Source organism: Dromiciops gliroides, chromosome 1 (assembly GCF_019393635.1).
Source record: "Dromiciops gliroides isolate mDroGli1 chromosome 1, mDroGli1.pri, whole genome shotgun sequence".
NCBI classification, from domain to species: Eukaryota; Metazoa; Chordata; class Mammalia; order Microbiotheria; family Microbiotheriidae; genus Dromiciops; species Dromiciops gliroides.
Window position 1 is genome coordinate 302,318,574 of NC_057861.1, and position 58,197 is coordinate 302,376,770.

Sequence of the window (58,197 nt, forward strand, 5' to 3'; positions counted from 1 at the left end):
TCATTTGAACTCAGACCTCCCATGTCCCAAAGTCAGTATATGTCAGAGGAAAAGCAAAATCAAGACATCAGCAAATTTGGAGCTCTCTCAGTGCCTCTTCTCACACAGTAGCTGGTCTGCAAATGTTTCCTGGATTGTCATTGCACCTGGCGCATCTCATGATCAGCACAGATTTTTTTTTAATGTACTTTTATCAGTTAACAAAAACTTATCGTTTCTTCCTCCTTCACCCAACTGAAAAACCCTTGTGATATTCTTGGTCAAACAAAACAAATTCCCTCATTGACCAAGCCCCACCCCCACCGCCCAAAAAAGTAGGGTACTAGTTTCTGAGCACTAACATTTGGGAGCAAAGTACTTTAGGGTTCTACACCTACACGTATTGCATTTGCCCCAACTTTGAAAAAAAAAAAAAAAAGATGAAGAAGTGGATTGGAAACCCAGGAAGAGCTGATCCCTATTGGTTCCAGGATAAAGCTGCAAACAGGGAGGGCTAAAAAGAACTCATAGTCCATCAACAGTTTGAGATCCCCGGGCTCTTCCAGGGTGATTCCCCTCACTCCTCCCCACCCCAGACATAGGTCAGGATCCCAAACATAAGAGACTAAAACCCACTGATCTGTAACTCAATTTGCTCCTTGGAGAAAACAGCAGTTTCTGAAGTTTCCTCGTTCCCCTTCTCTCCCAGTGAGGAAAGTGAACCTCTCGAGGCTTAGAGGCGTTTCTAAGGTTCTGGAGTATCACTTCCTCCTCTTGGGTCCTGGAGAACCACCCCCTAGCCCAGCTTCCTGCCTGTAAGAGGATCTCGGGATCCTCCTGGGCTGTGGGCCCAAGGTAGGAGGGACCACGGCCCCGCCCAGAGGATCCCGTAATTGGGTTGCGGGCTTGATACTCAGTTCCTGGGGAGGGGGAATTCCAGCTTCTTGCTTCCTTGCCAATCGCTGCCTCTGCAGGCCCCTTTGCCGCTGGGTTCTGTGAGCTTGATTGCGTGTGGATGCCAATAGGCAAGTCCTTTCCTGTACTGTGGGAGCGGTCCCTGAACTAGGCAGTTCTTCCCAGAAGGTGGGGACCCTGGCGGCCTTCCCGAAGCGAGCGGTTTTCACTCCCTTGCACCTGCCAAGTCAAGTCAGGAGTGACACACACACACACACACACACACACTCTCCTTCTCGCTCTCCCTCTCCTTTCCCTTTTTTCAGCTCCAGGAGGGGTGCTCTTACCGGGTCTAGGTCTAAGGTCCGGACAGAGGAAACTGGACAAGACCTTTCCGGCAAGAAGACAAGGAAGCTTCTGAGACTAAGCCAGCCCAGCTGAGGTCAGTGCCTTCTATAATGAGGAAGGACCCAGAAATCCTAGCGCCTGGGGGGCGGAAATCACCTGTGTGAAGAAATAGGGTGTGTTTCTCCCTTTTGTGGGTAGGAGAAAAGTCAGTGAGGTATGTATGATAGAGCAACTTTTCTCCTTTTCCTGCCCTTTTAATTTTTATCCTTGCCTTAAAAAAAATTCTTTCCCTTAGTCAGCAGTTTATTAGTCACCTAGATCAGTCAAGCAATTGAACCACTTGCTAAATAAATTAATAAATATACTGTAAGCGATTATGCTGAAGTGACTATAAATGGAACACCACAATATATTCAATTAAAAGAAATTACTTATTTTATATTGAGTTTTCTTTGGAGAGACATCAGTCCAGCTTGGTTGGACTTGTTTTCCTGAAGAGTCAAGGATTGCTCTGCTACTTGCCAAGATTTTCTAGTTCAACCATCCCCACCCCAGTGACTGAATCACTTCTGGGCTGTTAATAGACTTCTTTCTGGACAGAGCGTGTGATCTGATCATTGTAGAAATTAACCCAATCAATACAGATCCTCTGCAACATATAGTTTTAGAGAATTGTCTGGGGCTTCTTACCCAGGGTCATACAGCTAGTATTAATGCAAATAAAGAGTTGGATGTGATTCTTCCTGATTTTACTGCTAGCTCATCTAACCATCAAGACAGTCTTTTCATGAAGTCTTTTAAAGCAATTTAACTATCCAAACTATAGCAACCAGTTAAATAGAATGACAGCAGAAGGAGGCCTGGATTTGGAATCAGAGGACCTGGGATTGGATTCTTTGACTTTTCCTATTTATGTGACCTTGGGTAAATTAATTCTCTTCTAGGACTTTGTTGGCATGTGCAAAATAAGGGGATTAAGTTAGCTCTTTTGTCTTTTACATTTTTAAGTCTTTTCTATCTCTAAATTCACATGTTTACCCTTTTAATGTGCTTTCCAAACCTCTCTTCTCCAAACAGCCTTTAATAAAACTTCCTTCTGTGCCATTTTAATTGTTCTTTATTTTCAGCTGTTTGCAACTGAGGGGAGATATCTCATTTCTTCATTATGATATACACTAAAGTTTTCATGACAGCAAATGACAGTAAAAAGGAAAAAAATGGAAACTTGAAAGACAGTAATGCCTCATTTGTCTATGATTGTATGAAATGATACATTCCATAAAATACTCTGGTTTACTTAAGTACTATAACATTTTAAAACCATTTCTGATGGAATAAATTATATAATTCTTTCTCTTTAAGCAATATATGTAATATAATCCTTCCTTGATAGTTCAGGGTCATTATTATTAATGCTATGTATTTTGCTGTATTTGTTTTTCCATGGGGGTTACTGTGTTATATTCAGCAGTTTGCTTCTAATCCAAATGGCCCCATGTCATTATGTTTTTTGAGTATTAAGTTGAACCTGCTTTTCATAGCTTTCTGTTTTCTCTTTTTCTGTTTCTCTTTTTCTGATAGGGGGATGGTGTATGTGTGTGTGTGTGTGTGTCTGTCTGTCTGTCTGTCTGTCTGTCTGTCTGTGTTACTTCCAGAATACAATATAAAGATAAAATCCCATTTGGTTTTGTTATGGTGGAAAATGGGATACAGGGTTTGGGGTAGGGGTAGGGTTCTTAGGAATTCCTCTTTAAAGAATTACACCCTCTTGCACACAAGAGCAGTTAGAATAAGATGGTAGTTTATTTATGGGAAGGGGAAGGGGAAGGGAGGGGAAGGGAAACCATGAAAAAAATCCTTGGACTTTTCATGGGGAGAGAGGTATGTATGGAACAAAGCACGTGGCTCTGAGGTGCCAATCTCCTAGAGCAGGAGACTGGCAGGTACTTTTATAGAGGACTGATGGAGGGAGGGGGTGACCATTTGACTGTGGAAAGTTCCTTTAGTGAGGGAGGACCATCCCCCACTGGTGGTGGCTAGAGGAATTGGGTGAGGGGTGGCTATGGATCTCTCTAGCCATTTTTCTCATCAGAACACAAAGGCTACAACCACATCCAAAGTTATCTCCCCGGGGTTAGGGAGATCAGAATGAAGAGTGGAGGTCCTGAAGCTAGCTCAGTCTGATCTGGTTCCGCTTATCTCTCTAGGCATATCTGTCCTCTGGTTTAGTTTGTCAAGGAGAAGATTCCTTGATTTGCCCCAGAGAACTTCTGGGGTACTTTGGGCCCACAACAGTTTTAAAGTCCTTCAAAACCTGCACTCTACCTCCCACATTTCAATGCTTCTTATACCTTTCTCCCCTCCAAATACACTGCCAATGCTAGATAACACAGTGGATAAGACACTGGCCCTGAATTCAGGAGGACCTGAGTTCAAATTTGGCCTCAGACACTTGACACTTCTTACCTGTGTGACCCTGGGCAAGTCACTTAACTCTCATTGTCCCACCCCCACACCCCCCCAAAAAAAAACACTGCAATGTTGTGATACTGACCTGCTGTTCTTCATATGGGATATACTCTATCTCCTGACTCCAAGTATTTTACTTGCTGCCCTCATGTCTATAATGCTTTCCTTCCTCATCTCCCTCTCCTAGTTTCCCTGACTTCCTTCAAGTCTCAGCTAATGCCCCACTTTTAGAAGTCTTAAAGAATTATTCTTAATTCTTTTTATAATATTTTATTTGTTTACCAATTAAATATAAAAACACTTTTTAATATTTTTTTCACAAAAATTGAATTCCAAATTCTGTCTCTTCTTCCTTCACCCCCTCCCTGAGACGTTAATCTATCTGCTATAGGTTATACATGTGTGAGCATGTAAAACATTTCCATATTAGTCATTTTTGGGAAGAAAACTCAAACCAAAAAAAAGTGAAAATAGAGTACTTCAGTCCATATTCAGATTCCATCAGTTCTTTCTCTGGAAGCAGATAACATTAAAAAAAAAATTTTTTTCAATTACATCTAAAACAATTTTTAACATTCAATATCTTGTTTTGAGTTCCAAATTCAATCCCTTCCTTCTCTGTCCCCTCCCTGAGTTGGTACCCAATCCAATATAGGTTATGCATGTGCAATCATATAAAACATTTCTCCACAGCTGAGACAGTACAGCACAGCACTGAGGGGGTCTGCGCAAGTCAGCAGGAAGCTCTTGGCCACATCTGAACAACTGAGGCCCCTTGATCCTCGCTTAGCAAGCTGGTGCCAAAGCAGGGCAGTTGTGAGACCCATCAGCATCAGCAGAGAGGACAGGCTGCCAGCTGGAGAAGGAAATGACAAACCACTCCAGTATCTTTACCAAGAAAATCCCAAATGGGGTCATAAAGAGTTGGACATGAATGAAATGATCAAACAACATATACATATGTGTCTATGTATCCCACTCCTTATGCTGACCATGCCACACCCTGGTCATCTTGCTATTGTGTTTCCATGTTGCTGCTATTGTCCTTTCTGCTTTGACCTGGCTCCAAACCCACTTCTCTATCCCAATACTTCACCAGCCCAGCTGGACATCATCCTGCCATTCTGCTATAGGGCTATCATTCCCCTACTTCTACCTCATGTTCTAGAAACAGTAAACAAAACACTATTGTTATTGCTTCTAAAAAAAGGAAAGTGTCAACTGACCACTCGGTGCTCCATTAACCAGCCCTGTGATTCCGAACATCAAAACATTAACCAAGGGCAGCTAGATGGTGTAGTGGATAAAGCACGGGCCCTGGATTCAGGAGTACCTGAGTTCAAATCCGGACTCAGACACTTGACACTTACTAGCTGTGTGACCCTGGGCAAGTCACTTAACCCTCATTGCCCTGCAAAAAAACCCCAAAAACAAACAAAAAAAACCACTAACCAAACCTTCATTAGAATGTAAGCTCCTTTAGGGCAGGGACTTTCTTTTGTATTTGTAGCCCAGAGTTTGGCCCAGTGCTTAGGCACATAGTCAGCCCTTAAGAAATACTTTTTCTTTCAGTCATTCATTCTCTTCTATAAAATGGTGATGACAATGCCTGTACTCCAGACCTCACTGTTCCTTTGCCATTCCAATAAGATAATTTTGTAAATCACTTTGCAAAGATGAGCACAATATTTAAATATCAATCATTGTTGTGCAATTAGGAGAGAGATGCTGATGTTTTTATTTGGAAAATATCTCACAGATGCCATTTGTACAAATGGATGATAACAAAGAGTGCACCTCTTTAGAATATCACTTCTTTATACCTGTGCACTCTACTTGATATTCTACTGACTGGTTACATATTCTACAATGTCCCCTTTCTACCCCCATAGAAGTTCTTAAGGTAGGGATTGTTGAGCTTTTGTTCTTGTGGCCCAAGTGCCCCTAATGCCATGCACATAGCAGGCACCCAGTCAATATTTATTGAATTTAAATCTCCACTATCCCATCTAAAGCAAATAATTCTCTAGTTCTGAAAGTTACAGAGCAGAATTGGATTCTGAGAGGCCATCCTCGACAACAATACCTGATTCATTTCAACAAAACATTCACAGCTTTGGGACAAAGATAAATACAGAAATGGATATGTGTGGAATTTCATCACTTTGATCAGCAAATAAATTGAAGTTAGGAAAGACAATGTTAAAATGTGTTTCTGAACAGTAATTTTATTAGGAAAATTCAATATAGGAAATAACCCATGAATTTACAATTCAAATTTACAAATTGGGTCTTCTTTACTTAATTTGCACTTCCAGACATTTTATGGAGAAGTAAATCTACCAAAAAATAAGATGTTTCCTGAGAGATTGTGACGGATGAAAAATAGGAATGGATGGTCAGCAGTAAATTCTATATGGGACTTCAACATGTAAAACGTTGCAATGGCTGCAGTGGCAGCTGCTGCCTCAGTGCCCTCTTCATTCACTTCCACAAAAGACTTGTGGACAGTCTTGGAGATAAAGAGATCTCTGTTTGCTGACATTCCTGACAGATCAGCCTTACCACTGCTAAACAGATCACACAGACCCATTTGTGCTAAATCTGAATTGAGGTCATAGGTGTTTTCCATCTTGAATTTGGGCAGACGTACATGAACATCAGTGATACCCATATTATCATGATGTGTCCATTCTGTCAACTTCTCCATAGTGAGTTGCTTTTCAATCTGAAATTAGAAAGAAGGAGAGAAGACAGAACTTTAACAACTGGATTGCATTTATTGATGAGATAGGTGAATTGACAAAATGTTTACAATTATTATAACTTATATGAATGAACTGGTGAGAAGTCACTTCATTCTTTTCCTTCCATTTCCAATCCCACCCCCAACACTGATACCTTTATGAGAACTATGTTCTTATCTAGCAGGTTGGCTGGGTATGACAGAACAAAGATGAATTTCCCTTACTAGTAGTCCAACTGAGGTCATATGATCTGTACACTCGACCAATATTTACTGAGCTCTTATCATGTCCAAATTCCTGTACTTGTGGTTATAAAGCCTATGTTCACAGAATTAGTGTTTCAAGTGAGAAGGCTCCTTAGAAATCACCCAGTCCAAAGCCTCATTTTAAATATAAGGAAATGGAAATGCTAAAGCAATAACTGACTTCTTGTATATATATATATATATATATATATATATATATATATATATCGACTGCCTTCCCAGTAAGAAAATGTTACTTAAGAATAGCAACCATTTCTTTTTTCTGGATTTTTCTCTACATCCCTAGGGCTTGAACACAGTCCCTGGCACAAAGTAAATGCTTAATAAATGATTACTGATTGCTTATGCAAGGAGACATGCTAGCAAGGAGCAAAACTAGGTTCTGGGATACCAATTCCATTGATTTTTCTTCCATACCAGGCCTCAGGCCTGATCTGTGGAGGAATAAACTTAAAGGAATGGAAGAATCTTCTTCCTCTGCTTGTCACTGAGTTCAATCCCATGGCTTGTCACTTAAAAGATATCATGTGATGGCTTGAACTTTGCCAGAGGAAAAAAATAACCATTATCTTCACTGGCATCACCCCACTTTGAAACATTTTTTTCCTCTTTCTTTGTTTTTCTGTTTACCTAAATTCAGAGGGTATTGCAGCTGTGTCTCTGTCTCTCTGTATGAAGTTCTAATAACAAAAATTTCAAAATCAATAAATGGAACTGAGCCCATTTGCTTTAGGCTCTTTCTAAAACCATAAAGCTTAAATGTGTCAACTTAAAAGTAAATCTGTAAGCACAGCTCAAGAGCCTTTGAATTACTGGATACATCTTATAGACAAGTTTCTCTTATTGGGTAACTCTGGTAGCAACTTCAAGAGAGCTGTGAGTAAGAGTAAATATGTTCATAGGGCAGCTAGGTAGAGCACCCAGCTTGGAATCAGAAAGACTCATCTTTCTGGGTTCAAATCTAGTCAAGTGTGACCCTGGGCAAGTCACTTAACCATGTTTGCCTCAGTTTCCTCATCTGTAAAATGAGTTAGAAAAGAAAATGGCAAACTACTCCAGGATCTTTGTCAAGAAAATCTGAAATGGGGTCATGAAGAGTCAGACACAACAGACAATGACTAAACAACAACAACAACAAAAATATGTTCATGGAGTCTCATTGATTTTACTTATAGTGTGAAGAAATCTGCTTTTGCCCTACAAGCTGGAGTTTAGTGCTATGTGAAAAATCACCATGTCCAAAGAAAGATTATTGACATCCAAAGTGTCTAAGGTACCTCTTGCAGGCCAGTAGAATCATCCTCAATATCATTTGGCAGCAGAATGATCATGCTCAGGTCTTTGTCCTTGTAAGGAAGTTCTAGTACTTGGCACTTGAGAGCCTCGATGTAACCATAGCGCAGTTTCTTTTTCTGATACATCATTTTCACGGATTTTTTTTTCTCTCTGAATATTCAGAAACATGGAAAAAAGGCAACCCAGAATAACATATGAAGAATTGTTTTAAAAAGCGCACACACACACCCATACACACACACACACACACATACAAACACACACACAAACACATTATCCTTTGTAAAAAAAGGCTATTTATTATACTCCTCCCCCCTTTACCTTGGTTAATCTAAATGGTGCATCTGTAGTATGTGCTTCATCAAATTTTTCTTCCCAATTTCCTTTAAAATAGATGGCATTCACCAGCACAAGTTTAGTCAGGCTGTCTACTGTACCTGAAGCCAACAGCTCTGGAATTTTACCTGAAAAGTGAGTGAGGTGATTTATTAATTCATATATAAAAGTACCAAATTTAAACTAATCAAAACTGTAATAATTTGAGCAATACTTGACTTTTGACTTTTAGCATGTGTGAACCAATCCCATACACGTATGAAGAGCAGTACATTAGAAAAGCCGTGTCTAGAATGCTTACATACTAACTCAGAAAATGGGATATACAACCACAAAGAGAGGAAGTCAAATGCAACACAAATCCATAGCCAACAGAATAGAACTAGCAAGTCCAATTGGCTCTAGACATTTGTCCATTAACAATGGACCTGACACTACAGGTAGCAATTATTCATTTAAATTAAAATCATTTCTTGACAGAGTTCTGGTTGGTTTTTTTTTGTTTTGGTTTGGGTTTTTTTTTTTGGTTTTGGGGGGGTTTTGTGGGGCAATGAGGGTTAAGTGACTTGCCCAGGTTCACACAGCTAGTAAGTGTCAAGTGTCTGAGGCCATATTTGAACTCAGGTCCTTCTGAATCCAGGACCAGTACTTCATCCGCTGTACCACCTAACTGTCCCAACAGAGTTCTTTTAATTCACTAGTCAATCACCTCTTCATGTGTATGTAATAGGATACTGAGAATCTGAAAGGCTTTTATTTTACCTCCAAAAGGCAATTTTTTTTTCCTACATAAACAGAGTATGTGGTCAAGGAGTGATTGTAATTTAAAGAATTTTTATGATATATTTTAGGCATTTATTCTCCTGGCAAAATCTAGCAATTTATGGAGATGTATTATTTCTTTCTGGAGTCTAAAATCCCATTGAGGACACCAGGAAAGCAATATTATAAAGCAATACAGACTCTGAAAAAGTCAATGCATACACTCTATTTAGACTCAAGAAGACCCATAATATTCATATTGATGAGTTACAAAAAAATGTTAACTTAAGAGTTTTGAAGTCATTTGAAGCCACACTATCTAGAATGTTCTCAAAAACTTGATTCTTATAATTCAACATCTAATACTGGTTTTGATCCTAAAGATTATCTATTGGGAAGGAAAATATCATTCAGACAATCTCATCAAATGATCTGGTCTGACCACAGCCAAAGAGATGATGATTAAATTTATTACCTTTCATCATTGACCGTAACATGTAATTTATAGGATCCTAATATCATAAATGAGAGCTCAAAGGGACTTTACAAAATATTGAATCCTATTCCCTTATTTTATAGATGAATAAAACTAAAGAGGCTTAAAAATGATGGGAAAAAAGAAGTTAAGTGATGTGACCTACTAGCGTCTGAGGCAAGATTCCAATCCAAGTCTTCTTGACTCCAAATCTAGTTCCATCATTGGAAATTAATAAGATAAACAGGCATATTGCAGATGTCATGGACATGCAAATGATTCCTCCCAAGGAGGCTGAGAAATAAGTCTCATCTTCTTCTGTTTGACAGGCATTAGTTGAAGAACAGAGATGAAAGACTTAGGATAGAGAAAAATAATAAAGTGATAACAGGGAAGAAAGAATACCTGTATTTATGCTACTGAATTGTATATACAGAATATACAAATAGATTTTGTTCCATTTTTACCCAGAGCACTCTTACCTTCTGTTTGCTCTTTGTCCCACTGGTTAATCTTCTGCCTTGCATCTTCTGAAGCATGCTGAAAGTTGCCAACTCAGCACCATACAATTTCTGGGTAGAATTAAAGAATTCCTACAAAAGAGAAAGATTAAATACAGGAATTAGAGCAGTTATAGAAAATCTCCCACAGTATGAGGAAGTGGCAGAGAACTCTATTCCCACAGGTCAATAATATTCTAAAACAGGTAACTGATGTGCTTGTCTCTGGTGCTCCATACAATTCATCAAAAACAAACAAACAAACCAGGAACTCTTCTTAAAGGGTTTATCATTATCAGCTTTTCACAGTGAAAATTATGGAGAGTGTTTACATTCAATTAATCTGCCCCAAGGAGCACTGACAATGGCTTGGGCGAAATATCAAAATATCTTAGTAGCTGTCGTTCTATTTTTGAAATCCGGGTATTTAACTCTCACTAAATGGATTGATTTCAATTGCTCTCCATATGTTGATCTCAATATATTTTTATTGAATCACATTTATCTGAAATTCTTCAAAGAAATTCTCTCATTTATTAAAGTGTGAAAAAAGTATTATTCCTTATTGAGCTGATTCACCAGTATTAAACTATACAGCAATTAAATAATAATCCTGAAAACTATCATTTGCATATATTTTATGATATTTCAGAACAAGGATCATGTCAGTTATACACACACACTAACATATATGCTTATGTGTGAGTCTGTGTACAAACAGTGTCCCAAAAGCCTGAGTGTAATTTAAAACACTATAATATACTATAACTTAAAATGTATAAAACCCAGGGGCAGCTGGTGGCATAGTGGATAAAGCACCAGTCCTGGATTCAGGAGGACCTGAGTTCAAATCAGGCCTTAGACACTTACTAGCTGTGTGACCATGGGCAAGTCACTTAAGCCTCACTGCCCTGCCCCACCCCTAAGAAAGTATAAAAGCTACAAATTTACCCCCCAAATTGAAAAGTTTAATTATTTAAGATTGAAAAATAGTTTTCTTATTAAAATTCAACATAACCACCAGCTTGCTCTATACATCAATGTAGTTAATTTTTTAACTTTGCAAACAAAACAAAACCAAAAAGCACTTTCATCAGCTGCTACTCTGTAACTGAAAGGACTGCATTTGGAACCTAGCCTTGAGACCATCCAAATGATAAAATTTTGATGCAGACACAACAGTTTTGACCACAAGTCTAATGGAGATAGATCAGGTCAACCAACATAGTCAAGCAAGAGAACTGCCTTTATCAATCTTGACTGATATGAGAGAGTGACAGTCATCCTGAAACAGTCAGACATGGCACACATAATAACAAGGTACACTGTCTTGTTAAAATTTAAAAATGTATTCATCAAAATTCACAAAGCTTAAATATGTAAAAGAAATTTAAACAGTTAATCTTTCACATATCCATATACATGTATATGTGTACACACAATGAAATAATTATTAATAACCAATGATTTGGGGAGATCCAGAAGAACCCCATTTTCTAAAGTGTTCATTTCAAAAGTTCAGCCTCTGACTGGATTAATTTTCTTAACAATCTTGTTCAGATCTCACCAAGGTGGGGAAGCCCATTGTGTTCTACTGAGATTTGGGGGGAAATAAAGTCTTTGAATAGATTGTTCCAATTTAGAAGTAAATGACATAATCAAAGCTCATTAGAATAGGTCCAGGAACATCCCTCTTCCAAGGAGCTATAAGCCATGAGCCACCATGAAGGTCTTTGGCATTTGAGAGTTCCACTGACCTCTTTTATGTATAGCATGCTTGCCATATTAATAAAATGAATAAAATACCCAGAAACTATGTCTCCAGAACTTTTTAAATGTCACACATACACACACACACAGTCATACTCCTTTGTCCCCTCAATATCTGCAAACATAATGCATTGCATGTAATAAGTTTCTAGATAAATTTTTCTTGGTTGCATGGTAACATGAATCCCTTTGGTTGTAGGATCTTTTAAGTTTTCTAATGGACATCTAGATCAGAAAATGCTGGAAGGAAATTGGAAGTTTTCTCTTCATATATGCCCCCCAAATATACTTACTGAAAGGAAATTGTATGTGTTCTCTCCAAATAATCGGTTTGCAAGCTTCAGGATGTAAGAAGTTCCACTTTTGTTAATACTAGTGTTTAAGCTCTGAAATCTTGAATGAATTTCATCAAGTTCATCAAAATGAAAGGTCTAAATTGTTTAGAAAAAAGTAAAAGGAATTAAAAATATATATTTTATGAATAGGAAAGCTATTTCTGCTTCCACCAACTTATTTTCCTCTATTTTTAAAATCATTTTTATCATTCTGAAACTCCATTTTATGCATTTTTACTAGAAATCAATCTTAAAAATATGAAAAATGATAGTGAAAATGTACATTGATAGCGGCAGCTAGGTGGCACAATGGATAAAGCACAAGCCCTAGATTCAGGAGGACCTGAGTTCAAATCTGTCCTCAGACACTTGACACTTATTAGCTGTGAGACCCTGGACAAGTTACTAAACCCTCATTGCCCCACAAAAACAAACAAAAGTACATTGATAGAAAACTGAATAATTATAACACAAGAGAATGTTGTTCCAAATTTCCATAAATTTCCACAAATTCATGCAAAATATTAAAAAAAAAAACCTCCTTCCCCTTGTCTTTTCTTTGCAGGATGATATAATTAAATGAACAAAACCTGAATTCTTTACTAATTGTATGCTAATAACTTTTACTTCCCCACACATGTGGTTAAGTATCAGACTTATTATCACTCCATAGAGTCATACATATATAGATAAAGTATTATATACAATTATTTTTACTGAGAAATTATATAATCAGGATTAATGTCATATCCTATATATAGACACAATGATATTGAATATGTTTCTTCCTGTTATTACTCTGATATTAGCAGTAATGAATTTCTTCATCTATCAATATATTCAAATAGTACTCCACATTGTTATTGTTTGTCCTTTGTTCTGGAAGGGGACTATGACATCCAGGGAGATAATGTCATGGCTTACAATGAACTGGATTTAAGTGAGGAAATGCTGTGCAAAGTCACCAGCTTCACTCTGTCCTCCCACTATAAGTTTTTAACATCTAGCAGTCATTATTTCTTTTTCTTTTTCTTTTTTTTAGTCATTATTTCTAAGAAAAGGAGTTGGTTGGTTTTATGAGGATTGGACTGATTCATTGGTTATAAAATGCAATCAACCTAACTATACAGCAGTACAAAGTACATGTTATTCATAGGGAGGTGGACATGGGTGGTTACGTGAATGATTCATAGTTTCTTTTCTTCTTTCCTTTTCTCTCTCTCTGAAAAAACCCCAAACAAACCCTAAACCTCAAACCAGATCTTCCCTAAGCTGTAGTAGTGTTCGTGCCTCTGTGTGTGTGTGTGTTTGTGTAGATGATGTGATTCCACTGGTATAGGGACCTAGAATGGAAACTTCTCAAATTTCTGTATTTCAGAAAGGCAATCTTTCTTTAACTTAGAACCTTGAAGATTTGCCTGAGGCAATGAGAGCTTTAGTGACTTTCCCAACTACACAGCCGTTATATGTGAAATAGGGTTTGAATCCAGGTTTTCTGGACTCTAAGGATAGCCCTTTTGCCACTGTGCCAAATGCTCCCCTTTAAAATATAAAGGATAGGGAGGGGGCAGCTAGGTTGTACATTGGATAGAGCACCAGGCTTGTATTCAGGAAGACTTGAATTCAAATCTGACTTCAGACACACAACACTTACTAGTTGTGTGACCCTGCACAAGTCACTTAACCCTCATTGCCATGTCAAAAAAAAATGTGTGTATGTATGTATAGATATATATAGTTATAGATGTTAGATATAGATATATGTGGTATCATAATCCAAAGGTTGTCATACCGGGGTGGAAGTGGGGATAAGCTCCCACTCTCTAAAATGCTCGAATGGCATGTGTCTCAAATAGCCTCTGACAACCGAAGCCCAACTCCTGGCCTTCCCATGGCGGAACTGTTTCCACTAACAGGAGAAGGGGCAAAGGCAAGTCACTGGCACCTTAAAACCAGGCGCTTCGGGCAGATGGGGCTCATCAGCCTTGGTAGGCAACTTGCCTAGGGGAAGGAAACCCTGATTTTAAACCTTCGCTGCCTTGCGGCTATACCCATATATGGGAAAGGCTTCAGGAGTTAACCCCAAGGAAAAATCAGGAGTCAGAGTCCCTTAGGCAGTTGGATGTTGGACATCACATCCCTCTGGCAACTCCTGCTTCGGCACTGGTGCCAAAGTGTATGGGCTCTGCCTCTCCTTTGGATCCACCAATGTTGCGGAGAGGGAAAACCTGCTGCATGAGCAACAGCTTGTTTTCCATATTGATCCACCAAGGTCAGCACCCTGGAGAGGACACTACAGCTATTCCTCATGGGGTAGATACAACATGGGATGCAGTAGTTACCAGTGATAACTCTGTCCTCATTGTGGCAGGAGCTGCGGCTTCCCGTATCAGACTCACAGTCATACTGTGGTCTGTGGCTCTTCAAGGTGCTGATCCATGGTCATCCGTGACTGGTGGAAGCCTACTACTGGTATCATAATCCCATAAAAGTAAAAACCTTTTATAACATGTGAAGAGAAAATGAATTATTTTTAAAAGTATTAGCTCTAAAGAGGGCAGGATGGTATTGAATAAGTAAAATCTTTGCCTCATACACCCCTTCCCAAGCTGAGCTAATGGGTCTATTTGGGCTATTTGCAAGAATACAAACAAATAAAACTCAGATCATTAATGGTTGTCTTGCCAGCAAGCTAAGAGTTTAATTTTTTTCTTTCTATTTAAATAATCTATTCTCTTTCCTAAGTCTTGATAAAGATGGACCTCACATGTAGTTGTATTTTTCTCATAAAGAAAAAAACAATAAAATGATCTTGTTTATGGCTTAGTATGTTGTATTATAAAAGATGCTTCTGCTTTGGTGCTGGTGGTATTAATATTAGTAGCAGTAGCAATGGCAGTAGTAGTAATGAATACTTACAAATTTATATAGTGCTTTATAGACTTTTATACACATTAATTTGAACCACAGAACAATGCCGAGGTAAGTAATATAAATATGAATATGCCATTTTATATAGAAGTAAACTGAACCTCATATTGGTTAGGTGACTTTCCCAAAGTCTTGCAGCCAACAAGGACTTGGACCTGGGTTTTCTAACAACTCCAAGTTCAGTGAGCTTTCAACTAGAGAAAAGTAAAATCAATGATAGTTTTGAGAATCACCATCTCATAGGTCAGGAGAAATCTAACAAAGTCACTAGTTCATTCCCAGTGACTATGGTCAGAACTATACCCTAATCATCACAGAAATATAGTTAGCTACCTTTTTTTTTTTTTTTGCGGGGCAATGGGGGTTAAGTGACTTGCCCAGGGTCACACAGCTAGTAAGTGTCTGAGGCCAGATTTGAACTCAGGTACTCCTGAATCTAGGGCCGGTGCTTTATCCACTGCGCCACCTAGCTGCCCCGTTAGCTACCATTTTAAAGAAAATTTTCCAGAGAAAAATTTTCATCATCTTCCTCTTGGTGGAATGTCTCCATTTCTTATAATAGTGGTGGCCTGAAAGTTCTTTCTATTCTCTAATCTAAACCATGAAGTTTGATCATTTGTGTGTACGTGTGTGTACATGGCTGTCAGAGCCTACTATATAAGTTGTCCACTGTAACAGTGTATGTTACATTGCCATTTCATCACATGCAAAGCCCATAGAAGCCTATCCTAGGTCAATACATTTCTGCTAGTGGGAAAAGTTTGTCAAATATAAATTAACATTTCAGAGAGGTTGCTTTTTCAATAAATTTGACTTTCTAATTAAGTTACATACATGATAACATAATTTAACTTTTAACAACTCATTGAAAACTGAAAAATTAGTATTAGGTAGTACATACAGCACTGTACTCTTTTTTTCTTTTTTTGTGCTTTCATTTTAATAGAAAAGACTTTTTCCTTACCTTAGACACCTGTGCTGCAGTGTTACCCCTGGCTCCCACAAGTACCATGGCCAGAGCTGTTGAAATGCTAAATGGAGAGATGAAGATGTTTTCTTTTAGATGGGTTTCAACCAACTCCTTGTAGAGCCCAATAGCAAACCGGTTATTCGCCACACTCAGCTGTTCCATTGTTTAAGACTACAACAAAAAATAACATCCAGTAACATGTCTTAGGGGCACACAAACCAACCTGATGTTAGCATTTTCCCCAATTTCTCAGCCTATTCTGACTGGACTGTAGAACCACAAAATCACACCTGAAGCAAGGGAGGGAATTAAACCCTTATATTAAAAAAAAATTAATTAAACCCTTTTAGGCCTTTATGCCTTCTTCCTAATATATAAAATGTACTTTCTTGGAAAAAAGCTGGGAAACCTAACACAAGACTAATGTTCAGTAGAAACCCAATGTCAGGCTCTACTAAAGATGTGGCAATATTCTTTTCTCTAACTGGATTAGTTGTACACAGGTAGATAGATCTATAGTACCTCTACCATAAGTTCTGTCAATGAAATATTACATGTACTCTCATTATCTAAGAGTCAAACTTCCTACCAGACTGCAAGATCCATGAGCTTAGGGGCCATGCTTTGGCCCTTCAATTAAACAGGCATTTATAAAGTGCTTACTTATGTTCAGAGCACTCTGTTACATGCTGGGGATATAGAGGGATAGGAAAGGGGCTAGACCAGTGATTTCAGTAGTATAAGGAAAAAAAGTATCCAGGAAACCCTCTCTACCAAAACAAATGTACCTCCTGTCTAAAGCCCTGAGGGTAGGAGAAGGGAAGAGGAGGAAGGAGAATTGTAAGTAGTACTACCACTACTGATATAGAACTTTTAGTGCTAAGCAGTATTTGAGGTTTGCAAAGCATTTTAAAGATAATATTTCCTTTCATCTGGGAGGTAGGTTGCTAAGATTACCCCCTTTTTCCAGATGAGAAAATTGAGGCAAATAAGGACTCATTTGAACTCAGACCTCCCATGTCCCAAAGACAGTATATATCAGAGGAAAAGCAAAAAATCAAGACATCTGCAAATTTGGAGCTAAGTGCCTTTTCTCACACTGTAGCTGGTCTGCAAATGTTTCCTGAATTGTCATTGCACTTGGCGCACCTCAGGATCCACACAGATTTTTTTTTTAATGTACTTTTATCAGTTAACAAAAACCTATCTATTCTTCCTCCTTCACCCAACTGAAAAACCCTTGTGATATTCTTGGTCAAACAAAACAAATTCCCTCAATGGCCAAGCCCTACCCCAAAGGCCCCCAAAAAGTAGGGTACTAATTTCTGAGCACTAACATTTGGGAGCAAAGTACTTTAGGGTTCTACACCTATACGTATTGCATTTGCCCCAACTTTTCAAAACAACAACAAAAAAACCAAGTGGATTCGAAAACCAGGAAGAACTGATCCCTATTGGTTCCAGGGTAAAGCTGCAAAGAGGGAGGGCTGAAAAGAACTCATAGTCCATCAACAGTTTGAGGTCTCAGGGCTCTTCCAGAGTGATTCCCCTCGCTACTCTCCACCCCAGACATAGGTCAGGATCCCAAACATTGAGACTAAAACCCACTGATCTGTAACTCAATTTGCTCCTTGGAGAAAACAGCAGTTTCTGAAGTTTCCTCGTTCCCCTTCTCTCCCAGTGAGGAAAGTGAACCTCTCGAGGCTTAGAGGCGTTTCTAAGGTTCTGGAGTATCACTTCCTCCTCTTGGGTCCTGGAGAACCACCCCCTAGCCCAGCTTCCTGCCTGTAAGAGGATCTCGGGATCCTCCTGGGCTGTGGGCCCAAGGTAGGAGGGACCACGGCCCCAACCCAAAGGATCCCGTAATTGGGTTGCGGGCTTGGTGCTCTGAACGCGGGGAGGGGGTGTGTGGGTGGGGGGAATTCCTGCTTCTTGCTTCCTTGCCAATCGCTGCCTCCGCAGCTCCGCTCGCATCTCGATCTGTGAGCTTGATTGTATGTAGATGGCACCCGGGAAGTCCTTTCCTGAACTGTGGGAGCCTTCCCGAAAGGAGCGGTCTTCCGTCCCTTGCACCGGCTAAATCAAGTCAGAAGTCCGGCTTGGAGGAAGTCTAAAGGCTCCAGCGGTCCCAGGTGTTACATCACTTACTATAGTATGTTGTATACCTAATCTATTCCACTGATTCTCAAATTTATTTCTTAACCAGTACTAGATTGTTTTGATGATGTCACTTTATAATACAGTTTGAGACCTAGTATAGGTAGGCCACCTTCCTTGGCTTTTTTTTTTCATTAATTTCCTTAATATTCTTGACCTATTGTTTTTGTTTTTGTTTTTTTAATTTTTTTTTAGTGAGGCAATTGGGGTTAAGTGACTTGCCCAGGGTCACACAGCTAGTAAGTGTTAAGTGTCTGAGGTCGGATTTGAACTCAGGTACTCCTGAATCCAGGGCCGGTGCTCTATCCACTGCACCACCTAGCTGCCCCTGACCTATTGTTTTTACAGAATAATTTATTATGGTATTAAAGCTCTAAAAAATATTTTTTTGTAATTTGATTGTTATGGCACTGAATAAGTAAGTTCATTTAGGTAGAATTGTCATTTTTATTGTATTGCCTCAGCCTACCCATGAACAATTAATATTTTCCAAAGATATAGATCTGACTTTATTTCTGTAAAATGTATATTGTAATTGTGTTCATATAATTTCTTGGTTTTTCTTGGCAGGTAGACTGGCAAGTATCTTAAATTGTCTAGAGTTATTTTAAAAGGAATTTCTCTTTGTACGTCTTGCTGCTGGACTTTGTTGGTAATATATAGCATTGCTAATGATTTATGTGGGTTTATTTTATATCCTCCAACTTTGCCAAAGTTAATTTCAGCTAGTTATATATTTCCATTATTTTAACTGGTTTTTTGTTGATTCTTTAGGATTCTCTAAGTATACAATTATATCATCTGCAAAGAATGATAGTTTTGTTTCCTTATTGCCTATTCTAATTCCTTCAATTTCTTTTTCTTATCTTATTGCTTTAGCTAACATTTTTAGTATGATAGTAGTGATAATTGGCATCCTTGCTTCATCCCTGATCCTACTGGGAAGGCTTTTAGCTTATCCCATTATAGATAATGCTTGCTGATGGTTTCAGATAGATTCCACTTTTCATTGTAAGGAAAAGTCCATTGATTTTTTTATGCCCTCTAGTGGTTTTAAATAGGAATAGGTGTTGCATTTTTGTCACAAGCTTTTTCTGCAACTATTGAAACAAATAGATGATTTCTGTTGGTTTTGTTATTGATATCCTCTATTATGCTGATAGTTTTCCTCATATTGAACCAACCATGCATCCCAGGTATAAATCTTACCTGGTCATAAAATATGATCCTCTTGATAATTGCTGTAATCTACTTGCATGTATTTTATTTAATTTTTTTTGCATTGATGTTCATTAGGGAAATTGGTTTTTAGTTTTCTATCTCTACTTTTTTTCTTCCTAGTTTTAGCTATCAGCACATTGTTTGAGTCATAAAAAGAAATCTATTAAAAGTCCTCCACCTATTTTTCCAAATAGTTTTAGATATTGGGATAAATTGTTTTTCAAATATTTAGTAGAATTCAATTGTTAATTCATCTGGCCCTGGGGACTTTTTCTTAGGGAGTTCATTGATGATGTGTTCATTTGCTTAGTCTAAATATTCTACTTCCCCTTCAGTTAATCTGGGCAATTAATATTTTTGTAAATATTCATCTGTTTCACTTAAAGTGTCACATTTATTGGCATATAATTTGGCAGAATAACATAATGATTTCTTTAATTTCTTCTTCATTGGTGGTGAATTTCTTTCTTTCATTTTTGATGCTGGTAATTTGGTTTTTTCTTTCTTTTTTTAAATCAAATTAACCAAAAGTTTATCTATTTCCTTTAGTTTTCTTGATTAGTTCAATGGTTTTCTTACTTTCAATTTTCCTACTCTCTCCTTTGATTTTCAGGATATCCAATTTCATGTTTAATTAGAGATTTTTAATTTATTCTTTTTTATTTTTTTATTTGCATACTGAATTCATTCATCTGCTCTTTCTCTATTGTATCTATTTAAGTGTTTAGAGATATAAATTTCCCACCAAGTATTGTTTTGGCTATATCCCATAGATATTGGCATGCTATCTGAATCTTGTCATCCTCTTTAATGAAATTATTGTTTCTCTGATTTGTACCTTGACCCACTTTTTCTTTAAAATTAATTAGAAATTAAAGAATCTAATCCTAAACTATCTTTCCATGACCCTTTATGGAATGTATTTTAATGAAGTATTATCTGAATAGAATGCATTTAATATTTCTGCTTTTCTGCATTTCATTGTATAGTTTTTGTGCCCTGATATATGGTCACTTTTTGTGTAAGTGCCATATATTGCTGAGAAAAGGTATATTCCTTTCTGTTTCCATTTAGTTTTCTTCAGATGTCTATCATTTCTAACTTTTTCTAAAATTCTATTCACCCCCTTAACTTCTTTCTTGTTTATTTTTAGTTAGATTTATCTAATTATGAGAGGGAAAAGTTGAGGTCCCCCACTAATATAGTTTTACTGTCTATTTCTTCTTGTAACTCTTTTAATGTCTCCTTTAAAAATGTAGATGCTATACAATTTAGTGCATATATGTTTATTATTGCTATCACTTTATCATCTGTGGTGCCTTTTAGCAAGATATACTTTCCTTCCTTATCTCTTTTAATTAGATCTATTTTTGCTTTTGCTTTGTCTAAGATCATGATCCTTACCTCTGCTTTTTCTTTTTTACTTCAGCTGAAGCATAATAAACTCTTCTCCAGCCTTTTACATTTGCTCTGTGTGTCTCTCTGCTTCGAATGTGTGTTTTTTCTAACTATATATTGCAGAATTTTGATTTTTAATTCCTTCTGTTATTCACTTCTATCAACCAGACCTCTAATGTGTCCTTTAACCTGTGGATGGCCAAAGGTGAACCAAGCATGTTAGAGACAGGAGAGTGAAGAATCAAACAGAAATTTAATTTCGAAGTGAGTAAAAATGCTTGCAAGAAAGGAGGGGCTATGGACACATGTGTTTCAGCCCCACCCATACTAGGAGGACATGATGCAGTATGGAGAGATATCACTACTTGTACCAATGGCTATGCAGTGAGCTGTAGCACTGACTATGAGGGATAATAGTGACAAGTTTGATTCATAGCCCTTTTATCCTTTAATGTAGAAGCTGCTAAATGCTGTGTATTTCTGACTGTGGCTCTATAGTATTTGAATCATTTCTTTCTGACTGATTGAAATGTTTTTTTTTTCCTTGACCTGGGAGCTCTGGAATTTAGCTATCATAATTCTGGGAGTTTTCATTTTGGAATCTCTTTCAGGAGGTGGTTGATAGATTCTTTCAATTTATATTTTACCCATGGAGTCTAGGATATCAGGGCAGTTTTCCTTAATAATTTCTTAAAATATGATGTCTGGTGCTGTGAAAACTGTAAAACAGTATAGCAAAAACTAGGTAGAGACCAACATCTCACACTGTATACTAACATAAGGTCAAGATGGATACATGATTTAGACAGAAACGATTCCATGCTCTCTTCATTTGCATATGGTATCATCCTTTATCTGTCAGATTTATGGGCAGAGGAAGAATTTAGGACCAAAGAAGATATAGAGAGCAAAACAAAATGCAAAATAGATGATTTTGATTATATAAAATTTTAAAAAGTTTTGAACAAACAAAACTAATGTAACCAAGATCAAAAGGGAAACAGAAAACTGGGAAAGAATTTTTGAAACAAATATCTCTGATAAAGGCCTCATTTCTCAATTATATAAAGAACAAAGTCAAACATACAAATACAAGTAATTCCCCAATTCATAAATGGCCAAAGGATTTGAACAGGTAGTTTTCAGACAAATAAATCAAAGCTATTTCTGTCACATAAAAAAATGTTCTACATCACTATCGATCAGAAAAATTAAAACAACTCTGTAGTATCATCTCACACTATCAGAGTGGCAATATAACAAAAATAAAAAATATTGGATATTGGAAGGGATATGGGAAAGTTGGAAAACTAATCCACTGTTGGTGGAGTTGTGAAAAGATCCAACTAAAGATCCATTCTGGAGAGCAATTTGGAACTAGACCCAAAGGGTAAGAGAATTGTGCATACCCTTTGAGATATAAACCTAGCAGTGGTATTGCTGGATCAAAGACATCCTCAGAAAGAGAAGAAGACTTATTTGTAGAAAAATATTTATAGCAGCTCTTTTTGTGGTGGCTAAGAATTGGAAATTAAAGGAATGCCAATCAGTTGGGGAATGGCTAAACAAGCTACAGTATATGATGGTGATGGAATACTATTGTGCTATTAGAAATTACAAGCAGTATGATTTCAGAAAGGCCTGGAAAGACTTGTATGAACTGATATATAGTGAAGTGAGCAGAACGAAGACTACATTGTGCACAGAGACAGCAATATTGTTTGATGAATGACTTAACTATTCTCAACAATACAATGATCCAAGACAATCCCAAAGGACTATTGATGAAACATACTATCCACCTCCAAAGAAAGAATTTATATTGATGGAACACAGACTGAAGCATGCTATTTTTCACTTGTTTTTAATTTTTCCTTTATTCAGGTTTTCTTGTACAAAATGATTAATATAGTAATGTTTTACAGAATCACACATGTATAACCTATATCTGATTGCTTAACACCTCAAGGAGGGGAAGGGGAAGGTGAAGGAGGGATAAAAATTGGAACTCAAAACTATAAATACAAAGGTTTATAATTTTTTAAATATGTCCAGACACTTTTTTTGATCATAGTTTTCAGGGAATCCAATAATTCTTAAATTACTTCTACTCAACCTATTTCCCAGGTCAACTTTTCTTCCAATGACATATTTCACATTTTTCCTATTTGTTTTTCATTCTTTTGATTTTGTTTGTTTCTTGCTGTCTCATGAAGTGATTAGCTTCCACTTGCCCAATTCTAATTTTTAAGGAATTTTTTTTTTCAGTGACTTTTATGTTAAAGGTGGGTTCTGCTCCTGTGTTGTAAGGGGTATTGTCCCAAGCTTCTTGAATGGGCTTGGGACCTTGCTACTGGGTTCCACTGTGGGCTGTAGGGCCTCACTGCTGGGCTATGCCAGGGCAGGGAGCCTCACTGCTGGGCTGCATTGGGGGCCCCAGGGCCTCACTTCTGGACTATCCTGGGGATTGGGATCTGGCTTCTGGCTTGCCTGGAGGCTACCTCTGCTGGACTGTACTCCCTTTTTACTCCTGTGAAGCAAGGCCTTTCCTGCCAAACTTCTAAGTTGTCATAGAATGAAAAATTGTTTCATCCCATCCTTTTGTTGGTTTGGCCACTCCAGAATTCATTTTGAGGCATTATTTTATAATTATTGGGCTGAAAATTTGGGAGAGTTCAGGCCTTATGCTGCTTTCTTGACTCCACCTTCTCTAATCATTCTTTTTTTTTTTAAATTCTTCTCCAACCAATTATTTTCATTTAATTAAAAAAAAAATTTTTGAGCATATTGGAAAATAGGGATTTTGTTTGTTTCTTTGGTTTTTTTTCGGTAGGGCAATGATGGTTAAGTGATTTGCCAGGGTCACATAGCTAGTAAGTATCAAGTGTCTGAGGCTGGATTTGAACTCACTTCCTCCTGAATCCAGGGCCAGTGCTTTATCCACTGGAGCACCTAGCTGCTCCCCTCCAATCATTCTTTTTTTTTTTTTTTTTTAGTGGGGCAATGGGGGTTAAGTGACTTGCCCAGGGTCAAACAGCTAGTAAGTGTCAAGGGTCCGAGGCCATATTTGAACTCAGGTACTCCTGAATCCAGGGCTGGTGCTTTATCCACAGCGCCACCTAGTTGCCCCTCCATCCAATCATTCTTAATGTTATGTCCCTCATTAGACTGTGAGCTCCTGGAAGGAAGGGACTGTCTTTTGATTTTCTTTGTACCCCTACCACTTAACCCAGAGTGAGGCACATAGTAAGTGCTTAATAAACACTGAGTATATATTTATATATATAGTCCCTATATAGAATTGTGTTATTTTTTTCCCTGTTGCCTTTCTTGACTGTCTTTCTTCAGGTTTGTATAGGTATAATAATTCTGTTAGATTGTATATACTTGTTTTATGATGTATTGAACCTGAGCCCAAACAGTCTAGTAATGTCTTAATCATTTGGTGCTCCATACTAATGGCTTTGGATATAGGAACAATGTCATCAATACATTTCTATCTCAAGGACTTGACTTGGATATATTCATGTATATAGGATCAATGGTTTTTATCAGTGTGATTACTCCCTCTGCTGATACTTACTGAAAACTCTGCCTTATCATCCTATTAGTCATCTTAAAGATGTGGGCCATTAATAGTTAATACCTCACTTTTTCATTTTTTTCTTTGAGTCTTCTACAAAGTGACTAATATGGAAATGTTTCATATAATTACACATGTATAACTTATATCTGATTGTTTACTATTTCAGGAAGGGGGAGGGGAGGGAGGAAGGGAAGGACAGAATTTGGAACTCAAAACTTCAAATGAAAATGTTTGTAAAATTGAAAAAAAAAAAGAAGAGATATAATGACTACTGAGCTTGTGTGGAAAGGTGATAATGGAAAACAGAAAAAGGGTAGAACCAATCATTTTGTTTTATTGGTCATTATTTACAGATTTTTCCCTCTTTCCTCATTTGTTAACTAGAGAAACTTGAGTTTCATTCTTGACAAAATTCTAGAACAAACTAATAAAAGGATGGATTGTGAGCACTTGAAAAAAAAAGTTACTAATTCATGTTTAGATCAATCATTAAAACTACCAAATAATTACTGTGGACATGTATATGTTTCGCTGACATGATATAAACAGAAGGCCCTGAATATGTAATCATAGAATCCTAGACTTGAATAAGGGTTGTTTTTTTTTATTATTTCATTATTATTCAGAATTTTCTCCAGGTTACATGTAAAAAAAAATTTCCCATTGATTTTTTTTTAAACTTTGCATTCCAAATTTACTTCTTCCCTCCCTCCTCAACCCTCCCTAAGAAATCAAGCAATTCAATATACTCATGCATGTGCAGTCACGCAAAGTATCTTCAAGGAGTCAGATTGTGAAAAAACAGACAAAATAACTTCAGAAAGAGGAACGAACAAATGAAATTATACTTCAGTCGTTATTCAGATACCATCAGTTCTTTCTCTGTTTTTGGTTTGCTTTTTTCATACATTCTTCTGATAACATCCTACTCATCATTTATTTCACAGTTACTATTGCTAACTGTATTACCCTTCATCCTATTCCCTCCCCTTGATATTTACTCTATTTTCTACCTTCTTTCACCCTATCCCTCCTCAAAAGTGTTTTGCTTTTTACTGCCCCCTCCCCCAATCTGCCCTCCCTTCTTTCAAGCTTCCCCTTATCCTCTTCCCCTCCAACTTTCACTCAGGGCAAAATATATTACTATATCCACTTGAGTGTGTATGTTATTCCTTTTTTGAGCCAATTCTGATGAGAGTAAGGCTCACTCACTCCCCCACTCCTTCCCCATCTTCCCTCCCACTCCATAAGCTTTTTCTTGTTCCTTTTATGTGAGCTACTTTACCCCCTTTCACCTCTCCCTTTTCTTTTCATCCAGTGCGTTCCTCTTACCCCTTAACTTAATGACACAGTGAACAAAGCACTAGCCCTGGGCCCAGGAGGCCTCCAGCCAAAATCCCTAATCCCACTCCAGATATAAGACACCCCACCCTGCCTTCCCCACCCAAAACAAGGATAAACAAAACATAAATGCTTTACAGATATCATCCCTTCATATTCAATTCACACCTGTGCCCTCTGTGTAAGTTTATTCCTTTCAGCTGTCCTAATACAGAGAAAGGTCTTATGAGTTAGAAGTATCATCTTCCCATGTAGGAATGCAAATAGTTTAACTTTTCATTATCCCTCATGATTTCTTTTTTTCTGTTTACCTTTTTATGCTTTTCTAGGGTCTTGTATTTGAAAGTCAAATTTTCTATTCAGTTGAGGTCTTTTCATCACAAATGCCTGAATGTCCTCTTCTTCATTGTAGTCCCATATTTCCCCCTAAAGGTTATACACAATTTGGCTGGATAGGTGATTTTTGGTTGTAATCCCTGTTCCCTTGCCCTCCAGAATATCATATTCCATGCATCCTGTCCTTTAATGTAGAAGCTGCTAGATCTTGTGTTATCCTGACTGTAGCTCCACAATATTTAAATTTCATTCTTTTTCTAGCTGTTTGCAATATTTTCTCCTTTTACCTGGATTCTCTGGAATTTGGCTATAACATTCCTGGAAGTTTTCCTTTTCAGATCTCTTTCAGAAGGTGATCAGTAGATTCTTTCAATTTCTGTTTTGCCTTCTGCTTCCAGAATATCAGGGCAATTATTCCTGACAATTTCTTGGAAGATGATGTCTAAACTCCTAAGTTTTCTTTTCCAAAGCCTAACCACTATTGATTCTTTTAATCAACTTACATGGTTTTGAGTCCCATCTCTTTGGATTGTTCTTTGGTAGAGGTGGTCCAACTAGTCAAAGGATTTTAAAAGTCACACACACACACACACACACACACACACAAAACCTTTCATTTTAATAAACTCCTCCTCTACCACCTCATTCTTCTTATAACAACTGAATTCTGTGGAGGTCAACTTCACAGATACATGGAAAAGGATACATTAAATAAGCAGTGGGCTTAACAGTGAAAGACAAGCCCATGACTTAACTTTTCTACAAAGCTATAGAGAGATTAGTTTTTGTGAGAACTGAGCCTAGAATGACTCAATCTTATGGTGGGGTGAGTAAGAATGTATTAATTTTACTTTTCTTATGCTGCCCTGATTAGATAATCCAGTCCTTTCTTCTTATTGAATGAAAAAGTAGAAGACAAGAATCAAAATTTTACTAATTTCTGTCACAGGTGCTATTCATCATTCTCTGAACATTTGGTGCTTACATATTACATATGAATATTCTTTCTCTGGGAACAGTCACATTTTGCTTTTTTATTTTCTATCCATCAGTTCCAGAAATTTACATTATTTTGGGGGGGAAAACAAATATTTTTGTGTGGAATATAACACCCTTCAAATGATAACAGTCAAGAATTGGTTGTAGTCTATGTGTAGTCAATTAACTGACTAATTAATCTACAAGCATTTATTAAGCACCTTGTATGTGCCAGACACTGTACTAAGTGCTGGAGATATAAAAGTCCTTACCTTCCAAGTGTTTATATTGTAGTAAGTAAATGTTCAGTGTTTTGCAAAAAATAGTGAGGAAATTCTCTTTCCCAATGAAATAGTGAATAAATTTCTGTAAAGCATGTTTTATAGTTGTATTCATATAATTCTCATGAATGTCATGGGTAGATTGCCAAATACTTCATACATTCTGTCTATTTTGAATTGACTTTTTTTCCATGTCCTTTTAGTTCATTTTATTGTTATATAAAGGATATAATTTGTGAATTTTATTTCCTGCTCTTTTATTGATGCCAGTTTCAGTTAATTTTTAATTGATTTGAAGATTGTCAACGTATACCATATATTATCTACAAAATTTGATGACTTTGTTTTCTCTTTGCTTATGTTTTTCCCCTCAATTTTTTTATTGCCTTGTCATTATAGATAACATGTATACCATAATATCATACATCAGTTGTCATAATGGACAACCTTTCTTTAAACTATTCTTATTGGAGATACCTCATTTTTTTTTCTATGACATTTAATGCTGGCTCTTTGTTCTTAGAAAGATATTAATCAGATATTATACTGGACTTGATGTGGGATGGAATTAGGGTCAAATTGATTGTGAGTCATCCCAAAAGAATTAGAAGACTCAGTGACTCAGTTTCCCAAGTTTTATTGCAATACTGTGAGTGAACACAGAGGGATAACCAGAAAAGTGGAAAAGTATCTCTCAAATAGGGGGGAAAAATCATTATATTTATAGTATGGATAAATTGAATATCAGTCTCATTATAATAATCTCCACCTTATGGAGTTACAGCAGAGGGTCTATACTAATTTGGAGTTCCTGGGGTCCTAAGCCAACCCCTGAGGCAGGTACCTTTTTTCCATGGACGTTTGTTTTTGGGGTTTACACATCATAACGTGAATCTGAGGACAAATTTGGATTTTTCTGAGCGTGTAACTTTTTGATTCCCAAGGCTAGTTTCAAAGTATCTTCATTTATCAGTACAATTTCTAGACCCTGTGAGTGTACCATTGTTATAAGATCTCTCTGCCTCTTTATGTTCTTGTTATGGATACTGATTAATGTAGGTAGCAAGAACCAGGCCCTGACTTGTTTTCTAAGTCTTAAGTTATCCATTAACTTGGGTTTGAATCCCTGTTAGAGCTCTGATCTAAATTAGACCTCTGGTCTTAGGGTTTTCTCTTAACCCATTTTTTTCCTCCTATATCAGATTCATTTTCTTTACTTGAAAACCTTCCCTCCTGAGGTGGAGGCAGGATGGAGGAGAGAAGCCTGAGAGAGTTGCCTGAGCTCTCCCAAGTTTCCCTCAAAAACAACATTAAATCAAGCCTCTAAATGCATTCAGAATCAGAGACACAAACTTCCAACTTGAGATAATTTAGAAAACTTCAGGAAAGGTCATTTTCACTCTGGCAAAAGGGAAGTACAGCATAGCTCAGACAGTGCAGCACAGTACTGAGGGGTCTGGGCAAGTCAGCAGGAAGCCCTTGGCTACATCTGAGCAACTGAGGCCCCTTGATCCTGGCTTAGCAAGCTGGTGCCAAAGCAGGCCAGTTGTGAGACCCATCAGCACCAACAGAGAGGACAGGCTGCCAGCTGGAGAGCCACCCACAGGACAGGCATGACTGGGCCTGGAAATCCCAGTGCCTGGAGCAAGCACAGGAAGCAAGCCCAGGGTGGTGAGAACAAGACATAGTGGCCTCAGAGTAGAAAGCCAGTGACACAGCCCCTATCCATCAGCACAAGAAGCTTGAAACAGTGACCTTTGTGCCCCAGGAGCAGACCTCAACTTTAAAAAAATAAACTGCATTATGAATAAGAAACAAAAAGGGCTCTTACCATTGAGAGCTTCTGTGTTGACAGGGAAGAGCTAAACAAACTCAGATGAAGACAATACTCAAAAAACTTAACCTTGCTTGGCTTCTGTTTGCTCATCCATGAAATGAAGGGCTATAGACTAGATGCTCTCTGGGGTGCTTTCCAGCTACTGCCTGATAATTCTTATGTTGTCTTTTATTCTTTAATTTATAAACATAATTTGTCTCTGTAGAGCATTAGACACCACACCTCCTCCTGCTGAAAGTTGTAGTTCAAAGAGTACATGACAAAACATAATCCTGGAGAATAAACCAAATAGCAAATGAATAGGGAGAGGAGTTGGTGCATGCACCATTTTTATGAGCAGTTCAGAATCTCAGAGTATTTGTTGTTCAGTTTTTTCAATTATGCCCAACTCTTTGTGACTTCATTTAGGGTTTTCTTGGCAAAGATTCTGAAGCAGTTTGTCATTTCTTTCTCCAGCTCATTTCACAGATAAGGAACTGAAGCATACAGGGTTAAGTGACTCATCCAGAGTCCCACAGCTAGTAAGTGTTCGATGCCAGATTTGAACTTCTAAAGATGTATTCCTGATTCCAAACCCAGCACTTAATCCACTGTGCTACCTAGCTGCCCATTGTCTCATCTAATAGTTGAGTATAAACAATGAGCCAGAATCTCAAATGGATGATTAGGGAGAAGAGGCAGTGGAGCTATTTGCAGGGGACTCTTCATTGTACTGGTTTTTTGAGCAAGTGCTTTGCAATCCTCCATTTCCTTAAGGAGGACTTCAGCTGCTGCCAGACTACTTTCCCAGCCTTTCTTTCCCCTTTAGGGACTTCAAGGAAACACTGAAAAGCGACCACACTAAGATGAAATTGCCTATTGAGGGACTATCCTGCTGTTAGAAACACAGCTAACAGCTCAAATAAGTGTTACATCTTGAATAATCCAAGTAGGCAGCAAAGTGTGATTGAAGGCTTCTTTAATACATCTTGTCAAAGGTAGGCACCCTCCTGAATGTGCCAGAGAGTGAAACCAAAGTAAAGCTCTACACAGCTATTTATACACACAGAGGGTCTCTTCCTGACCAATCAAATGGCAGTATTTATCATCCTTCTATTTACATACAGTATAGACTTATCAGATTGTACCAGGTTGACCAATCACAGTGCACCAGTTGTCAACCAATCACATTACACCAAGTCAACCAATCACATTGCAGCAAGGGTCAACTGATCACATTTACTACCCTCCATTTACATACAGTATAGACCAATCGTATTGTACCAGTTTGACCAATCACATTGTATGAAATATGATACCAGGTATTAATATATTCTGAGAAAGAGTGTCCTCTCCTCCTTATCAGAATGCTCTCTGTTAACATAACTTATGGACTTTTCAAAAAACAAAACTTAGGTTGGGGATTTGAAACTAAACACATTCTCTTTCCCTAGGGCTCTGAGAAGAGTCCAAATAAAAGTTTTTTGTTTTTTTTTTCTCTCACTGCTATTAGTTTTGGGTTTTTTTTGTTTTGTTTTGAGTAAGGCAATTGGGGTTAAGTGACTTGCTCAGGGTCACACAGCTAGTATAAGTGTTAAGTGTCTGAGGCCGGATTTGAACTCAGGTACTCCTGAATCCAGGGCCAGTGCTCCATCCACTGCGCCATCTAGCTGCCCCCTCTCACTGCTATTAGAATGCACCTTGTCTTTTTTTATGAAAATTTTGCAAGCATTAGGACATAGGAAGTGTGTACCTTTAATCAAAACTGCCTTTGCACAGCCTGAGGCAATGGCACATTTGTGTATCTAACAAGGCAAGAAAAGTTTCTTCCTTGATTTAGGACTGTGATAATTACTTCTATGAAATGTCGCCTGACTCTCGGGGAAATACTGTCCTCCTCCCCCTCCCTCCCTATACCCACTGGTTTTCAGATGAGGTAAATGGAGATCTCTTTCTTTTTTTCTTTGTCAAGTCTCTTTATCTTTCTTTTTAGTAACTTGTATTTTTCTAATTACATGTAATTACATGTTTACATGTAATTTCTAATTACATGTAAACAGTTTTCAACGTTCATTTTTTATAAGATTTTGAGCTCCCAATATTTGTCCCTCTCTTCTCCACCCTCCCAAAGATGGCAAGCAATCTGATATAGGTTATACATGTACAATCATGTTAAACATTTTCACATTAGGCATGTTGTGAAAGAAGAAATGGAACAAAAGGAAAAAACACACAAAACTCCCCCCCCAAAAAAGTGAAAATAGTATGCTCCAATTTGCATTGACTCCATAGTCCATTCTCTGGATGTGGAGAGCATATTCCATCTGAAGTCTTTTGGAATTGTCTTTGATTATTGTACTGCCGAGGAGAGCTAAGTCTTTCATAATTGATCATCACACAGTGTTGATGATATTGTGCACAATGTTCTCTTGGTTCTGCGCAGTTCACTCAGCATCAGTTGATATGTCTTTCCAGGTGTTTTTTTTCCTCAATTGATAGGTATACCCTAAATTTCCAATTTTTTGCCACCACAAAAAGTTGCTATACTTTTGTACATATAAGCCCTTCTCTCTTTTTTATGATCTCTTTAGGATATAGACCAAGGAGTGATATTGCTGCATCAAAGGGTATGTACAGTTTGATTGCCTTTTGTGTACAGTAATGGAGATCTCTTTCAGCCCCTATAAGGAGACTGGAGCTCCAGTTCATCTCTACTTTGACAGCATCTTATTGTGTGGTCATGGATAAGTCCTTTAATCCCTCTACACCTTAGTTGCTCATTAGAAACAGGTCAGTGATCTCCAAGAGATCTAGATCTTCCAGCTCTAATGATCTATGATTCTATATGGGATACAGGAACAGCATCAACTATCTGTGTGTGTACTCTGTCTGTTGGTCTGTCTGTCTGTCTGTCTCTCTCTCTCTCTCTCCCTCTCTCACACACACACACACACACACACACACCCTAGATGGCAAAGTAGATGGAGCATGAGCTGGGATTCAAAAAGACTCATCTTTGTGAATTTAAATTCAATCTTACACTTAGTAGCTGTATGATCTGGACATGTCACTTAACACTGTTTGCCTCAGTTTCCTCATCTGTAAAATGAGCTAGAGAAGGGAATGACAAACCACTCCAGTATCTTTACCAAGAGAACCCCAAATGGGGTCATAAAGAGTTGGACATGACTGAAATGATTGAGCAACATATACACATGTTTGTATATATCCCACTCCATATGCTGACCATGCCACACCCTGGTCACCTTACTATTGTGTTTCCATCTCCCTGCTATTGTTCTTGCTCTTTGACCTGGCTCCAAACACACTTTTCTATCCCAATACTTCACCAGCGCAGCTGGACATCATCCTGCTGTTTTGTTGTAGGGGTATCATTCCCCTACTTCTACTTTATGTTCTAGAAACAGTAAACAAAACACTATTATTATTACATCTAAAAAAAAGGAAAGTGTCAACTGACCACTCCATTAACCAGCCCTGTGATTTAGAACATCAAAACACTAACCAGGGGCAGCTAGATGGCGCAGTGGTTAAAGCACCAGCCCTGGATTCAGGAGTACCTGAGTTCAAATCCGGCCTCAGACACTTGACACTTACTAGCTGTGTGACCATGGGCAAGTCACTTAACCCCCATTGCCTAAAAAAAAAAAAAAAAAAAAAAACACTAACCAAAGGCAGCTAGATGGTAAAGTGGATAAAGTACCGGCCCTGGATTCAGGAGTACCTGACTTCAAATCCAGCCTCAGACATTTGACACTTACGAGCTGTGTGACCCTGGGCAAGTCAATTAACCCTCACTGCCCTGCAAAAACAAAACAAAACAAAACAAAAATAAAACCACTAACCAAACCTCCATTAGAATGTAAGCTCCTTGAGGGCAGGGACTTTCTTTTGTATTTGTAGCCCAGAGTTTGGCCCAGTGCTAAGGCACATAGTCAGCCCTTAAGAAATACTTTTTCCTTCAGTCATTCATTCTCTTCTATAAAATGATGATGGTAATGCCTGTACTCCAGACCTCACTGTTCTTTTGCCATTCAAATAAGATAATGTATGTAAATAACTTTGCAAAGATGAACACAATATTTAAATATTATTGTTGTGCAATCAGGAGAGAGATGCTGATGTTTTTATTTGGAAAATATCTCACAGATGCCTTTGTACAAATGGATGATGACAAAGAGTGCATCTCTTTAGCATATCACTTCTTTCTGCCTGAGCACTCTACTTGATATTCTACTGACTGGCTAAATATTATACAATACCTCCTTTCTACCCCCATACAAGTTCCTTAAGGTAGGGACTGTTGAGCTTTTGGTCTTGTGGTCCAAGTGCCCATAATGCCATGCACATAGCAGGCACCCAGTCAATATTTATTAAATTTAAATCTCTACTATCCCATCTAAACCAAATAATTCTCTAGTTCTGAAAGTTACAGAGCAGAATTGGATTCTGAGAAGCCATCCTCGACAACAATACCTGATTCATTTCAACAAAACATTCACAGCTTTGGGACAAAGATAAATACAGAAATGGATATGTGTGGAATTTCATGAATTTAATCAGCAAATAAATTGAAGTTAGTAAAGACAATGTTAAAATGTGTTTCTGAACAGTAATTTTATTAGGAAAATTCAATATAGCAAATGACCCATGATTTTAAAATTCAGATTGACAAATTGGGTCTTCTTTACTCAATTTGCATTTCCAGATGTTTTATGGAGAAGTAAATCTACCAAAGAATAAGATGTTTCCTGAGAGATTGTGACGGATGAAAAATAGGAATGGATGGTCAGCAGTAAATTCTTCTTCAGGCCTCATCGCACAAAGGAATGTAGTGGTTGCAGTGGCAGCTGCTGCCTCAGTGCCCTCTTCATTCACTTCCACAAAAGACTTGTGGACAATCTTGGAGATAAAGAGATCTCTGTTTCCTGACATACCAGACAGATCAGCCTTACCACTGCTAAACAGATCACACAGACCCATTTGTGCTAAATCTGAGTTGAGCTCATAGGTGTTTTCCATCTTGAATTTGGGCAGACGTACATGAACATCAGTGGTACGCATATTATCATGATGTGTCCATTCTGTCAACTTCTCCATAGTGAGTTGCTTTTCAATCTGAAATTAGAAAGAAGGAGAGAAGACAGAACTTTAACAACTGGATTGCATTTATTGATGAGATAGGTGAATTGACAAAATGTTTACAATTATTATAATTTATATGAATGAACTGGTGAGAAGTCACTTCATTCTTTTCCTTCCATTTCCAATCCCACCTCCAACACTGATACCTTTATGAGAACTATGTTCTTATCTAGCAGGTTGGCTGGGTATGACAGAACAAAGATGAATTTCCCGTACTAGTAGTCCAACTGAGGTCATATGATCTGTACACTCGACCAATATTTACTGAGCTCTTATCATGTCCAAATTCCTGTACTTGTGGTTATAAAGCCTATGTTCACAGAATTAGTGTTTCAAGTTAGAAGGCTCCTTAGAAATCACCCAGTCCAAAGCCTCATTTTAAATATAAGGAAATGGAATGCTAAAGCAATAACTGACTTCTTGTATATATTGATTGCCTTCCCAGTAAGAAAATGTTACTTAAGAATAGCAACCATTTCTTTTTTCTGGATTTTTCTCTACATCCCTAGGGCTTGAACACAGTCCCTGGCACAAAGTAAATGCTTAATAAATGATTGCTGATTGCTTGTTCAAGGAGACATGCTAGCAAGGAGCAAAACTAGGTTCTGGGATACCAATTCCATTGATTTTTGTTCCATAACAGGCCTCAGGCCTGATCTGTGGAAGAATAAACTTAAAGGAATGGAAGAATCTTCTTCCTCTGCTTGTCACTGAGTTCAATCCCATGGCTTGTCACTTAAAAGATATCATGTGATGGCTTGAACTTTGCCAGAGGAAAAATATAACCATTATCTTCATTGGCATCACCACACATTGTAACATTTTTTTCTTTGTTTTTCTGTTTACCTAAATTCAGAGGGTGTTGTAGCTGTGTCTCTGTCTCTGTCTCTCTGTATGAAGTTCTAATAACAAAAATTTCAAAATCAATAAATGGAACTGAGCCAATTTGTTTTAGGCTCTTTCCAAAACCATAAAACTTAAATGTGTCAACGTAAAAGTAAATCTGTAAGCACAGCCCAAGAGCCTTTGCATTACTGGATACATCTTATAGACAAGTTTCTCTTATTGGGTAGCTCTGATAGCAACTTCAAGAGAGTTATGAGTAAGAGTAAATATGTTCATAGGGCAGCTAGGTAGAGCACCCAGCTTGGAATCAGAAAGAATCATCTTTGTGGGTTCAAATCTAGTCAAGTGTGACCCTGGGCAAGTCACTTAACCATGTTTGCCTCAGTTTCCTCATCTGTAAAATGAGTTAGAAAAGAAAATGGCAAACTACTCCAGGATCTTTCTCAAGAAAATCTGAAATGGGGTCATGAAGAGTCAGACACAACTGAAAAATAACTAAACAACAACAACAGCAACAAATATGTTCATGGAGTCTCATTGATTTTACTTATAGTATGAAGAAATCTGCTTTTGCCCTACAAGCTGGAGTTTAGTGCTATGTGAAAAATCACCATGTCCAAAGAAAGATTATTGACATCCAAAGTGTCTAAGGTACCTCTTGCAGGCCAGTAGAATCATCCTCAATATCATTTGGCAGCAGAATGATCATGCTCAGGTCTTTGTCCTTGTAAGGAAGTTCTAGTACTTGGCACTTGAGAGCCTCGATGTAACCATAGCGCAGTTTCTTTTTCTGATACATCATTTTCACGGATTTTTTTTCTCTCTGAACATTCAGAAACATACAAAAAAGACAACCCAGAATAACATATGTAGAATTTTTTTTAAAAAGCACACACACACACACACACACATATTATCCTTTGTAAAAAGGCTATTTATTATACTCCCTCCTGCTCACCTTGTTTAATCTAAATGGTGCATCAGTAGTATGTGCTTCATCAAATTTATCTTCCCAATTTCCTTTAAAATAGATGGCATTCACCAGCACAAGTTTAGTCAGGCTGTCTACTGCACCTGAAGCCAACAGCTCTGGAATTTTACCTGAAAAGTGAGTGAGGTGATTTATTAATTCATATATTAAAGCACCAAATTTAAACTAATCAAAATTGTAATATAACCAAATTGAGCAATACTTGACTTTTGACTTTTAACATGTGTGAACCAATCCCATACAGTCATGAAGAGCACTACATTAGAAAAACTGTGTCTAGAATGCTTACACACTAACTCAGAAATTGGGCTATACAACTAAGTATGATGCATAAACCACAAAGAAAGGAAGTCACATGCAACACAAATCCATAGCCAACAGGATAGAACAAGCAAGTTCAAGTGGATCTAGACATCTGTCAATTAACAATGGACATGACATTACAGGTGGCAATTATTCATTTAAATAAAATCATTCCTTGACAGAGTTCTGGTTAGTTTTTGTTTGTTTGTTTGTTTGTTTGTTTTGTTTTTTGGTGGGGTTTTTTTTTTTGTTTTTTGTTTTTTTTTCTGGGGCAATGAGGGTTAGGTGACTTGCCCAGGGTCACACAGCTAGTAAGTGTCAAGTGTCTGAGGTCAGATTTGAACTCAGGTCCTTCTAAATCCAGGACTGGTGCTTCATCCACTGTACCACCTAAATCGCCCGACAGAGTTCTTTTAAGTTACTAGAGTCAATCACCTCTTTAAAGTGTATGAAATAGAATAGTGAGAATATGAAAGGCTTTTATTTTACCTCCAAAAGGCAAATTTTTTTTTCCTACACAAACACAGTATATGGTCAAGGAGTGATGGTAATTTAAAGAATTTTTATGATATATTTTAGGCATTTATTCTCCTGGTAAAATCTGGCTATTTTTGGAGATATATTATTTCTTTCTGAAGTTTACAATCCCATTGAAGGAACCAGGAAAGCAATATTATAAATCAATACAGAATGTGAAAAATCAATACATACACTCTACTTAGACTCAAGAAGACCCATAATATTCATATTGATGAGTTACAAAAATATGTTAAGTGTTTTGAAGTCATTTGAAGCCACACTATCTAGAATGTTCTCAAAAACTTGATTCTTATAACTCAACATCTAATACTGGTTTTGATCCTAAAGATTATCTATTGGGAAGGAAAATATCATTCCGTCAATCTCATCAAATCATCTGGTTTGATTATAGCCAAAAGAGAATATGATTAGATTTATTACCTTTCATCTTTGATCCTAACATGCAGTTTATAGGATCCTAATATCATAAATGAGAGCTCAAAGGGACCTTACACAATACTGAATCCTATTCCTTTATTTTGCAGATGAATAAAACAGAGGCTTAAAAATGATAGGAAAAAAAAGTTAAGTGAAGTGACCTAGTGTCTGAAGCAAGATTCCAATCCAAGTCTTCTTGACTCCAAATCTAGTTCCATCATTGGAAATTAATAAGATAAACAGGCACATTGCAGATGTCATGGACGTGTAAATGACTCCTCCTAAGGAGGGTGAGAAATAAGTCTTGTCTTCTTCTGTTTGATAGGCATTAGTTGAAGAACAGAGATGGAAGACTTAGGATAAGGAAAAATAATAAAATGGTAACAGGGAAGAAAGAATACCTGTATTTATGCTACTGAATTGTATATACAGAATATACAAATAGATTTTGTTCCGTTTTCTACCCAGAGCACTCTTACCTTCTGTTTGCTCTTTGACCCACTGGTTAATCTTCTGCCTTGCATCTTCTGAAGCATGCTGAAAGTCGACAGTGGCCAACTCAGCCCCATACAATTTCTGGGTAGAATTCAAGAATTCCTAGAAAAGAGAAAGATTAAATACAGGAATTGGAGCAGTTATAAAAAAATCTCCCAAAGTATGAGGAATTGGCAGAGAACTCTATTCCCATAGGTCAATAAAATTCTGACAGAGGTAACTCTTCTGCTTGTGTCTAGTGCTACATACAGTTCATCAAAAAAGAGAAAAATACAGGAACTCTTCTTAAAGGATTTATCATCATCAGCTTTTCACAGTGAAAATTATGGATATTGTTTACATTCAACTAATCTGCTCCATGGAGCACTGACAATGGCTTGAGCAAAATATCAAAATATCTTAGTAGCTGTTGTTCTATTTTTGAAATCCGGGAATTTAACTCTCAATAAAAGGATTGATTTCAATTGCTCTCCATATGTTGATCTCAATATATTTTTATGGTATAATATTTATCTGAAGCTCTTCAAAGAAAATATCCCGTTTATTAAAGTGTAAAAAAATAATAGTCCTTATTGAGCTCATTTACCAGTATTAAACCATACAGTAATTAAATAATAATCCTGAAAACTATAATTTGCATATATTTTATGATATTTCAGAACAAGGATCATGTCAGTTATAAACACACAATAACTAATTCATATGTGTGAGTCTGTGTACCAACAGTGTCCCAAAAGTCTGAGTGTAATTTAAAACACTATAATATACTATCATTTAAAAAGTATAAAAGCTGGGGACAGCTAGGTGGCACAGTGGATAAAGCACCACCCCTGGATTCAGGAGGACCTGAGTTCAAATCTGGCCTCATACACTTGACACTTACTAGCTGTATGACCCTAGGCAAGTCACTTAACCCTCACTGCCCTGCCTCCCACCCGAAAAAGTATAAAAGTTACAAATTTACTCCCAAAATTGAAAAGTTCAATGATTTAACATTGAAAAATATTTTTCTTATTAAAATTCAACATAACCACCAACTTGCTCTATACATCAATCTAGTTAATTTTTTAAATTTGCAAACAAAACAAAAAAACCCACTTTCATCACCTGCTACTCTGTAACTGAAAGGACTGTATTTGGAACCTGGCCTTGAGACCATCCAAATGATAAAATTTTGATGCACTCACAACAGTTTTGACCCCAAATCTAATGGAGATAGATCAGGTCAACCAACATGGTCAATCAAGAGAACTACCTTTATCAATCTTGTCTGATATGAGACAGCAACAGTCATCCTGAAACAGTCAGACATGGCACACATAATATCAAGGTACACTGTTTTGTTAAAATTTAAAAATGTATTATTCAAAATTCACAAAGCTTAAATGTGTAAAAGAAATTTAAAAAGTTAAACTTTCACATTATACATATATATGTATATATGTACACACAATGAAATGATTATTAATAACCAATGATTTGGGGAGATCCAGAAGACCCCCTTTTTCTAAAGTGCTCATATCAAAAGTTCAGCCTCTGACTGGATTAATTTTCTTAACAATCTTGTTCAGATCTCACCAAGGTATGGAAGCTCATTGTGTTCTACTGAGATTTGGGTGGAGATAAAGTCTTTGAATAGATTGTTCCAATTTAGAAGTAAATGATATAATCAAAGCTCATTAGAATAGGTCCAGGAACACCCCTCTTCCAAGAGCTATAAGCCATGAGCCACCATGAAGGTCTTTGGCATTTGAGAGTTCCACTGACCTCTTTTATGAATAGCATGCTTGCGATATTAATAAAATGAATAAAAAGGGGCAGCTAGGTGGCACAGTGGATAGAACACCGGCCCTGGAGTCATGAGGACCTGAGTTCAAATCCAGCCTCAGACACTTAACACTTACTAGCTGTGTGACCCTGGGCAAGTCACTTGACCCCAATTGCCTCACTAAAAAAATAATAATAATAAATAAAATAAAATAAAATGAATAAAATATCAAGAAACTATGCCTCCAGAACTTTTTAAATGTCACACATACACACACACCCACTCACACTCATACTCCTTTGTCCCCTCAATATCTGCAAACATAATGCATTGCATGTAATAAGTTCTAGATAAATTTTTCTTGGTTGGATGGTAACACTAATCCATTCGGTAGTAGGATCTTTTAAGTTTTCTAATGGACATCTAGATTAGAAAATGCCGGAAGGAAATTGGAAGTTTTCTCTTCATATATGCCCCCCAAATATACTTACCGAAAGGAAATTGTATGTGTTCTCTCCAAATAATCGGTTTGCAAGCTTCAGGATGTAAGAAGTTCCACTTTTGTTAATACTAGTGTTTAAGCTCTGAAATCTTGAATGAATTTCATCAACTTCATCAAAATGAAAGGTCTGAATTGTTTAGAAAAAAAGAAAAAGGAATTAAAAAATATATTTTATGAATAGGAAAGCTATTTCTGCTTCCACCAACTTAATTTACTCTATTTTTAAAATCATTTTTATCATTCTGAAACTCAATTTTATGTATTTTTATTAGAAATCAATCTTTAAAATATGAAAAATGATAGTGCAAAAGTACATTGATAGTGGCAGGTAGGTGGCACAGTGGATAAAGCACTGGCCCTCGATTCAGAAGGACCTGAGTTCAAATCTGTCCTCAGACACTTGACATTTATTAGCTGTGTGACCCTGGGCAAGTCACTTAACCCTCATTGCCCTGCAAAAAACAAACAAACAAAAGTACATTGCTAGAAAACTGAATAATTATAACACAAGAGAATGTTTTTCCAAATTTCCACAAATGCGTGAAAAATATTTTTAAAAAACACTCCTTCTCCTTGTCTTTTCTTTGCACGATGATATAATTAAACAAAACCCGAATTCTTTACTGCTTGTATGATAACAACTTTTACTTCCCCACACATGTGGTTAAGTATCAGACTTATTACTCCATAGAGACATACAGATATAGATACAGTATTATATGCAATTATTTTTACTGAGAAGTTATATAATCAGGATTAATGTCATATCCTATATATAGACACAATGATATTGAATATGTTTCTTCCTGTTATTGCTCTGATATTAACAGTAATGAATTTCTTCGTTTATCAATGTATTCAAATAGTACTCCAAGTTGTTATTGTTTGTCCTTCGTTCTGGAAGGAGACTATGACATCCAGGGAGATAATGTCATGGCTTACAATGAACTGGATTTAAGTGAAGAAGGGCGGTGCAAAGTCACCAGCTTCACTCTGTCCTCCCACTATAAGTTTTAACATCTAGCAGTTATTATTTCTAAGAAAAGGAGCTGGGGCAGCTAGGTGGCGCAGTAGATAAAGCACCGGTCCTGGATTCAGGAGTACCTGAATTCAAATCCGACCTCAGACACTTGACACTTACTAGCTGTGTGACCCTGAGCAAGTCACTTAACCCCAATTGCCATGCAAGGAAAAAAAGTGCCTATGTATATCTATAGCTATAGCTATAGATATATATGTTAGATCTATCTATCTATTTATCTATCTATATCTATATATGGTATCATAATCCCATAAAATTAAAACCTTTTATAACATGTGAGGAGTAAATGAATTAGTTTTTAAATTATTAGCTCTAAGGAGGGCGGGATGATTTCGAATAAGTAAAATCTTTGCCTCATAAACTCCTTCACAAGCTGAACTAATGGGTCTATTTTGGTTATTTGCAAGAATACAAACAAAACTCAGATCACTAATGGTTCTCTTTCCAACAAGCTAAGGGTTTCATTTATTTTCTTTCTATTTAAATAATCTATTGTCTTTCCTAAGTCTTGATAAAGATGGAGCTCATATGTAGTTGTATTTTTCTCATAAAGGAAGAAAAAACCAATAAAATGATCTTGTTTACGGCTTAGTATGTTGTATTATAAAAGATGCTTCTGTTTTGGTGCTGGTGATATTAGTATTAGTAGCAGTAGCAATGGCAGTAGTAGTAATGAATACTTACAAATTTATATAGTACTTTACAGTTACACAGACTTTTATATGCATTAATTTGAACCAGAAAACAATGCTGAGGTAAGTAACATAAATATTAATATGCCATTTTATATAGAAGTAAACTGAACCTCATATTGGTTAGGTGACTTTCCCAAAGTCTTGCAGCTAACAAGGACTTGGACCTGGATTTTCTAACAACTCCAAGTTCAATGATTTTTCCACTGGAAAAGAGTAAAATCAATGATAGGTTTGAGAACATCACCATCTCATAGGTCAGGAGAAATCTCACAAAGTCACTAGTTCATTTCCAGTGACTACAGTCAGAACTATACCCTAATCATTGCAGAAATATAGTTAGCTACCATTTTAAAGAAAATTTTCCAGAGAAAAGTTTTCATCATCTTCCTCTTGGTGGAATGTCTCCATTTCTTATAATAGTGGTAGCCTGAAAGTTCTTTCTATGGTCTAACCTAAACCATGAAGTTTGATCATTTGTGTGTATGTGTGTGTACAGGCTTGCCAGAGACTATACTATATAAGATGTCCACTGTAACAGTGTATGTTACATTGCCATTTCATCATGTAAAGAATTAACTGTTATTTGAGGTTTTAATGCCTCAGGGCACACTGGCCTGGGACTCCACAAACCACAAGGTGCTCTACCCACTGGTTGTAGCCATTGCCATGGCGCTAGCACCTCACTTCATCACCACTTGCTGAAGCCTACATGGGCCTGGCAAAATTATAATGATTGGAAGCCTAGTGAAGGCAGTCATGTGACTGTCAGAGCGGCCATCCCATTGGCTGGGGTTGTGTGGGGTTTTTCTGGGATTGGGGGAGGAGAATTGGGCCTTCTAGCTGGATGCTTCAACAACAGGAGTTTTGCTGCATATTCTCAGCTGATTCCTGGGCGGTGGTATCTTTACAGGTTGTATAATTTCCCTTTCCCCATTTTATTTCCTTTCCCTTGATCCTACTGATCCTGTTTGTGGGTTTTGTTTTGTTTTGTTTTGTTTTTTTGTAGGGCAATGGGGTTTAAGTGACTGGCCCAGGGTCACACAGCTAGTAAGTGTCTGAGGCTGGGTTTGAACTCAGGTCCTCCTGAATGCAAGGCTAGTTAGTGCCTTATCCATTGCGCCACCTAGCTGCCCCCGTGTTTTGTTTTGTTTTTTAAGTTCATTCTTGTTAAAATAAATCCTGTTCTGTTTTGAGGGAGGCTGCTGGTCTCCTTCCTTGCCCCAATATTGCGGCAAGCCACTTAGGTAACACTCCCCAATTAAAAATTGGTCCCCACAATCACATGCAAAGCCCATAGAAGCCTATCCCAGGTCAATACATTTCTGCTAGTGGGAAAAGTTTGTCAAATATAAATGAACATTTCAGAGAGGTTGCTTTTTCAATAAATTTGACTTCCTAACCAAGTTACATACATGAGAATATAATTTAACTTTTAACAAGTTACTGAAAACTGAAAAATTAGTATTAGGTAGTACACGCAGCACTGTACTCTCTCCCTTTTTTTTTTTTGTACTCTCATATTAATAGAAAAGACATTTTTCCTGACCTTAGACAGCTGTGCCGCAGTGTTACCCCTGGCTCCCACAAGTACCATGGCCAGAGCTGTTGAAATGCTAAATGGAGAGATGAAGATGTTTTTTTTTGGATGGGTTTCAACCAACTCCTTGTAGAGCTCAACAGCAAAACGGTTATTCGCCACACTCAGCTGTTCCATTGTTTAAGACTACAACAAAAAATAACATCCAGTAACATGTCTTAGGGGCATACAAACCAACCCAATGTTACCATTTTCCCCAATTTCTCAGCCTGTTCTGACTGGGCTGTAGAACCACAAAATCACACCTGAAGCAAGGGAGGCAATTAAACCCTTTTATTAAAAAAAAATTAATTAAATCCTTTTAGGCCTTTCTGCCTTCTTCCTAATATGTAAAATGTACTTTCTCGGAAAAAAGCTGGGAAGCCTAACCCAAGACAAGTTCAGTAGAAACCCAATGTCAGGTTCTACTTTACTAAAGATGTGACAATATTCTTTTCTCCAACTAGATTAGTTGTACACAGGTCAATAGATCTGTAGTCCTGTCAATGAAATGTCACATGTACTGTAGTTATCTGAGTCAAAGTTCCTACCATACTGCAAGATCCATGAGCTCAGGGGCCATGCTTTGGCCCTTCAATTAAACAGGCATTTATAAAGTGCTTACTATGTTCAGAGCACTCTGCTAAGTGCTGGGGATACAGAGGGATAGGAAAGGGGCTACATCAGTGATTTCAGTAGTATCAGAAAAAGGAAAAAAAAAGTTACCTAGGAAATCCTCTCTACCAAAACAAAAGTACCTTCTGTCTAAAGCCCTGAGGGTAGGAGAAGGGAAGAGGAGGGAGGAAGAGAATTGTAAGTACTACTAGTACTACTGATATTGAACTTTTAGTGCTAAGCAGTATTTGAAGTTCACAAAGCACTTTACAGATAATATCTCCTTTGATCTGGGAGGTTTGCTAAGATTACCCCCTTTTTACAGATGAGAAAATTGAGGCAAATAAGGACTCATTTGAACTGAGACCTCCCATGTCCCAAAGTCAGTATATGTCAGAGGCAAAGCAACAAATCTAGACATCAGCAAATTTGGAGCCCTCTCAGTGCCTCTTCTCACACAGTAGCTGGTCTGCAAATGTTTCCTGAATTGTCATTGCACCTGGAGCACCTCACGATTATCACAGACTTTTTTTTTTAATGTACTTTTATCAGTTAACAAAAACCTATCCTTTCTTCCTCCTTCACCCAACTGAAAAACCCTTGTGATATTCTTGGTCAAACAAAACAAATTCCTTCATTGGCCAAGCCCCACCCCCACCGCCCAAAAAAAGTAGGGTACTAATTTCTGAGCACTAACATTTGGGAGCAAAGTACTTTAGGGTTCTACACCTATACGTATTGCATTTGCCCCAACTTTTCAAAACAACAACAAAAAAACCAAGTGGATTCGAAAACCAGGAAGAACTGATCCCTATTGGTCCCAGGGTAAAGCTGCAAAGAGGGAGGGCTGAAAAGAACTCATAGAACATCAACAGTTTGAGGTCCCCGGGCTCTTCCAGAGTGATTCCCCTCGTTCCTCCCCATCCCAGACATAGGTCAGGATCCCAAACATTGAGACTAAAACTCACTGATCTGTAACTCAATTTCCTCCTTGGAGAAAACACAAATTTCTTAGGTTTCCTCAGTTCCCCTTCTCTCCCAGCGAGGAGAGTGAATCTCTTGAAGCTTAGAGGCGTTTCTAAGGTTCTGGAGTTTCACTTCCTCTTCTTGGATCAGCGAGAACCACCCCCTAGCCCAGCTTACTGCCTGTAAGAGCATCTCGTGATACTCTGGAACTGTGGGCCCAAGGTAGGAGGGACAACGGCCCCACCCAGAGGATCCCGTAATTGGGTTGCGGGCAGGGGGGGGGGGGGGGGAGGGGAATTCCTGCTTCTTCCTTCCTTGGTAATCATTGCCTCTGCAGGCTGTCGCAGCTCGTTCTGTGACGTTCTCCCTCTCCCTCCTCTCCCTCTCCCTCCTCTCCCTCCTCTCCCTCTCCCTCCTCTCCCTCCTCTCCCTCCTCTCCCTCCTCTCCCTCTCCCCCTCTCCCTCTCCCTCTCCCTCTCGAAATAGCTCCAGGAGGCGTGCTCTTACCGGGTCAGGATCTAGATAGAGGAAACTAGACAAGACCTTCACCTTTCAGGCAAGAAGACAAGGAAGCTTCTAAGACTAAGCCAGCCCAGCTGTGGTCTGTACCTTCTATATAGCCAGGAAGGTTTAACCAGAAGGGGGTGGATCCAGAAATCCTAGCGCCTGGGGGGCAGAAATACCGGTGTGAAGAAATAGGGTGTGTTCTCCCTATGTGGGTAGGGAAAAAATCTGTGAGGTATGATAGAGCAACATTTCTCCTATTCCTCCCCTTTTAATTTTTATGCTTGCCTTAAAAAAATTCTTTCCCATAGTCAGCATTTTAGTAGTCACCTAGATCAATCAAGCAATTGAACCACTTGCTAAATAAATTAATAAATATACTGTAAGCGATTATGCTGAAGTGACTATAAATGGAACACCACAATATATTCAATTAAAAGAAATTACTTATTTTATATTGAGTTTTCTTTGGAGAGACATCAGTCCAGCTTGGTTGGACTTGTTTTCCTGAAGAGTCAAGGATTGCTCTGCTACTTGCCAAGATTTTCCAGTTCAACCATCCCCACCCCAGTGACTGAATCACTTCTGGGCTGTTAATAGACTTCTTTCTGGACAGAGCGTGTGATCTGATCATTGTAGAAATTAACCCAATCAATACAGATCCTCTGCAACATACAGTTTTAGAGAATTGTCTGGGGCTTCTTACCCAGGGTCATACAGCTAGTATTAATATAAATGAAGAGTTGGATGTGATTCTTCCTGATTTTACTGCTACCTCATCTAACCATCAAGACAGTCTTTTCATGAAGAGTCTTTTAAAGCAGTTAAACTATCCAAACTATAGCTACCAGACAAATAGAATGACAGCAGAAGGAGGCCTGGATTTGGAATCAGAGGACCTGGGATTGGATTCTTTGACTTTTCCTATTTATGTGACCTTGGGTAAATTAATGCTCTTCTAGGACTTTGTTGGCATGTGCACAATAAGGGGATTAAGTTAGCTCTTTTGTCTTTTAAAATTTTAAGTCTTTTCTATCTCTAAATTCACATGTTTTCCCATTTAATGTGCTTTCCAAACCTTTCTTCTCCAAACAGCCTTTAATAAAACTTTCTTCTGTGTCATTTTAATTGTTCTTTATTTTCAGCTGTTTGCAACTGAGGGGAAATATCTCATTTCTTCATTATGATATACACTAAAGTTTTCATGACAGCAAATGACAGTAAAAAGGAAAAAAATGGAAACTTGAAAGCCAGTAATGCCTCATTTGTCTATGATTGTATGAAATGATACATTCCATAGAATAATCTGGTTTACTTAAGTACTATAACATTTTTAAACTATTTCTGATGGAATAAATTATATAATTCTTTCTCTTTAAACAATATATGTAATCTAATCCTTCCTTGATAGTTCAGGGTCATTATTATTAATGCTATGTATTTTGCTGTATTTGTTTTTCCATGGGGGTTACTTTGTTATTTTCAGCAGTTTGCTTCTAATCCAAATGGCCCCATGCTGTTATGTTTTTTGAGTATTAAGTTGAACCTGCTTTTCATAGTTTTCTGTTTTCTCTTTTTTCTGTTTCTATTTTTCTGGAAAGGGGGATGGTGTATGTGTGTGTGTGTGTGTGTGTGTGTCTGTCTGTCTGTCTGTCTGTGTTGCTTCCAGAATACAATATAAAGATAAAATCCCATTTGGTTTTAAAGTCCTTCAAAACCTGCACTCCACCTCCCACATTTAATTGCTTCTTATACCTTTCTCACCTCCAAATACACTGCAATTGCTAGATGGCACAGTCGATCTGGGACCTGAGTTCAAATTTGGCCTCAGACACTTGACACTTAGCTGTGTGACCCTGGGCAAGTCACTTAACTCTCATTATTCCCCCCCCCCAAAATACACTGCAATTTAGTGATACTGACCTGCTGTTCTTCATATAGGATATACTCTATCTCCTGACTCCAAGTATTTTACTGGCTGCCCCTCATGTCTCTAATGCTTTCCTTCCTCATCTCCCTCTCCTAGTTTCCTTGACTTCCTTCAAGTCTCAGCTAATGTCCCACTCTTAGAAGAAGTCTTAATGAATTATTCTTAATTCTTTTTTATAATATTTTATTTGTTCACCAATTCAATATAAAAAACACTTTTAAACTTTTTTTTTCATAAAAATTGAGTTCCAAATTCTGTCCCTTCTTCCTTCACTCCCTCCCTGAGATGTTAATCTATCTGATATAGGTTATACATGTGTGAGCATGTAAAACATATTTCCGTATTAGTCATGTTTGGAAGAAAACTCAAACCAAATAAAAACTGAAAATAGAGTACTTCAGCCTATATTCAGATTCCATCAGTTCTTTCTCTAGAAGCAGATAACATTTTTAAAATAGTGTTTTTTAATTACATCTAAAACAATTTTTAACATTCAATATCTTGTTTTGAGTTCCAAATTTAATCCCTTCCTTCTCTGTCCCCTCCCTGAGATGGTATGCAATCCAATATAGGTTATGCATGTGCAATCATATAAGACATTTCTATATTAGTCATTTTGTGGAAGAAAACCGGGAGGGAGCTAGGAAGGGAGGGAGGTAGAGAGGGAGGAAGGAAGGAAGGAAGGAAGGAAGGAAGGAAGGAAGGAAGGAAGGAAGGAAGGAAGGAAGGAAGGAAGGAAGGAAGGAAGGAAGGAAGGAAGGAAGGAAGGAAGGAAGGAAGGAAGGAAGGAAGGAAGGAAGGAAGGAAGGAAGGAAGGAAGGAAGGGAGGAAAAAAGTAATATACTTTGTTCTGTATTAAGATGTCATCAGTCCTTTCTCTGGACCCCGAAAGCATTTTCATCATGCAGTCTTTGGAATTGTTAGCTAAGTCATTCACAATTAATCATTGTACAATAGTGCTGTTACCATTTTTTTTTATATCCTATATTTATTTTATGTAGAGAATTTAATTTTCAGTATACATTGTACTGACTGGAATTCTGCTAGCATTATAAGTCATCTTCAATACCACATATCACTCTTCCCTGTTAAATGTGGGCTTTTTTGTTTTTTTTATTTTGTTTTGGGGGGTTTTGTGGAGCAATGAGGGTTAAGTGACTTGCCTAGGTTCATACAGCTAGTATGTGTCAAGTGTCTGAGGCCAGATTTGAACTCAGGTCTTCCTGAATCCCGGGCTGATGCTTTATCTACTGCACCACCTAGCTGTCCCCTAAATGTGTTTTTATATATGGCACTTTTATAAAGTATCTCTTGTATACAGTCCCATTTTAAAGTATATATAGTTCTAAACTTATGAAATACAAGTGGAGGTATATTTGTGTCACTTGGCCAAGCTGGATTGATTCATGGGTAAAATGAGTTTGCATTAATTTCACCATATGAATGATATGTCATATGATACTATATGACACTTTTGATTAGCCAAGAGATACTGATGTGCATATATTATATATAAACAAAAAAGTGCATGTCACTGACTACCCTGTCAACTGGGAGATTTATAAATAGATGTCATTTTGTAATTTTACCTGAGTGATATGAAGGAAGATAGCTTGATTTAACTGGATAACCTGAAAGCATTATTTGCATTTTTCTCAAAATTTCATAAACAATGCAAAAAATAACGAGGGAACTGTAGAATCCTCATTAGTAGTCTCCATTCATGACCATAATGATGGCTCATCTGCTACATTTTTTGGTAAGATAGTATTATGGAATACACCAAGAATCAAAGGGAAAATATTTCTGCAAACATATCTAAATACTACTTCCATATAAGCCTACTAAACAGTATAGCCTAGAAACCTTAAATAAATACTTGTCAAAATATGCTTTATAGCAAAGTCAGGAAATGCTCTGCCCTCCACTTCTACAGGAATAAAATACTTCCTAGAAAATATATCATTTGATGTAGACACTGTTCTCTTTAATACCAAATGAAGCAGGAAACCAAAAAACATGATTTCTCCTCCTCCTCTTCCTCCTGGTAAATCCACTGAGCTGATATCTTGGCTTTGGTTTGGGGTTTACATGGATATTGGGACTTAAGATTCAAATAAGGGTTAGAGTTCAACTCTTCTTAGAACATAAATAATCGCAGAATGAGAAATACTTCCAAAGTTAGGTTAGTTCTCTAAAAAGTTCAAATCTTTGTTATGGCTGCTATTAGTATGTCTAGCTACAGACTTAATATTTACATCAGCTACAATTCTCTTTGCCACCAAAATGACTATAAATGTTTAAACATTTAGATAAATACAACTAACCAAAGCTGCAGTAAAATGCTAAATAGCTATTTTAGCCAAGGGTTTGGGTTGTACACAACAGAACTACTATGATTACATTTGGATAATACTTCTACTTATTACTAAAGACTTCAGCACTGACAGAAACTAAGTCAATGGTACCCTGCACATAAGCCTTATGGTTTATTCTTTTGACTAATATATAATAAAATGTTTACATAAAAATAGATATAACCTAGATGGTAGTATACACTAGTATACTACTGGTGCTAATTACATTAAAAATGCTGAATTGCATAATTCAGGGAATACAATACTGTCATATATTTTGTAATAATTCTTGAAATGAAATATGCAGTTACAGAACATAGTTTGCTAACTATGATTGTCCCAATATTTCCTAAAGTGAAGAATATGGGAAAAAAGTCTTGATATCTCAATTTTTTCTTTCCATCTCCCTCCCTTCCTCCAAAAGTATAAGAATATCATAGTTTATAGATCATTACCACTGCTATAACCAGGAACTCTTAAATAATCTTCATTATAATAAATATGGATACATATCTATATTGAAAGGTCTGATGAAAGTGTATGAAACTATTCCCACAATGATAGTTCTTCAAATGTAAAAACTATCTGGATCATCACAGAGAAGTATCAAAGACCTTTCAAAGTTTAATTTTACTCTTTAGGTAAGTACAGACATAATATACATTTAAAGATCAACATTATCACTTTGTACAAATCAAGATACAATGCATTAATAAAAAAGAATATTATATAATTGTTACATTAGATGAAGTCTTTGTTCTTTCTCCAGGGGAGTGGCTTTTTATAATTTCTCTGATGAACTGTTTAAGTGCAATGAAATAACCCTGGCACTACCATGTGTCATTATGAGTTCCATCAGGAAAAATTGTTAATCTTAGTGCAAGACGGGGAAAGTTCATAAAGCTGCTTCATCATTCCTTGTGTAATTAACTGGTCTGAGATCCCAGAGATGAAAAGAGAAGGTATTCTGCATTGAGATATTTTTCTTTAGGACAGGAAATATCTTCCTTTGTTGTGCTACAAAAATAAATTCCTGTCTGTACTTACCTAAAGAGAAAAATTAAAGTTTGAAAGGTCTTAGTCCGAGACAGAGAAAGTTCATAAAGCTGCTTTATCATTATTTTTGTAGCACAACAAAAGAAGATATTTCATTGGAAAGAAAGAAAATAAAGTAGTGGCCATATGTTGCATACTTAGAGATGTGTTCTCTACCATGATGGCTGAAATACTATGGGAATTTTCAGAAGCTATCAATAGCAGTGGCTATTCATCACATAATCCGGTACTGCTTCAGAACTGAAGTAGAGTCCTTCTTCACTTGATTCACCTTCACGTTTTCCATAACCTCTCTAATCAACTAGTAAAAGGTTACCTTTCAGGTTAACCAGCATAAGCAAAGCATTTGGTAATCTGTGACCAATATGGCCTGCATTTCCATGAAAATAAATGATAGTGGGGGAATATGCTGAATCATTTCCATATCTCAACAAAATAAGATTGAGAAGCACTTCATCTTTGGTTTTGATGAAAATGTTTTCATATGGAATGCCAGTGAACATAGGGACATAAAGGTACGATGATAATGCCTGTTCTGGAAAATAAAGCAATACATCCTGAATTTATATAGAATACCTGCTATTGATACAAATATTAGTACAAGTAAGGTGATGCTTCCATACAGATGGAAAGTCACCATTAAAGGTAAAAGAGAAATACAGCAGAGAACCCAAGACCATGAAGCTGAGGCTAATAGCCATCTTTCAACAAAGGTCCACAACATCCATGACTTTTCCATTGTAGGTCGCCATGTTTCTCAGATACACTCTTTGGCTGTGCAGGTAGCAAGAAACACTAAACCGGGAAGCAGGCTGTAACAGCCCCAACTGCTGCTTCTTCCAGCATTCTTCATCCTCCTCCTCCACCTCACCGATCCCCAGCCACCACTGCCACCACCTCCTCCCTAAAATTTCACCTTCTATAGGAAAACAACTGATCCCGTTAATTTCAGTGCCCTCTCTTTAATTATTTCCAATTGTTCCTGTGTGTAGCTTGATTTCATTGTGTCTCGCCCATTGGACTGTGAGCTCCTTTAGAGCCAGAACCATATTTTACCTTTCTTTGTATGCCCAGCATTTAGTAAACTGTGCGGCACCCAGTAGGTGTTTAATTGTTATTGTTCATCCTTTGTTTTCCAAGAGGACCAGTGACATCATGAGTGATGACTTGTGAATAAATTAGATTTAAGTGAGGCATAGTTGCACAAAGTCATCATCCTTATTCTCTGCCAGAGTCATCCGAGTCCAATAGAAGGATAAAAGTCAAGACAATAGGTAGTGGCCCAGGATGTAATGGATGACGTTGGCATCTTCACTGTCTGATCAAGCTCTAAGCACTTCATGGTTTCTGCTTCAGCCACTTTTGTGGAAATTGGAACACATTTTTCTAAAGAATATTTTTTGACTGACTGACACAATTCACCATGTTTAAGATAGGTACTTTTTTTTCTATGCTTTTTTAGATTTATTTTTTAAACAGAAATGGTGGTTGCGTTATATCAAAAGCTTTTTCTGGATATGTTAACATAATCATGCGACTTTTATTGTTTGTGTTATCAATAAAATTATTGGGGTTACAATTTAATTAATATTGGATCACCCTTTTGTTCCTGGTTTAAAACTAACCTGGTCACAGCAAAAGATTTTCTTAATCTACTGTGACAAGCCACTTTTAAAATATTTTGTTGGTCTTTATTAGGGGTATCAGTCTATAGGGTTTTTCCCCTTCTCTTCTTTGTCTTTCCCTAGTTTAGGCGTAAAGATATTTTGTAGAAAGAACTTGGTAGGATCCCTTTTCATATTTTTGTAAACTATATAGTGTTGAAATTATTTGTCTTTTGAAGGTTTACAGAATTTGCTTATAAATTCATTACATCTTAGGTTTTCTTTGTGAGTTCCTTTTCAATTTCTTTTGCTGAGATTCGGTTATTTAAATTCTGGGGTTTTTTATTTTTTACCTGGAGTGTGTATATTAATCCATTTTATAATTTTATTTATTATTAGTTTTATTGGTATATAATTGAGAAAAGTTTCTAATAATTTTCTTCCTTTCTTCTTTATTTGTTTTGAAATTTCTTTTTTTTATACTCATACTTTCATCTCCCTATCTATAAATATAATCTTTAAATATCAAATATATCTATATTTCATTGATATAATATTATAACTACTTCCTGCTGATATGTAATGATAGAGAGGCAGCTTGGTATAGTTGATAGAGAGCAAACAAGTCTTAGTGTCAGGAAGATCTGGGTTCATATGTTGCCTTTGTCAAACAATAGCTGTGTGTTCCTGAGAAAGTCACTTAGTGCAACTGTGTCCAACTATGAATTACAGAATTGGTGACTTGCACTGGCAAAAGGAGTTTCACTTCTGTGAAGCTATCTTGCAATGATGATATTACAAGTCTGAGCCAAAAAAGAGAAAAAGAAACATCAAATGTATGGAAACCTGAAAGGAAACATTAAACATAATCTGCTTCTTGGTGTTTAGTCATAAGGTTGAATCTGAAAGTAACTTTGTCTAAACAGTGGAACTCACTCCAGGGGATGAAATTAATTTTAGAAATGTTTTGTGGAATCTTTGGTTAACATACTGTGTTTGTGTGGGTACAGATGCTCTCTGCAGCATTATTTCTTCTTAAGCAGTAATTAAGTTCAGTGTTCATGGAAGAATATATATGAAAGCCATGTGGTCTAGAAAGGAACTCATGCAGAAACTAAGAGCTGTAGAAGTCAAGTTATTATTGGGAAGAAATAAGAGCACAATTGTAGTGTGACCTTACAAGATAGGCCAGTAAGCAAAGACGTTTAGGTTGAGTAGATAATTAAATCCTCCTTGAAAAAGAGGTTCAAGTATTCATGAATCACCAGAAGGTCTACACCTTTAATGATAGTCTATGTTAAGTATTATGTTTTTAAAAGTGTTTCAATTTTATCAGTTCTTCTTGAAATTTTCCATTTTATCTCTTTTCTGTTTATTTTAGGATTATTTTGCAATTTAAAAAGTGCATATAGAAGGGGCAGCTAGGTGGTGCAGTGGATAGAGCACCGGCCCTGGAGTCAAGAGTACCTGAGTTCAAATCCGGCCTCAGACACTTAACACTTACTAGCTATGTGACCTTGGGCAAGTCACTTAACCCCAATTGCCTCACTAAAAAAAAAAAATTGCATATAGAGTCCATCAGTCTTATATTTTTTAAAAATCTTGATGTGTGTGTTTTTTAGAGATATAATAATTCCTCTGAGGACACTTTAGCTTAATCCCAGATATTTTGGTATGTTGTCACATCGTTTCGTTTCACCTAGTTATTTATTATTTCTATTATTTGGCTTTTGATCTCTGATCATTCAAGATATCATCATGAAATCTACATGCGAGTCTGTATCTTTTGACTTCATACCATGTATTAGTTTCTAAGTTTACTGAACTAAGGTTTATAAAGAACATGTTTAGTACTAGATTTAAAAATGTTTACAATTAAAGTTATTTTTTCCACTTCCAAGCAATATTTTTTTTATTGTTCTACAACCTTGCCCTCCTCCCCTCTGAGGGGAAGAAAAAGATATTTTAAAAATCATTTTAGTAAATAAGCATAGTCATACAAAATGAATTCCAACACTGACTATATTCAAATATTATATTTATAGATAGATATTTTTATTATAGATTACATTAAGATATTTTTGTTATATGTTGTTATATAGTATATAAATTAGATCTAGATATTTGTGGATTATATTTATAGATATATATAAAAATAGATATTAATCTATTACTTATCTCTACTGAGGTAGAAAGCATTCTTCACTATCAGTTCTTTGGAATAATGATTGATCTCTGCCTTGATCAGAGTTCTTAAATATTTCAGAATTGTATTTATAATGTTGATATCATAGTTTAAATTGTTTCCTAGTTCTACTTTCACTCTACATTAGTTCATACATGTACTCTCAGGTTTTTCTGAAACTATATCTTTCATTTCTTTATAGCACAATTATATACCATTACATTCAAATAATAAAATTTGTTCAGCCATTTCCCAAAACATGGACATTCCCTTAGTTAGCAGTTTTTTGTCATTACAAAAAAAGTTTTATTAATACACTTATATATAAGGAGCTTTCCCTCTCTTTGATCAATTTTGAGCAATTTAGTAATTTTGGGGACATAGTTCTAAATTGCTTTTCAAAGTGGCAGACGGATTTATAGCTCCATTAACAATGTATCAATGTGCTTGTTTTCCTGCAAAAATTCTATCATTTGTCTTTTTCAGCAATCTGATAGGTGTGGGATGGAAGTGTAGAATTGTTTTAACTTGTACTTTATTAGTGATTTAGAGTTTCTTTTCATTATGGCTAAAGATAGTTTTAATTTCTTTTCTTGAGGAATTGACTTTTTACATCCTTTGACCATTTATCAATTGGGGAATGGTCTTCATTATTATAAATTTGAATCAGTCCTTTATATATGTAAAGAGTGAGGTTTTTTCAGAAAAACTTGCTATAAATTTTTCCCAAGTGAATGGTTTCTTTTTAAATTTTAGTTATATTGTATTTGTACAAAAGCTTTATAATTTTTATGCAATCAAAATTATCGATTTTATCTTTCAAATTCTTCTCTATCCTTTGAATTCTTCCTCTATCTATAGACTTTAAAGGGAATTACTTCCATGTTGGTCTAATTTTTTTTTTTATGATGTGACCTTTTATATCTAGTTGGAGCTTATCTTAGTATATGGTGTGAAATGGTGGTTAAAGCCCAATTTCTGCCAGGCATTGTCTAGTTTTTCTAGCAGTTTTCAGCAAATAGTGGTAGAGTCTTTGAGTTTATCAAACACTAGATATTGTATTCATATGCTTTTCCCATATTATATAATTAATATCCTACACTTCTCAGTGACTCTTTTAACCCAAACCAAGTTTTTGATGATTACTGATTTATAACTTAATTTGAAATATAGTTCTGCTAAACCCCCTTCGTACTTTTAAAAATTATTTTCCTTAATATATTTAAGATTCTTCTTGACATTTTGTCTCCTGGTGAATTTTATTATTTTTTCTACTTCCATAAAGTGTGATGTTTAAAATATAATGTGGGGGCAGCTAGGTGGCACAGTGGATAGTGCACTGGCCCTGGAGTCAGGAGGACCCGAGTTCAAATCCAGCCTCAGACACTTGACACTTACTAGCTGTGTGACCCTGGACAAGTCACTTAACCCCAATTGCCCTACCAAAAAAAAAATCTAAAAATCTGGGTCCTTACCTGCCTCCCCCCAAGTTTGGGGGATAAACTAGCTAAGATTTACTGATAAATTCAGCAAGAGTTTAGGCTTTTAAGCATTTATTAAAGTGTATTAGAAGTTAGTGAAGAGAGAGAGAAGGTAAGAGCAGATCTCTTATAGAATGGAAAACCCTAGCTTAGATCTATTCGGTATAGCTAGAGAGAAAACCTTGCCTTTCCCTAGCAGCCCACATGAAGTTCTGCCACCATGCCAAAGTCCTGGATGAAAAGAGTGTGATCCTCCATGGCTTCTCCCAGAAGCCCTCTGTAAAACAGCAAGCAGGGCCATCCACACACATAGCTCCAAGCTAATTGACTGGTAGCTTTGATTGACAAGACTACAGGTGGTTCTATAGATGTAACTTCTGGATGCCAGGCAACTTCTGGGTGCCAAGTCACATGCTTTGTCCTCAAGGTAGAGCTGCCCTGGTTTCCACAATATCTTTCTCAGAAGGGGGTGACACCCCAATTCTCACAAAAGTAATAAATAGGTAGTTGATTGTTGATTGAATAAATACATAAATGTAACTATCATTGTCTTAGCTTGTTATTGTTCAGTCATATCTGACCCTTTGTGACCCCTGTGGGGGTTTCTTGGCAAAGGTAATTGCCATTTCCTTTTCTGGTAGATCACTTCAAGGCAGTGATCCAGATGCCCCCATTTTACAGATGAGAGAAGTGGGGCAGAGGTTAAGTGGCTTGCCCCAGGTTACACAGGTGATATACATTGGAGGTTGGCTTTGAACTCAGGAGTTCCTGACTTCAGGTCCACTGCACCACCTAGCTGCCTCATTGCCTCATCTTACCCACAGGAAATTAATATTTCTCCAATTATTTAGGTGTCTTTATTTCTGTACAAAGTATTTTGTATTTGTATTCTTGTAGTTCCTTTATATATCTTAGTAGGTAGACTCCCACGTAATTTATACATTTTGTAGTTATTTTAAATGAACATTCTCTATCTCTTCCTGAGTTTTATTTATAATATAGAAAAATGTGTGTGTGTCCTCTTACTTTGATGAAGCTATTCTTTCAATTAATTTTAGTTAACTTTTTAGGGTTCTCTAAGTATTGTTAAGGCTAAAATTCTAGCTAGTCTGTCTAAAATATCTAATGAGTGGTCACCAATAAATTATAAGCTTTAGCAAGAGTTAGACTTTTAAGTATTTATTAAGGAGAATAAGAATTTGGTAAAGAGAGAGAGAGAAAGGCCTACATTCATCTATCTATTAAAGGGAGAGTGCATTTCTAGCTCCGCTCTCCTCCAGAGTCCACAGGAAAGAGCCCGAGTCAGAGCGCCAGGCTCCCCCTTCTTCCTCCCACAAGCAAGCATCCTGACAAGCACTTCCTGACACCAAAGAAAAGACGTATGGTCTTGCCCTCAAAGACCTTCACCTCATGGGCAGAGCTCTTCTACAGTAAGTCTCCAGCAGGTGGCGTCATTCCAATTGTTACAGTATATTACAAGTTAAAAGTGATCATTTAATTTCTTTCTTGGCCATGCTTATTCACTTAATTTCTTTTTCTCATCTTTATTACTATAGATAATATTTCTAACAATATATCAAATAGAAGTAGTGAAAATAGATATAATTGCTTCACCTATGATCTTGTTGGAATGGACTCTAGTTTATCCCCATTATATATAATGCTGACTCTTGGTTAAAAATGTAAACTGTTTACCATGTTAAGGGAAGGTGAATTTATTCCAATGTTTTCTAGTATATGTGAATTTAAAAACAAATGGGTGGGGTGTACTGTATTAAATATTGGTATATGCTCATTGATAAATATATGCTTTTTGTTATTTATACTTTTCTTAATATAGAACCAATCATATATTCCTTATATAAATCCAACAGTCATAGGATGTAATCTGTAACATATGTTGCTGTAACTTTCTTGCTATTTCTCACCTCAAAGCCTAGAATGCTGTAATACCCTTCTGATTAGT

The 58,197-nt window shown here is 37.0% G+C and overlaps 2 protein-coding genes and 2 pseudogenes across 4 annotated transcripts in view; all 4 read right to left on the bottom strand.

Moving 5' to 3' along the window:
- The window catches only part of LOC122736914 (leukocyte elastase inhibitor-like), a 12,481-nt gene extending 11,132 nt beyond the window's left edge, over positions 1-1,349 (bottom strand). Inside the window, exon 1 of one of the 2 annotated variants that reach the window (XM_043979315.1) lies at positions 1,221-1,349. The gene's annotated coding sequence lies outside the window, so the exon portion shown is untranslated. Of the gene's footprint in view, positions 1-615; positions 719-1,220 lie in introns of those variants that run through there. The other variant, XM_043979316.1, reaches the window with a different exon arrangement.
- A 4,664-nt stretch (positions 1,350-6,013) lies between these two features.
- On the bottom strand, positions 6,014-16,240 carry LOC122736917 (annotated as a pseudogene).
- Positions 16,241-33,680: 17,440 nt separating this feature from the next.
- Positions 33,681-45,768, bottom strand: LOC122736916 (leukocyte elastase inhibitor-like). 2 transcript variants are annotated; one of them, XM_043979318.1, is made up of 7 exons: positions 45,622-45,768; positions 43,504-43,680; positions 40,210-40,347; positions 37,935-38,052; positions 36,163-36,305; positions 35,860-36,027; positions 33,681-34,331 (listed from the first exon to the last, which is right to left on the bottom strand). In XM_043979318.1, exons 2-7 carry the CDS (start codon positions 43,669-43,671, stop codon positions 33,927-33,929), a joined length of 1,140 nt encoding a protein of 379 aa, XP_043835253.1. In that variant the 5' UTR covers positions 43,672-43,680; positions 45,622-45,768; the 3' UTR covers positions 33,681-33,926. The 2 variants fall into 2 exon arrangements, with proteins under 2 accessions (XP_043835253.1, XP_043835254.1); XM_043979319.1 differs by lacking the exon at positions 45,622-45,768 and adding an exon at positions 45,117-45,253.
- A 4,862-nt stretch (positions 45,769-50,630) lies between these two features.
- Positions 50,631-51,703, bottom strand: LOC122736919 (annotated as a pseudogene).
- Between the last annotated feature and the right edge of the window lie 6,494 nt (positions 51,704-58,197).

What these genes read in the sequence shown, in the direction of transcription:
- LOC122736916 (XM_043979318.1), bottom strand. Translation starts at nt 43,671, where the DNA reads ATGGAACAGCTGAGTGTGGCGAATAACCGTTTTGCTGTTGAGCTCTAC. An exon ending in CTGCGGCACAGCTGTCTAAG is followed by an intron (nt 40,348 to 43,503) that starts GTCAGGAAAAAT and finishes TAAACAATTCAG; the next exon opens with ACCTTTCATTTTGATGAAGT. An exon ending in CACCATTTAGATTAAACAAG is followed by an intron (nt 36,028 to 36,162) that starts GTGAGCAGGAGG and finishes CTGAATGTTCAG; the next exon opens with AGAGAAAAAAAATCCGTGAA.